Here is a 72,089-nt window from a genome sequence, read left to right on the forward strand (position 1 = left end):
AAAGTCTCGCGATAACCGAGACTACAGCCGGCAAGGACGCGCGAACGGATGGGAGAAGATGAGGAAAATGGCACCGACCAAAAGGGTAAGAACGAGGGGGTGGGTCCGGACGGACAAGGGGCCGCAACGCAAAACGGGCAGGAAAAAGCGACAGCCCAACGACAAGACCAAAAGGAGGACAGAAGCAGAAAGGGGAGAGACCCCCCCCCCCCCCCCCGAATAAAACACAGATAGTAATAGTATCCCTAGGAAACAAAACAGTAAAAATAATCTATATGAGAGAACGGAGCAATAACAATAATAAGCAATTCGAACAGGACAGTAATAAGCCCCAAGAATAATGGGACAAAACAATACACTTCACAAAGGAAACAAAGGCACTTATCTGCTGTGGGGAGCAGCAAAGAAAGAGATGATATGGCTGCGGAGAGCCTATTTATGGACTGTCCATTGGGAGGGGTTTCTCTTGGGGTTGTCCTTAGTTTTTTATGTAAATTCTTTGCTGCTGTGGATTTTAGTAAAGAAAGAGTTAAGCAATACGAAGCCTCCGTGTCTTGTTATAAAATTCATAGTTTTGATGCCTTCAGTGTGAATCTACAATTTTCATAGTCATGAAAATAAAGAAAACTCTTTGAATGAGAAGGTGTGTCCAAACTTTTGGTCTGTACTGTATATACTGGTATTCTGGGAAATTGAATCTATTCCAGATACTATTGGTCTACCCTTGAGAGGGGATACCCCTGTATGAATCTTTGGGAGAGAGTAAAAGGTGGGTATTTAGGGATATCTAGGTGTCATGAATCTTGGCTCTTCCTTGGATAGTGACCCTTGTTCAAAACCTTCCATCAATAATTGTTCAAGGACATTGACAAACTCCTCTGTTGGGTCTTTATTTTTGTCCCCGTCTCTTACTAATAAATGGCACATCCTTAAATATACATCATCATCCAGGATCACCAAATTACTCCCATTATCAGAGGGTTTAAAGATTAAACCTTGGTCATTTTCCAAGTTCCTCAAGGCCTCCATTTCTTCTTTATTTAGATTATTTTCAAAAAATTTATTTCATGAGGGAATTTTTTCTAATTGTTCATTGAGCACTTTAGAGAACACATCAATAAACAATGTCTCCTGTACTTTTAGATTTAAGTTGAGTGAAGGGTCATTGCCCTTCTTTCTTTTCCACCTCCTCCTGCGCAATATCCTGCATCTCAGGAGGCCACTGGGTGTTACCCAGCATTGTCTGTTTTAGCCTATAGTATTGAAGGTCCCCTGAAGAGCCAGTATATCTCTAAGGCGCAGGAGAAACGTGCTGAGACGCGATTTGGGATCCGATTTTTATTGAAAGCCTGGCATAAATAGTTATTTTAGAGTTTTTGAGTGTTTAGCCACCGAGAAGTGGGATCGCCCCTTTCGGGGGGAGGGGGGGGGCTCCGCGTATAGGCAGGGGTAGTTAAGGGAGCAATCAGGGACAGCTGACCTGGCTCCACAAAAGGACCCGACTTCTCTTAAGGAATCCAAAGGGAACAGAGGAACCCTGATGAAATAAAAAGATAAATTGTATGGAGAAGACATTCTCACATTTATTTATTTATATATATATATATATATATATATATTTATAATATAAAATTATAGAAAATAGTGATGACAATGTGGGTTATTTATTGGTATTAGTAAAAGTTATATTTTAATAATTTTATATTCTCATTCAAATCATATAAAGCGGTAATCTCCAGACACAGACTATATAATCTGTATGTATTGAGCTCCCTCTAGTGGTGGCTGTATAATATGTATATAGTGAGCTCCCTCTAGTGGTGGCTGTATAATCTGTATGTAGTGAGCTCCCCCTAGTGGTGGCTGTATAATTTGTATGTAGTGAGCTCCCCCTAGTGGTGGCTGTATAATCTGTATGTAGTGAGCTCCCTCTAGTGGTGACTGTATAATCTCTATATAGTGAGTTCCCTCTAGTGGTGGCTGTATAATATGTATGTAGTGAGCTCCCCCTAGTGGTGGCTATATAATCTGTATTTAGTGAACTCCCTCTAGTGGTGGCTGTATAATCTCTATATAGTGAGCTCCCTCTAGTGGTGACTGTATAATCTGTATGTAGTGAGCTCCCTCTAGTGGTGGCTGTATAATCAGGTGATTTTCCTATTTCATGACGTAAAGTCATGATTTTATTAAAGACACGGAGGCGAGTATTGCTATTCTCCTTCTTTACTCTGACCAATAGCAGCAAAGAACAAATAAAAATATTGAAACATGTCATCAGCCCCTCCCCATAGTCTCTCTATAACAGGCCACACCGCCTGCAAATCCTCCTCTTTCTTTGTAAATCCGAACCGAACAGTCCAACCGAACCGCCAACCAGGAACCGGAACAGCCTGGGAACAAAAGCGCCATCCATCCGGAAGCGAACAGGAACACCAGGAACAACCTTGAAGAACCTCCTGAAGCTGTCCACGTCACATGACCGGCTGGAACCGAACTGCCGACCCTCCGAACCAGGACGTAGAACAAAGGACATCACGGAACTGACCGATCTCAACCTGAAAAAAGGCGAAAACAGAACCATGATAGAAGCAAATTGGTGCATGGTATGCACAAACAAATGGTTGCGACAAACCTACTCAGGAAAAAACTCATAGAGTTAAATCAATATGCAAATGACATACAATCAAAATCATTCCAATACTAAACTCACATAGGGAGGGAAACGTAGGGCGGGCAATACTCGCCTCCGTGTCTTTAATAAAATCATGACTTTACGTCATGAAATAGGAAAATCACCTGATTTTATTACAAGACCCGGAGGCTCATATTGCGAGTTCAAAGTTAAGACAAATTTTCAATGATTGATGAGAAAGCGTGAGGACCTGGACGGAAGTAAAATTCTCTGAATGTGGACACTCTGGACCAGTCTGCCAATTTCAAAATGTCCTCCAACCTGGCGCCAGACACCGCCAAAGAGGTAGCGGATGCCCCCCTAGCGGAATGTGCCGAAAAAATGGAAGTGTCCACGCCCGCCAATTCCATGATCCACTACATCCACCTAGCCAGCGTGGGAGTGGTCACCGGGGCAAAAGGACGAATGGTAGAGAGGAAAAGATGAGAAAACTCCCGTGATCGATGAAGGGAAGTGCGAGCTTCATACTCCTTGAGGCATTCCACCGGACAGAGAGAAGGCGAGGCCGGGAAAGCCGGATAAGCGACTGAGCGTATGTGAGACTTGGTCCTCCTAGAGATGTCAAAGGAGACCCCCTCCGGAGTATACGAACGGGCATCATAATCCAAAGCCCGGACGTCGGACACCCGCTTGCAGGAAATTAGACAGAAAAGAGTGACGAGCTTCGCCGACAGCTGCCTTAAGGACAGGTCTGAATTCTGAGGCCAAGAAGATAGAAAGGAAAGGACACAAGACACGTCCCAAGTAGCCGAAAATCTAGGTCTAGGAGGCCGAGACATCCGAGAGCCGCGCAATAGACGGCATACCAAAGGATGTTGCCCCGCAGGAGTACCGTCAAACCCCTGGTGGGACGCCGAAATGGCCGACCTGAAAAGGCTGATCGTGCGATAGGCCTTGCCCTGGTCGAAAAGAGAAGATAGGAAGTGCAAAATCTCCGTCACAGGTGCCGAAACGGGATCCAAGTTCCTAGCCACGCACCAGCGATCCCAAGAACCCCAGGCAGATCTGTAAGATCTTCTGGTCCCTGGGGCCCAGGCGTTCTCCAAAAGGACTCTAGCTGTTCCCGAAACTCCCGGGACCTCCCAGGGTCCCCTGAAAGTCGACACGCCAACAGGCGCAGAGATCCGTCCAGGAGAAGAGGATGTAGCTGGTGATTCGGACCTCGGAGGAGAGTCTGAGATGTCGGGAGCAGGTACGGGGTCTCTATCATCATCTCCAGAAGGTGAGGAAACCACGACTGGGAAGTCCAAAACGGGACCAGCAGAATCAGATCCGCTGAATGACGGCGTACTTGAATCAGGGTCCTGGGAATCAGTTGGAAGGGAGGGAATGCGTAGAGCAGACCCCGCGACCAATCCTGTAGGAACGCGTCCACAGCTTCGGCCTCTGGGTCCGGGCGCCAACTGTAGAAACGTGGCAGCTGCGTGTTCAGGCGGGAGGCAAACAGGTCGATACAGCAATGCCCCCAAAGAGACGTTAAGGACCGGAACACCGCTGGATCTAACTGCCAGTCGCTGGAGTCGGAGAGATATCGAGAGCTCCAATCTGCCCGAATGTTCTGGACGTCCGGAAGATATTCCGCCAAGACAATCAACTCCTTGTCCAGACAGTAGTCCCAGAAATCCTTCGCCAACCGAGATAGGATGGTGGAACGTGTACCGCCCATGCCATTGATGTAACGCACTGCCGACACGTTGTCCATGCAAAGTTGAATGCAGGCCTTGGCCGTGTCTCTCGTGAAACTCCTGATTGCGAACGAACCTGCCAACAGTTCCAGCGCATTGATATGGAATCCCGCTTCGTCCGCTGACCAGCCGCCTCCGGTTGAGATCCCCTCGCAGTGAGCTCCCCAGCCCGACAGGCTGGCATCCGAATCCACTACGAAGTCCGGACGATGACCGAAAATGGCTTTGCCGTTCCAAGCTTGTAAATTGTGGATCCACCAGGACAACTCCTCCTTGGTTTCCTCGTCCAGGGAAATCCAATCCGCATAGGAAGCCCCTTTCCGGATGTGGAAAATCTTCAGACGCTGGAGGGCCCGGTAATGTAGTGGGGCTGGGAAGACCGCCTGGATAGATGACGCTAGAAGCCCTATGATCCTGGCCAGTTGACGCAACGGGATCTGGGAGGACGACTTGGCTCTGCACAATTCCTTCCGAATGGACCGAACCTTGGAGGGTGGTAGGCTGAGAGTCCCTGCCGTGGAATCCACCAGAAACCCCAGGAACTCCATCTCGCGAGCCGGGGTGAGACAGGACTTCTCCTGATTGAGAAGGAAACCCAGCTCCAACAGGAGATCCATAGTCCAGCGAAGGTGAGTCAGCAACACCGCATGATCCTGTGCCATGATCAGGATGTCGTCCAGATAGACGATGAGGCGAACTCCCCGACTGCGTAGCCAGGCCATAGCAGGGCGCATCAGCTTGGTGAAGCACCACGGAGCTGAAGAAAGGCCGAAAGGGAGGCATGTAAACCGCCAAACCCTGTCCTTCCAAAGGAAACATAGAAGGTCCCTGGACGCGTCCTCGACAGGGACGGTAAGATAAGCGTCCTTCAGGTCCAACTTGACCATCCAATCGCCCACCTGAAGTAGGTCCCGAAGGAGATGGATGCCCTCCATCTTGAAATGGCGGTACCTGACGAACGCGTTGAGAGCGCGTAAATTGATGACGGGCCGTAGCTGGCCCCCTTTTTTCGCCACCAAGAAAATGTTGCTGAGTACCGCACCAGTGGATGCCGGAGCCGGCTCTATGGCCCCTTTGCGGAAGAGATCTGATAGCTCTGAGTCCACAAGTATGCGGCTCTCTACCGACAGCACTGCCGGGCGTGGGGGCGGAATGGATAGATGAGAAGATGTCAGCTCTATGTGGAAACCCCTGACCGTGGAGAGAATCCATTGGTCCGAGGTGATGCGCGACCAAGCTCGAGAAAAGAGCCGGAGTCTGCCCCCTACACAAACAGTCAAAGAATTGAAATGAGGCATCGGTCTTACCATAAGGTCGTCTGGAACCAGGGTTTCCTCTGTATCCTCTAGGCCTCCAGGATCCTCCCCGGGAAGGGAAAAAGGATGATGACTCTCACCTCTGCTCCTGGAACGCAGGTCTCTGGGAGAAGGAGCCTCTGCCCGTAGCACGGGACTGAAAATGGGCACGGCCGGACAGACGGCCCCTGAAACTGCCGGCCCTGGTAGAGACCCTACCGTGAAACACCCGCTTCATTGAACTCTGGGCCTTATCGAGTGCTGTAAAAGCACCAACGAACCGTCCTAAGTCCTTAATAAAGGACTCGCCAAACAGCAGGCCCTGGGCCTCCTTACCGGCTTCGGTAAGCGCCAAGTTGGAGAGTTTAGGCTCAACCTTGAAAAGTATGGCCTTGCGCCGTTCAATAGCCAGGGACGTGTTAACGTTTCCTGCTACGCAAATCGCGCGCTGCACCCACTCGCGCAGCTCTAGAGGGTCTACCTGCTTACCCTTGGCCTTGGCAACCTCGGCCAAGTCGAAAATCTTTGCCAGGGGGCCAAATATGTCCAGGAGCTTGTCCTGACACGCACGCAGGGCTGACTCCAGACCCTTTCTCGGATTCCACCCAGATTTGGCGAGGAATTGGGTCATTTTGGGGTCTACCGCTGGAGTCTCGCAAACCCTGTTCGGGATTATGGGTCTGGGGCATTCTGCCCTAAGCTTGTTGCGCGCCTCTTTGGAGAGGGGGCAACGCACGCGGGCCTCCAAATATTTGGAGACGTGCTCCAACGGCAACCACTCCGCAGACCGAGGGTGGTGTAGGGAATCCGGGTCAAAGAGCGGTTCCCCTGATGGGTCTGTCAAGGACACATCTGCTGCCGAAACCATGGAGCTACACCCGGGTAAGGGGTTATCTTCCATGACCCCTGATGGGTCCTCCTCTGCCTCCTCAAAGGCGTCATCTAAAGCCTCCTCCTCAGATCCGATCTCAGAATCGGAATCCATATCCTGCAGTGCTCTAGCACTTTTCCAGTTGCGCGTGCGTTCTGCCCGACGCGTACGGGCTCTCTTGCGCGGACCAAGCGCGCCAACATTGGTGGAAACATCATCACCCTTACTATTCCTTTTTCTGGAGGCAGAAATCACTGGCCCGGTGGGTGGGGACACCATGACGGGCTGTGGGGTTTGAGAGGTAGCTGGATGGGCCGCAAGGGCCTGGGCAATAGTCTGGGAGATGACAGAAGTCATAGATCCCATGGCTGCAGCAATGGCGCTAGATATGGACGCCTGAAAATCCGTATCATGACCACCAGGGATCGGGGCATGGCCATCTTCCCCCGAAGGGGTTAATTCCATTAGAGGAAGATCCTCCTCTGCAGGGCCCTGGGCAGCATGCACATTCTTAGGCATGCTGGCACTTAAATATTATGGCCGACCGTACTTTGAATGTGACTGTGAGAACACTAGATGGGGGAGGCTGGCAAAGGGGATTTGCCCCAAAACCAGTAAAAGGATAGAAACCGCTGAAGAAAAACCTGTAAGAAAAAATGACAGAGCTCCGATATGCGATGACGTCACAGGCGGAAGCGGAAGTGCCCAAGATCTCGCGAGATCTCGGGCGCGCTAGCCAGGAAGAAACAGAGGGAGCCGCCGCAGCTGCACTGAGGTAAGCGGCGGGAAAAAGACCCGCCAGAAAGGGAGGAGGAGCTGAAAGAAGGGTCACAGATAGGCGCAGCAGCGCAAGATGGATGAACGGAACACAGATAAAAGGGGCGCAAAAATAACCTCCTACAAGCCAAGCAGGCGAGGAGATAATAAGGGAAAACCAAGTACACACAAACGAAAAACCAATGAAATATAGATATATATCAATAAATATATCAATAAATGGCCCCAAATCGCCCCAAAAAGGGGGGGGGGAAGCAAATCAAGCTAAACAAAACCAAACAGTATCTCTATATATACATGCGAGTCATAATGACATGAACAGTAAAATCTCAATACTTATCTCTGCGGTCAGCAGCAAAGAAAGAGGAGGATTTGCAGGCGGTGTGGCCTGTTATAGAGAGACTATGGGGAGGGGCTGATGACATGTTTCAATATTTTTATTTGTTCTTTGCTGCTATTGGTCAGAGTAAAGAAGGAGAATAGCAATATGAGCCTCCGGGTCTTGTAATAAAATCTGTATGCAGTGAGCTCCCTCTAGTGGTGGCTGTATAATCTGTATGTAGTGAGCTCCTCCTAGTGGTGGCTGTATAATCTGTATGTAGTGAGCTCCCTCTAGTGGTGGCTGTATAATCTGTATGTAGTGAGCTCCCCCTAGTGGTGGCTGTATAATCTGTATGTAGTGAGCTCCCTCTAGTGGTGACTGTATAATCTGTATGTAGTGAGCTCCTCCTAGTGGTGGCTGTATAACCTGGATGTAGTGAGGTCCCTCTAGTGGTGGCTGTATAACCTGTATGTAGTGAGGTCCCTCTAGTGGTGGCTGTATAATCTGCATGTAGTGAACTCCCTCTAGTTGTGGTTGTATAATCAGTATGTAGTGAGGTCCCTCTAGTGGTGGCTGTATAATCTGCATGTAGTGAGCTCCCTCTCTAGTAGCGACTGTTATCTATATGTAGTGAGCTCCCTCTAGTGGTGGCTGTACAATCTGTATGTAGTGAGCTCCTTCTAGTGGTGACTGTATTTATCTGTATGTAATGAGCTCCCTCTAGTGGTGGTTATGTAGTGAGCTCCCTCTAGTGGCAGCTGTATAATCTGTATGTAGTGAGCTCCCTCTAGTGGTGACTGTATAATCTGTATGTAGTGAGCGCCCTCTAGTGGTGGCTGTATAATATGTATGTAGTGAGCTCCCTCTAGTGGTGGCTATATAATCTGTATTTAGTGAACTCCCTCTAGTGGTGGCTGTATAATCTCTATATAGTGAGCTCCCTCTAGTGGTGACTGTATAATCTGTGTGTAGTGAGCTCCCTCTTGTCGTGGCTGTATAATCTGTATGTAGTGAGCTCCCTCTAGTGGTGGCTGTATAATCTCTATGTAGTGAGCTCCTCCTAGTGGTGGCTGTATAACCTGGATGTAGTGAGGTCCCTCTAGTGGTGGCTGTATAACCTGTATGTAGTGAGGTCCCTCTAGTGGTGGCTGTATAATCTGCATGTAGTGAACTCCCTCTAGTTGTGGTTGTATAATCAGTATGTAGTGAGGTCCCTCTAGTGGTGGCTGTATAATCTGCATGTAGTGAGCTCCCTCTCTAGTAGCGACTGTTATCTATATGTAGTGAGCTCCCTCTAGTGGTGGCTGTACAATCTGTATGTAGTGAGCTCCTTCTAGTGGTGACTGTATTTATCTGTATGTAATGAGCTCCCTCTAGTGGTGGTTATGTAGTGAGCTCCCTCTAGTGGCAGCTGTATAATCTGTATGTAGTGAGCTCCCTCTAGTGGTGACTGTATAATCTGTATGTAGTGAGCGCCCTCTAGTGGTGGCTGTATAATATGTATGTAGTGAGCTTCCCTCTAGTGGTGGCTATATAATCTGTATTTAGTGAACTCCCTCTAGTGGTGGCTGTATAATCTCTATATAGTGAGCTCCCTCTAGTGGTGACTGTATAATCTGTGTGTAGTGAGCTCCCTCTTGTCGTGGCTGTATAATCTGTATGTAGTGAGCTCCCTCTAGTGGTGGCTGTATAATCTCTATGTAGTGAGCTCCCCCTAGTGGTGGCTGTATAATCTGCATGTAGTGAGCTCCTTCTAGTAGTGGTTGTATAACCTATATGTAGTGAGCTCCCTCTAGTGGTGGCTGTATAATCTGTATGAAGTGAGCTCCCTCTAGTGGAGACTGTATAATCTGTATGTAGTGAGCTCCCCCTAGTGGTGACTGTATAATCTGTATGTAGTGAGCTCCCTCTAGTTGTAGCTATATAATCTGTATGTAGTGAGCTCCCTCTAGTGGTGGCTGTATAATCTCTATGTAGTGAGCTTCCTCTAGTGGTGGCTGTATAATCTGTATGGGCAGCACGGTGGCTCAGTGGTTAGCACTGTTGCCTTGCAGCACTGGGGTCCTAGGTTCGAATCCGACCAAGGGCAACACCAGTTTGTATGTTCTCCCCGTGTTTGCGTGGGTTTCCTCCGAGTACTCCGGTTTCCTCCCACACTCCAAAGACATACTGATAGGGACCTTAGATTGTGAGCCCCATTGGGGACAGTTGGATGATAATGTCTATAAAGCGCTGCGGAATTAGTAGCGCTATATAAGTGTGTATAAATAATAAATGAGCTCCCCGTAGTGGTGGCTGTATAATCTGTATGTAGTGAGCTCCCTCTAGTGGTGGCTGTATAATCTGTATGTAGTGAGCTCCCTCTAAAGGGTGGCTGTATAATCTGTATGTAATGAGCTCCCCCTAGTGGTGACTGTACAATCTGTATGTAGTGAGCTCCCCGTAGTGGTGGCTGTATAATCTGTATGTAATGAGCTCCCCATAGTGGTAACTGTAGGCATTTATAATTTTGGCATGTAACATTATGGCTGTGTGAAGTGAATTTGATGAAAACTATTTTGCTCCATTGTTTTCCATGCATAGATTGGTATTTGTCGTGTGACTGAATATGATAACATGATGAGTAACAACCCTGATAAGGGTTATTAATGCATCATTGATTTATCTTTAATGCCCAGAATATTAGACAATTCCGCTTCCTTAGGCTACTTTCACACTTGCGGCAGGGCCGTCTTTACCAAGGGGCAAAAGGGGCAGCTGCCCTGGGCCCAGTTGCTCCTGGGGGGGCCCAAGGCAGCTGCCTCTTGAGCCCTGCTAGCTACTGCCCCGGGTGTCAAGCTGTCTGTGTACTTTAACGTTGTGATCTAGGACCTTAGATGACATCATCTCCATGTGACCAGTAACCTAGCAATTACTGGTCACGTGGCTATGAGGTCATCACAGGTCCTATCAGGAGTGTTGCAGAAGTTAAAGAGGACCTTTCACCTAAAAAAAAAATGTAAACTAAGACCATAGCTTTACTTACATGCCCCCATGAAGTGTTGATCGTTTTTTCTTTTTTCAAACTGTGCCCCCGTTTGTCCGCTATGCCCCCCCGGAATAATTCCCGCCGTCTATGCTAATGAGCCAGCCTCAAATGGGCTGGCTTTAAAAGTTCTCCTCGGCGTGCCTTCTCTCTTCTCCCTGGCACGGAGCGCATCCAATCAGCGCGCTCCGCTCTTAGCCGGATAGACGAAATCGCTCCAGTTCTCTGAAGTCTCGCGAGAACTGGAGCGTCTTCTCCCTGGCTAAGAGCGGAGCGCGCTGATTGGATGCGCTCCGTGCCAGGGAGAAGAGAGAAGGCACGCCGAGGAGAACTTTTAAAGCCAGCCCATTTGAGGCTGGCTCATTAGCATAGACGGCGGGAATTATTCCGGGGGGGCATAGCGGACAAACGGGGGCACAGTTTGAAAAAAGAAAAAACGATCAACACTTCATGGGGGCATGTAAGTAAAGCTATGGTCTTAGTTTACATTTTTTTTTTAGGTGAAAGGTCCTCTTTAACTGTGGAGCTTTTTTGTGTGAAGATTACATCAGAAAAAGGTGACAGGGGCTGTTATGTTAATATACTGTAAACTACTGTATAGTGGGGTGCTGTATATTGTGGGAGGCTGTATACTGTGTGGTGGGCTGTATACTGTGTGGGGGGGCCTGTATACTGTGGGGGCCTTATACTGTGTGGGGGGCCTGTATACTGTGTGGTAGGCTGTATACTGTGTGGGGGGCCTGTATACTGTGTGGGGGCCTGTATACTGTGTGGTAGGCTGTATACTGTGTGGGGGGCTGTATATTGTGGAGTGCTATACTGCTGTACTGTATACTGTGTGGGTCTGTATACTGTGTGGTGGGCTGTATACTGTGTGGGGGGCCTGTATACTGTGTGGTAGGCTGTATACTGTGGGGGGGGCTGTATACTGTGGGGGGGCTGTATATTGTGGAGTGCTATACTGCTGTACTGTATACTGTGTGGGTCTGTATACTGTGGGTGCGGTATAGTGTGGAGTGCTATACTGCTGTACTGTATAGTGTGGGGGGCTGTATAGTTTGGGGTGTTGTATACAGTGAGGTGTTGTATACTGTGGGCTGCTATACTGCTCTACTATATAGTGTGGGGTGCTGGGGTGCACTGTAACACTAGGGTAAGCCGAGCCCTGGTCTCCTTCCTGCAGAGCGGTGCCCACACCCAGCTGCCCAGAGCACTGATCCTGAGCCGCTGGAGTCTTCAGAACTGGAAGATGTGTGGATTTTTTGTGTGTGTGTTGTGGTGGAGGCGTGATTGCCTGCTAAGGTGTGGGAAGGCGGGATCCAGGGGGCCCAAGTAAATTTTTGCCCAGGGTCCAATCATTATTAAAGACGGCCCTGACTTGCGGCAGAGTGACCCCGAAGCGGTTCCATCGCCGGAACTGCCTGCTGGATCCGGGAAAAAGGTATGCCAACTGATGGCATTTGTAAGACTGATAAGGATCCTGATCAGTCAGAAAAATGCATTGAAACTCCGGATCCGTCTTTCCGGTGTCATCCGGCAAAATAGATGTGGCATTTTATATTATTCACCTTTTTTTCGGTCTGCGCATGTGCAGGCCGGAAGGATGGATCCGGCGCTAATACATTCCTATGGAAAAAAAATGCTGTATCCGGCATTCAGGCAAGTCTTCAGTTTTTTGGGCCGGAGATAAAACCGTAGCATGCTGCGGTTTTATCTTTTGCCTGATCAGTCAAAACTACTGAACTGAAGACGTCCTGATGCCTCCTGTACGGATTACTCTCCATTCAGAATGCCTGGGGATATGCCTGATCAGCTCTTTTCCGGTATAGAGCCCCTAGGACGGAACTCAGTGCCGGAAAAGAAAAACGCTAGTGTGAAAGTACCGTTATTGCAGCTTTGTATCTGCTGAGTTTAGCAGCGGTGACGTCTTCCAGGTATGAGGAACCTAATATTGAGACACAGCGGAAGTTGCAAAAGGCAGGAAATTGGCAAAAATAGTTCCCAGGTTATATAAAGCAGCAGTGCAGTGGGCAGTGCGGGAGGGCAGCAGCAATGAAAGGGTGTGTGCCGACCGCTGCCTGGCTCCTGATCTGGCTGATGGCTGTGAGCTCCACTGAAGACATCTGTCCTGGTAAGTCATGGTCCAGACCCTTGGCAGAGGAGCCCAGTGGTGGTTGTGTTAGGTGCGTCATCAGCCACCATTTATAGGAGTCTGACTGCAGGCAGGACGGGCACTGAGCAACATGGACGTGACCCCCAATATGATGCTTGAAGTATGCCACCTGGTGCTCAGAAATGGTATTGCATGCTTCATTCTCTACTCAGTAACTGCAAGGTTTTATAAAGTGTCGAATTTTGAGAGCATCATGATAAGCTTAGATACACAGCTCAGCAGACAGTATCAATCAGGATAGGATTAGATACACAGCTCAGCAGACAGTATCACACAGGATAGGATTAGATACACAGCTCAGCAGACAGTATCACACAGGATAGGGTTAGATACACAGCTCAGCAGTCAGTATCACACAGGATGGGATTAGATACACAGCTCAGCAGACAGTATCACACAGGATAGGGTTAGATACACAGCTCAGCAGACAGTATCACACAGGATAGGATTAGATACACAGCTCAGCAAGCAGTATCACACAGGATAGGATTAGATACACAGCTCAGCAGACAGTATCACACAGGATAGGATTAGATACACAGCTCAGCAGACAGTATCACACAGGATAGGATTAGATACACAGCTCAGCAGACAGTATCACACAGGATAGGATTAGATACACAGCTCAGCAGACAGTATCACACAGGATAGGATTAGATACACAGCTCAGCAGTCAGTATCACACAGGATAGGGTTAGATACACAGCTCAGCAGGCAGTATCACACAGGACAGGATTAGATACACAGCTCAGCAGACAGTATCACACAGGATAGGATTAGATACACAGCTCAGCAGACTGTATCACACAGGATAGGGTTAGATACACAGCTCAGCAGGCAGTATCACACAGGAGAGGATTAGATACACAGCTCAGCAGTCAGTATCACACAGGATAGGATTAGATACACAGCTCAGCAGACAGTATCACACAGGAGAGGATTAGATACACAGCTCAGCAGTCAGTATCACACAGGATAGGGTTAGATACACAGCTCAGCAGACAGTATCACACAGGAGAGGATTAGATACACAGCTCAGCAGACAGTATCACACAGGATAGGATTAGATACACAGCTCAGCAGGCAGTATCACACAGGATAGGATTAGATACACAGCTCAGCAGACAGTATCACACAGGACAGGATTAGATACACAGCTCAGCAGACAGTATCACACAGGACAGGATTAGATACACAGCTCAGCAGACAGTATCACATAGGATAGGATTAGATACACTGCTCAGCAGACAGTATCACACAGGATAGGATTAGATACACAGCTCAGCAGACAGTATCACACAGGATAGGATTAGATACACAGCTCAGCAGACAGTATCACACATGATAGGATTAGATACACAGCTCAGCAGACAGTATCACACAGGATAGGATTAGATACACAGCTCAGCAGTCAGTATCACACAGGAGAGGATTAGATACACAGCTCAGCAGTCAGTATCACACAGGATAGGATTAGATACACAGCTCAGCAGACAGTATCACACAGGAGAGGATTAGATACACAGCTCAGCAGTCAGTATCACACAGGATAGGGTTAGATACACAGCTCAGCAGACAGTATCACACAGGATAGGATTAGATACACAGCTCAGCAAGCAGTATCACACAGGATAGGATTAGATACACAGCTCAGCAGTTAGTATCACACAGGATAGGGTTAGATACACAGCTCAGCAGACAGTATCACACAGGATAGGATTAGATACACAGCTCAGCAGGCAGTATCACACAGGATAGGATTGGATACATAGCTTAGCAGACAGTATCACACATTATTGGCTTAGATACACAGGCTCGGCATACCCAATCGCTCATATTTTCTTCTCTTTTAATCCCAGATGTTAAGGTCATTGGACTTCAAGGATCAGACAAACTGACCATTTTAAGGGGATGTCCAGGAACGCCTGGTGCCCCTGGTCAGCCTGGACCTGCAGGACCTAAAGGTATCATGTTTTATCTCATCTTTTCATATGTAAACCTTTCCCTGACAGGAGATGAATGCCTGAGAATTTCTTCTATTCTTAGGGGAGAGCGGAGCCCCTGGAATTCCAGGGAAAATGGGTCCACAAGGAGTTAAAGGTACAACATTCCCGATGCATTATAATCCCGGGCCTGGATACTGGAGGGATCCTATATATAGTGATATGGAGCATGCTGGTATAACCTGGGTATATCCTGTATATAATTATATATGTACAGCTGGTATAACCTGGGCATCTTCTGTATATTATTATATATGTACAGCTGGTATAACCTGGGCATCTCCTGTATATAATTATATATGTACAGCTGGTATAACCTGGGCATCTCCTGTATACAATTATATATGTACAGCTGGTATAACCTGGGCATCTCCTGTATATAATTATATATGTACAGCTGGTATAACCTGGGCATCTCCTGTATATAATTATATATGTACAGCTGGTATAACCCGGGCATCTCCTGTATATAATTATATATGTACAGCTGGTATACCCCGAGCATCTCCTGTATATAATTATATATGTACAGCTGGTATAACCCGGGCATCTCCTGTATATAATTATATATGTACAGCTGGTATAACCCGGGCATCTCCTGTATATAATTATATATGTACAGCTGGTATAACCTGGGCATCTTCTGTATATTATTATATATGTACAGCTGGTATAAGTTATACATCTTCTTGTATACAGTGATATGGACCAGGCTGGTATAACCTGGGCATCTTCTGTATGTTGGATGTGGACAGCATTACCTTATAGTAAACGTTGCTGTTTTCTCTCCAGGGGATCCAGGAGTTTACACTCTGAGCTGTAAGTTGTGAGATTTATTAGTTTTTTTTTTTAATTTATTGTTTTGTTTTTTTAATAATTTAGAATTTTTATTAAACTTTTTTTTCCTGTTTTCACTGGTTTGCCGTTTACTATAATCCATTGGTAATTCCTCTTCAGCTGCCCAGAACTGTAAGCAGCTCCTGGAGCAGGGTCAGGCTCTTACTGGGTGGTACACCATCTATCCACCAGGTGGCGCTCCTCTCGCTGTGCTGTGCGACATGGAAAGTGATGGAGGCGGCTGGATTGTGAGTCTCCCCCGTTTCTTGCTTGGTGAAAGCCCGTATAGTCTGGGGGCATCACTCGGCGTTCCCCCTGTAGTGTATCAGCCGAGCTGCGCTCTGGGGATATATCTCTGCATGACAAGGCGGATCTGCCATTCAGGGATCTAGGAAAGCTGAGTGCAGTTTCCTGTAGGAGCTGTAAATGTATCTGCACCTGGGTAACACTAGGATTTTAAGGGGATGTCCTGCATTTATAGAGGGGTCATTCTTCTTGTAGGTTTTCCAGAGGCGTGTGGACGGTTCGGTGGACTTTTATCGGGACTGGAATGATTATAAGAAGGGATTCGGACATCAGAGCGGTGAATTCTGGCTGGGGAACGACAACCTTCATCGCCTGACCTCTCCTGGTAATTGCCTGGTCATTTTGATCATAGGGGGGCACATGCGCACTAGGCCTCACTCACCCGTCCACCTATAGATGGATCTGATCTCCCAGGATGGAGCTGACATTGGGGGCACCACCGTAGGGTCATTCTCTCCTGGGGGGAGCCCCTTTCCTTCCTTATGCATCTTATCCTTGCAGGGAAGGTCCAGCTCCGGGTCGACCTAACAGATTTTACGAATGTCCACACGTACGCCTCGTACAGAGACTTCAGCATATCCAACGAGGCGCACAACTACACCCTGGGTCCGGTCCACTTCTTGGAGGGATCTGCAGGTGAGTATGAACACAGCGCCCCCTAACGGAGGGGGGTGAAACTGCTTCCAGCTTTCCTGAACCTGCCACATTCTGTACAGACATGGGAGCCGCAGCCGATCTGCCTGGTGATGCTTTCTCTGCCCCCAGATGGGCCGTTCAGGGCTCTAGGAAAGCTGGGACAACTTCTAGACAATAGGGCACCAGACTCCTCCTGTGGGGAGACTATAACTCCCAGCGGAGGTGGGAGGCACAGACTGGGGATCCTTGCTCTAGGGTAAAGAATGTTGTGTTATTATTAGCTGTCCTTATAGGTGCACAGAAGTTATCACCCTGCTTTCCTGGGAGCAGACAACACATCACTAGGCAGATCAACCATTCAGGACTCTAGGGAAGCTGTAATGGCTGCCAGATAACCTGCGGCCTTTTCTGCTGTCTGCAGTAGCATACGACAGGACGGAACTTCTTTACCTGCTTGTGACTGCAGTGTCATATCTACTGCAGCCACCAGGGGGAGCTTATTGCAGGATTGAGTTTAAAGGAGTTCTCCGCTTTCAAACTGAGAATATTCATCTGCCCCCCCAAATGCTGCACATTTTGCCCCATATATCTGTTTTCCATGTCTGCACTTTTAGTTCTTATTGCTGCAGGTAAACAGGAAGTGCTGCAGGTAAACAGGAAGTGCTGCAGGTAAACATCCTGCCAGGATGCAGTGAAGCTGAGAATAGAGTAAGGAAAGTGCCTACATGAAAAAAAATGTGTATGGAGCAAATAGGTGCCATGTTTAGGGTCCGCTGGGCAAGTATGAAGAAGGAGAACCCCTTAAACCAGGCATGTCCAATGTGCGGCCCTCCAGCTGTTGCAAAACTACAACTCCCAGCATGCCTGGATAGCTTACAGCTATTAGGGCATGCTGGGAGTTGTAGTTTCGCAACAGCTGGAGGGCCGCACTTTGGACATGCCTGCCTTAAACCATCAAATCCCGTCCCCTGCAACCACTTAGAACTTCTGGAAAGCTGGGCGATGTCTTACCTGAGAGGAGGAGTAGTAGTTGTAGTCTCACTGCATTAACCACTCTCTTTCAGGGGACTCTCTAACCTACCACAGGAATAACCAGTTTTCCACAAAGGACCGAGACAATGACAAAGCCAAACATCACTGCGCCCAGTCCTATGCTGGAGGCTGGTGGTACGTCGCCTGTCATGACTCCAACCTCAACGGACGGTACCTGAGGGGGAACCACACGAGCTACGCCAACGGGGTGAACTGGCTGAAAGGAAAGGGCCACCATTACTCGTACAAAGTGTCCGAAATGAAGATCCGCTGATTCTATGAGACTAGGCCGCTTTCCTTTTATTACTTATTAACCCTTTCTACAATGGACATTTTCTGCAGCATTCGCTTTCTAGACAGTCTGAACTACAGATAAATGGTTTTGTGGCTGCAGCTCCTATGCAGAGATATGCGTTTCCATGGATACAGACAAACCCTGTGTGGTCTGATCTTACCATTCACTCCATGCCTCCTCCTCCTGCTGCTGATCTACAGATCTAACTATGGAACACACAGCTCTGCACGGGGGCTGTAGACACAAAACGGGAGCAGATTAATAGTTAAAAGTATTGACGTCGTCGTATCATAGATGCATTAATCCAATAAAACAAATGGTTGCAAAACTGCACACGTCCTTTACAGCCGCCATCTATATGAGGATCCTAGTCATCGCCAACTAAAGATTATCAATCGGGTTGTCCTAGATTAGAAAACACATCTGCTTCTTAAAACAGCGCCACACCTTTCATTAGGCTGTGTATGGTATTGCAGCTCTGAGCCGTGCTGCTGTACTGGACACAACCCACGGACCGGAGTCCGTCTAATCCTCGCTTTAAATCACTGTATGATCAAAATGTCTGAACATTTGTAAGATCTCTGTTTGCTCTCAGTGAACAGCAGCATTCTTGTTTATAGCCTGAAACCCCACACAGACCTACTTCTTACAGCTGAAGTTTAAAGAGGTTTTCCAGGCTCAGGATATTGAACCTATCCTCAGTGACAGTCCGACACCCAGCACCCCCCGCCGTCAGCTGTTCCCTTCAGCCTCCAGCTCCGGAACTAGCTTTTTGAATGGAGCCGTGCTTCCTGTTCCAGCATCCACGGGTACGGGGTCTGTGGGTGCGGGCTGTGACCCCCATTGATCAGATATTAAATAACCTACCCTGACATGGCATCAATATCACAAGCCTGAAAGCCCGTATACAGCTGCACCAGTCCCTTTAGCTCTGCTGCGCTGCTATCTGGTTCTCATGGAGTTCTGGCGCCACCAAGTGGTGGATGTGGATATTACACCTGCAGAGAAATATCAGGACATTTCACATTGATCTCAGGAGCCCGCTTTAATGGGCGAGGGCCCTAAAACTACAGAAAACATGGTTTATACAGAAGAGCGCAAGACAAAAATATTACACAGAGCCAAAGGGGTTAAATAATTGCATGATAGCGATTTAACAATACCCGTAGGAGGTGGTAAAGGGCAGGGGCCAAAAAATATATATACACACATCGCCCTGGAAAATCATAACCCCCCGCCCCCGAGGGGACTAAGGCACTGACTGAAGAGAGTAGGGTGAAGGTGCGACCGCGCCGTAGTTACTACACACAGATTAGCGCCGATCGCTGTGCTTCACCTATACTTGCCAGGAAAGACAGGAGAGTCCCCTCCCCCCCAATCAGTGGTCACCCACACTCTGTTACTGCAGCTCCGTCACAATGTGCAGGAGGAGCACCCGATCGAGGTGGAATATACCATAGAGGTGCACAGGGGGAGGCCACATCGTCTGCAGTGTCATTATATTAAGGGGGGGGGGGTTGGGGGGACATGCCGCATATAACACTAGGAAAATGCAGAGCCAAGATGGCCGTCCCCTGCAGCTTGGGATGTGAGTGGAGTAATCTGTTTTCCAGTGGTTTAACGCCATCAGGGGTAACACGTAACCCCCACGCTCCTCCTCGGGCGTCACATTCTGAATTCATGCGGTATTATAACAAAGCAACATTTATTATTTAAAGTTAAATCCACTCCCCCCCCAGCAGGAGCCCGATGGCCGCCATTATGGGGTCATGTGACCATTCAGGAATCCCCCCCCCTCCAAAACATACAAAACAGTTCAATAAATATCTGGATTCTTCCCACGGCCCTGAGGTCTGTACAGTATTTACAGCTGACACCCGCGCCCCTCAGGAGGAGTCCGGCAGCTCTGACGGGGAGTCCAGTGTTTCCGCCACATCCTCCAGGTTATCCAGAATCTCACAGAATGACGGTCGCTTAAATGCTTCGAGCTGGGAAACGAGACAGGGAATAAGGGGTTAATCCTATAAAATACAGGACTGGTAATGATACAGGTGCAGAGCTTGTTACAGTGTGTCAGCAGGACAGGGTGGTGATGTCAATAGCGAATGCTCCCACTCACTGACAGAAAGCAGGGATCTTACATAGGGGAGGTGAAACCGTGACACCTACCCGACAGCAGCTGGCAGCGACATCCAGCACCGGAGGAGGACAGTCCCTCACCAAGGCCTGAAATCCGACTACGTCCAAACCAAAGTCCTAACCATAGTGGAACAGAAAGAAGAGATTGTCAGACAGCGCTAACAGGACATGATGGGAGGTGTAGTCCTGCGGCTTCTACTCAGCGGAATATGACACATACCCGAGTCCTGGGCAGAATCTCAGGGTCGGCAGGAATTCGACCGAGTATTTCACAAAGCACAATTCCGAAAGAGAAGACGTCAACCTGAAAATATGAGAACCGGTCAATAGGAGCAGTATTATAGTAGTTATATTCTTGTACATAGGAGGCAGTATTATAGTAGTTATATTCTTGTACATAGGAGGCAGTATTATAGTAGTTATATCCTTGTACATAGGAGGCAGTATTATAGTAGTTATATTCTTGTACATAGGAGCAGTATTATAGTAGTTATATTCTTGTACATAGGAGGCAGTATTATAGTAGTTATATTCCTGTACATAGGGGGCAGTATTATAGTAGTTATATTCTTGTACATAGGAGCAGTATTATAGTAGTTATATTCTTGTACATAGGAGTAGTATTATAGTAGTTATATTCTTGTACATAGGAGCAGTATTATAGTAGTTATATTCTTGTACATAGGAGCAGTATTATAGTAGTTATATTCTTGTACATAGGAGTAGTAATATAGTAGTTATATTCTTGTACATAGGAGCAGTATTATAGTAGTTATATTCTTGTACATAGGAGCAGTATTATAGTAGTTATATTCTTGTACATAGGAGGCAGTATTATAGTAGTTATATTCCTGTACATAGGGGGCAGTATTATAGTAGTTATATTCTTGTACATAGGAGCAGTATTATAGTAGTTATATTCTTGTACATAGGAGTAGTAATATAGTAGTTATATTCTTGTACATAGGAGCAGTATTATAGTAGTTATATTCTTGTACATAGGAGGCAGTATTATAGTAGTTATATTCTTGTACATAGGAGCAGTATTATAGTAGTTATATTCTTGTACATAGGAGTAGTAATATAGTAGTTATATTCTTGTACATAGGAGTAGTAATATAGTAGTTATATTCTTGTACATAGGAGCAGTATTATAGTAGTTATATTCTTGTACATAGGAGCAGTATTATAGTAGTTATATTCTTGTACATAGGAGGCCGTATTATAGTAGTTATATTCTTGTACATAGGAGGCCGTATTATAGTAGTTATATGCTTGTACATAGGAGCAGTATTATAGTAGTTATATTCTTGTACATAGGAGGCAGTATTATAGTAGTTATATTCTTGTACATAGGAGGCAGTATTATAGTAGTTATATTCTTGTACATAGGAGTAGTAATATAGTAGTTATATTCTTGTACATAGGAGCAGTATTATAGTAGTTATATTCTTGTACATAGGAGGCAGTATTATAGTAGTTATATTCTTGTACATAGGAGGCAGTATTATAGTAGTTATATGCTTGTACATAGGAGCAGTATTATAGTAGTTATATTCTTGTACATAGGAGGCAGTATTATAGTAGTTATATTCTTGTACATAGGAGGCAGTATTATAGTAGTTATATTCTTGTACATAGGAGGCAGTATTATAGTAGTTATATTCTTGTACATAGGAGCAGTATTATAGTAGTTATATTCTTGTACATAGGAGCAGTATTATAGTAGTTATATTCTTAACCAAATTTCTTTTTATTGAAAGAAAAATCAAGGCCGTAGCCCACACATGACAGTACAATGATGGCAATAGGATACAAGATAGACATCCAGCATACATGTCAAGTGCAAACAGTACCAGCTGTCATTGACAATAATCATACAAAGAAATCAAAGAAAGAGAAAAAAGGGAGGGAAAGAGGACCTCAGGAGGGGAGGGAGGGGAGGGAAACAAGGAAGGGATACACATCTGCTCCATCAAGTAAAATTTCTGTAGACTTTCCATGGAGACCACAATTTCAAGAAGCGAGAGCGTGAGTTAGTCTCCCAATGCGCTAGCTCCTCGAAACGGTAGAGTTGGTCCACCTTCTCAGACCACATAAGGGCAGTCGGCGGGGAATCGTTCTTCCACAAAAAGGGTATGAGCAACCTAGCCGCTGTGAGCAACATCGTTGGAAGGTCATGTTTGGTGGGTGTAAGGGACTTGTTTGGGCACCATAATAGAATGAGCTTAACATCTAGTGATATCTCAGTATCGCATATTTGGTTGATTAGGGCCTCAACCTCGCTCCAGAACGGCCGGATCTTAAGGCAAAACCACCAAATATGCGATAGGGATCCAGTGTCTGTGCCGCATCTCCAACATTTTTCGGAGACCTCTGGGTTCAGTTTATGCAAAAATTCAGGTGTTTTATACCACCTGCAAAGAAGTTTAAATGAGTTCTCCTGGATTCTCACACAACGGCTGAAACCGTGCGAATGAGCCAGGATAAACGCCCTCTCTGGGTCCGTGAGGGCTACGGAGAGTTCACGTTCCCATGACGCCATGAAACGAAGCTCCGGGGGCAGGGAGGAGAGCAACTCTTTATACATCTGAGATAACGGCCGAATAGGAGGCTTAGTAGTCAGAACCTTCTTTTCAAGCCAGGAGGGGAGCTACCACCAGAGAGGAGTCCAACACACAGTTTTGTGTCCCTCTGGAAGTTCGCTAGATGGAAAAAGGGGCAGCTTTGACCACAGGGAGGTCCATTACTGAATCCCAGTGCCAACTGCCGTCCGGGAGAAGGACATCCCGCAGAGCAGTGTCAGCGAGCCTAGACCAAATCCCGGAGGGGCGTGACACGGCAGGGTGTAGGTGACATTGAAGAAGTCTAAGCGGCATACAAGCGTTCGGGAAGCTAAAAGTACGGGATTGGATCATTTTAGACCACTCCACCAACATGCCCTTCCAAACCGGGGACGTATAACAATGATTAGCTGAAACAGGCCTTATACCCCACATAGACAACAGTTCCTGGTCAGTCAAAAGAGCATTTTCAAGACGGGAGCAAAGGGAATTGGACTGACGAGACATAATATTAACACATCTACCCAGCTGTACAGCAGTGTAGTAAAGCTTGACATCTGGCATCCCAAACCTCCTAACTTCCTATCCCTTGTAAGCACAGAGTAGGCAATACGTGGCGATTTGCCATTCCATAGGAAGCGTGTGAACACCCTGCGGACTTCAGTAAAGTATGAATTCGGGAGCCAAATGGGGAGGGATTGCAGCAAGTATAAAAATTTGGGGAGAATAAAGGTCTTGATGTAGTTTTTACGGCCAACCCAGGAAACAAACGGGAGTTTCAGGTCCTGTAAATGTGAGCGAACAGTTTGCAGGAGCGGCATAAAGTTAAGGGAAATGAGATCCTGAACATTAGCTGAAATATGCGTCCCCAAATACACAATGTCTCTAGAGGCCCAAGAAAAAGGAGTCGCACGTTTAAGAGCAGTGATCACCGTTTGTGGACATGATATATTGAGAGCCATGGACTTCCCATAATTAATTTTAAAATTCGAAACGAACCCAAAATCTTCAAATACATTCAGCAACCTGGGCAAGGCCTCCTTGGGGTTCGATGTCATGACTAAAAGGTCATCCGCGAATGCTGCAGCAACGTGAGTACAGGTACCGATACGTAGACCCTCAATCATTGGGTCCAACCGAATCTTACAAAGTAGGGTCTCCATCACCAGAACGAACAATGCAGGAGATAAGGGGCACCCCTGCCTCGTCCCGTTAGTGATGCGAAATGGTGGCGATAGTGTACCATTCACTTTGACCATAGCAGAGGGGGCCGAGTATAACGTATAGATAGCTTTAATAAACTGGTCCGGTAAACCGAACCTCGACAGGGCCTCGGACATAAAGTGCCAGCTGACCCTGTCGAAGGCCTTCTCCGCATCCGTGCTCACCAACACCAAGGGCTTAGCCGATCGTTTGGCCCAGTTTACAAGATGAAGAAGCCTTATAGTGTTCTCAGACCCCTGTCTGCCATGGACAAAACCCACCTGGTCTATAGTAGTTATATTCTTGTACATAGGAGCAGTATTATAGTAGTTATATTCTTGTACATAGGAGGCAGTATTATAGTAGTTATATTCTTGTACATAGGAGCAGTATTATAGCAGTTATATTCTTGTACATAGGAGCAGTATTATAGTAGTTATATTCTTGTACATAGGAGCAGTATTATAGTAGTTATATTCCTGTATATAGGAGGCAGTATTATAGTAGTTATATTCCTGTACATAGGGGGCAGTATTATAGTAGTTATATTCTTGTACATAGGAGGCAGTATTATAGTAGTTATATTCTTGTACATAGGAGCAGTATTATAGTAGTTATATTCTTGTACATAGGAGGCAGTATTATAGTAGTTATATTCTTGTACATAGGAGGCAGTATTATAGTAGTTATATTCTTGTACATAGGAGCAGTATTATAGTAGTTATATTCCTGTACATAGGAGGCAGTATTATAGAAGTTATATTCTTGTACATAGGAGGCAGTATTATAGTAGTTATATTCTTGTACATAGGAGGCAGTATTATAGTAGTTATATTCTTGTACATAGGAGCAGTATTATAGTAGTTATATTCCTGTACATAGGAGGCAGTATTATAGTAGTTATATTCTTGTACATAGGAGGCAGTATTATAGCAGTTATATTCTTGTATATTCTTGTACATAGGAGCAGTATTATAGTAGTTATATTCTTGTACATAGGAGGCAGTATTATAGTAGTTATATTCCTGTACATAGGAGGCAGTATTATAGTAGTTATATTCTTGTACATAGGAGCAGTATTATAGTAGTTATATTCTTGTACATAGGAGCAGTATTATAGTAGTTATATCCTTGTACATAGGAGCAGTATTATAGTAGTTATATTCTTGTACATAGGAGGCAGTATTATAGTAGTTATATTCTTGTACATAGGAGCAGTATTATAGTAGTTATATCCTTGTACACAGGAGGCAGTATTATAGTAGTTATATTCTTGTACATAGGAGGCAGTATTATAGTAGTTATATTCTTGTACATAGGAGGCAGTATTATAGTAGTTATATTCTTGTACATAGGAGGCAGTATTATAGTAGTTATATTCTTGTACATAGGAGCAGTATTATAGTAGTTATATTCTTGTACATAGGAGGCAGTATTATAGTAGTTATATTCTTGTACACAGGAGCAGTATTATAGTAGTTATATTCTTGTACATAGGGGCAGTATTATAGTAGTTATATTCCTGTACATAGGAGGCAGTATTATAGTAGTTATATTCCTGTACATAGGAGGCAGTATTATAGTAGTTATATTCCTGTACATAGGAGGCAGTATTATAGTAGTTATATTCTTGTACATAGGAGGCAGTATTATAGTAGTTATATTCTTGTACATAGGAGGCAGTATTATAGTAGTTATATTCTTGTACATAGGAGGCAGTATTATAGTAGTTATATTCCTGTACATAGGAGGCAGTATTATAGTAGTTATATTCTTGTACATAGGAGCAGTATTATAGTAGTTATATTCTTGTACATAGGAGCAGTATTATAGTAGTTATATTCTTGTACATAGGAACAGTATTATAGTAGTTATATTCTTGTACATAGGAGCAGTATTATAGTAGTTATATTCTTGTACATAGGAGGCAGTATTATAGTAGTTATATTCTTGTACATAGGAGGCAGTATTATAGTAGTTATATTCTTGTACATAGGAGGTAGTATTATAGTAGTTATATTCTTGTACATAGGAGCAGTATCATAGTAGTTATATTCTTGTACATAGGAGCAGTATTTTAGGTGGTATACTCCTGTCCATAGAGGGCGGTATTATTATACTGGAACTGCCCTTAAACCAGTTGCCCTGTTTTCTGAATACAATATTAAGAATAGTGTTCAGTGGTTTGATAAGTAACGCACCTTTCGGTCATACGGTTCCCCACGTAACATTTCAGGGGCCATCCAGAAGGCAGATCCCACAAGGGACAACTTCCTTTCTCCATTCTTCAGTGGCGGCTCCACCACCTCTCGGGCCAGACCAAAATCCGTCACAAGTGCTTCTCTCCCACGTGAGGTCACCCTTATAAGACAATTCTGCAAAATACACAAGAAGCTATGAGGCGAACCCCCAGGCAAATAAAATTCTAACAGTGAAGACTGACACAGCCAGTGGAGATTAAGGACTATAATTGGTTCCTTGAAATGTATACATATTTAACATTACCTTGGAGTTCAGGTCACGGTGATAGATATTTTTGGAGTGCAGATAGACCATCCCCCGACTGATGTCACATGACAGCTCCACCTTCTCTTTCCAGCTCAGGTGGACTTCTTTACAGGCCAGGAGCTCCTCTAAGCAGCCGCCATTCACGTACTGGGGGAGGGGGAGAGAGCTTGTTAAACCACAAAAGTGGGGGTGTGGCCCAAAGCAACCAATCTGATTTCAGCCTTTTGTACTGCGTGCATAGGGCGGAGCTAAATCCTTTAATGAAGTCTACAGTGATTGGCTGGATGTTCTGCCCCACTCCAGTCACAACCAGAGCTGCAATCACAATTCTGCTGCCTTCCCGTTGTAATCTATCAGTGCCCAATATAAACCACCGATAGGATGGTGGCATTGCGGGAAATTTTTTTATTTTTTATTTTTAAACCAGTATTAGTTTTGTGTACGAGAAAGAGAGCAAAAACAGGGAACGATATCTCCCACAGTGTAATACACCCGAAGTCTTATAATGCACCACACACAGAGCATGCAGAATTAGGAGTGCAGCTCTGGATGTGACTAGAGTATAATACCTGGTTTCACTGTAGATCAGTACAGCAAAGTAAACTTTTAGTGGAGCTTTCCTTCTGGAGATGGCGGGCAGGATGTCCGAACCAGAAGTGTTTATGTTACACGGAAACCATGAGGTGAGAACAAGGAACGTTCTGTCCCAGAATTTCCCCCCCAGAGGACGGCGAGATACCATCAAAGGCCTGGCAGCTGGACAATGCCGGCGGCCATTATACCGCAATCCCTGGTATAACGGTACAAGTGAGAGAATCTCGAAGATTTAACGAGCATCTCCAACCACATAGGACTGCCCCAATCTTCTATCAGTAGATTACGTTTCTGGGTAGGGTTGCCCCTTAAAATTATGCTAAAAATAAAAAAAAAGGCAGGGCTGTGACAACCTCCTTACATATGATGTGAATATGAAACATTAAGGAATTTACCTCCAGAATTGGATACAGTTTCTCGTCTTTCACACATATTCCCAGATACCTAAAAAGTAACAAGATGAGGATTACAAAAAGTTACACGAGTCTCCCGGCTGGGGCCTGTAGGTGGGCGCCGGCTGAGACATAGGATTGGCGTGACGCCGCAACGATTCTCCAAGCAGTTATGACTAATAGGATATTCTTAAAGAGGCTGTCCATAAGGAGGTGGTCCCTCCTCAGGACGGCCCTGGAGGACTCGGGGCGCCCAATATATAACTCTGCCATGGATGCCCTGCGGACACCGCTGGCAGAGACACTTGCAGCTGTGACAAACGCAGACGACACTTTGGGCCCCCAAGTTGATGATTTACTGGCACTTTGGGACCCACAGACATAGGGTGCAGAGGTACATATAGCTATGTATCATGTACAGAAATGAAGGCGATACCACAGCCTGCCACTAGATGGCGCCGACAACATACAATCTGAACATTACACCTTCCAACCCATCTCTTAAAGGGTTTGTCCACTTAAGACATAGTGTCCTACTGAGCACCTCGTCTGCTGCTAGGATTGTGTAGACTGCGTGCAACTGCAGCAAACCCTCAGCTGTGGAGACTTCAGGTCTCTGGGTTTATACAAGATCATTCCCATTTGCTGACAGCAAGCAGAGATCTTTCACATGAAAACATATAGAGCAAAGTGTATTCAAAAGCGGAAGAACTTTCCATCATACAGTAACATGCATTTAAAGGGGTTGACTAGGATTAGAAAAACATGGCTGCTTTCTTTCACAAACGCTGCCACCCCTGTCCACAGGCCGTGTGTAGAATTGCAGCTCAACCCTACACTTCAATGGCGCAATACCAAAAACAACCTGTGGATGGCGTGGCGCAGTGTGTGGACATTTTTCCAGTCCTGGACACCCCCCCCTTTAAGAGCGGCCCCTCCCCTCGGTGCTCACCTGACAATGTTGGGATGGGACAGCTTCTGCAGGAGGGAGATTTCTCGGACGATCCCCTCCTCGTCCACCTCGTTTTTATAGATCTTCACCACCATGCTCTTGGAGCCGGCGCCGTGAGACACCTGCCGCGGGAATACATCGCGTCACTACATGTCAATGTGGACTGTCCCTTTAAGAAGCCCATCTTTTTTTTACGAAACGGAAGGATTTGCTGGTCAGGAGCGCGGGAAAGCTGGGTGGTCGCCATATTGTCATCGGATGACGTGATACAGACACCCCGCACTGCGCTGGCCCCTGTACAATACAGACTCTGTTCTATCGCTTGAATGGGGGCCACAACAAACAGGAACGCGAAGGGTACGCCCAAAATATCAGCTACACAATGCGCTAATGTAATGAAGCTGCACAACAATGGGCCGAGTGTCCTAGGAAGGGGACACATGCAATACCCGAAATGGCCCACGTCACACACAGGCTGCTCGGTCCCATCCCCCATACTTTACACTGCAGCTTTGCTTGTTTGGATTGATTGCTCAAGCTCTTTTTATTACGCTCATATTTGTTTTGTTTCATTTATACTCTGGTCTGAAAAAAATAAATAAACAACAAAAACTGCTGTTGCCTGGAGACCGTCAACAAGCAGGTCTGATCTTACTATGGCCGACCCAGGATAGCCCGGCTCTTTAACATGTCCATTTTGTGTGTTAATGATCCAGACGTCAGGGTGTATGATTATAAAGTATTTGATAGATAAAGACAGGAAGAAGGGATCGGCCTGCTGATGGTTTCCATATGGCAACAGGTCAGTCACCACGGAGAAAACAAACTTACAAATAAGTGAAAACATTTCATAAGTAGATATTTTTCAGACTTTAGAATAGGCTCCTAACTACCAGCTAATGTCATGCTGCTTGCTGACGGTTTCCACATGAATACTGAAAGTGATATAAAACCAGAGGTACACTTTAAAGGGTTAATCTTGCTTTTTTAAAGACTGAATCATCTGCAACATTTCACATAAAAGCTGAACTAGGGGGCGCCATTGCTTCCATTAGATAACCCTAAGGTTCTTATCGAGGGGTTTTGCAATAGTTTGAGCTGCAATACCAGAAGCGACCTGTGGACAGGGGTGGCGCTGCGTCAGGGAGTAAGAAGCCACGTTATAAATGAGGCGTTTGTCAGGTACAAGAAACATCAAAAAAAAAAATTTAAAAAAAAAGAGCTGGTGGAGGAGGACGAGGTCCGGTCAGGAAGCAGGCGCTGTACCCATCATTAGAGGGTAAGTTAACGGGCGGCGTTTCCTGAGAGGAAGCAAGGACACGCTCAGAACAAATCCCCTTACATGGAAAAGGTGGGTACCAGCAATATGGCCGCCATTACAGCCCCCCCACAGGGGGTTGTCTCCCAGCTTCTCCGGGCTCCTGCAAGGATGACAGCCTTCTTGTCTGCTGTTTGCATGTCAGTCTTCACTGCAGTTCTGGCATTCTATTCATTCACACTATATAAAACACTGCACTTTCCTGTCAGTATCTGCCCTCGAGACGGAAGCCGAATGGAGGAGCGAAGAGAAGTGAGGGGCAGGAACCAGACGGCAGAGGAGGAAGCCGCAACCCACATCCCGAGCACCCGCTCCTAATGTGAGGCTACCTTCCTGAGGGGGGCGGCCATGTCAGCTAAACGGCATCTCCACCCAAAATCAGAAATCAGAGCCGTGTATCTAATCCTATCCTGTGTGATGCTGCCTGCCGAGCCGTGTATCTAATCCTATCCTGTGTGATACTGTCTGCTGAGCCGTGTATCTAATCCTATCCTGTGTGATACTGTCTGCTGAGCTGTGTATCTAATCCTATCCTGTGTGATACTGTCTGCTGAGCTGTGTATCTAATCCTATCCTGTGTGATACTGTCTGCTGAGCTGTGTATCTAATCCTATCCTGTGTGATACTGTCTGCTGAGCTGTGTATCTAATCCTATCCTGTGTGATACTGTCTGCTGAGCTGTGTATCTAATCCTGTCCTGTGTGATACTGTCTGCGGAGCTGTGTATCTAATCCTATCCTGTGTGATACCGTCTGCGGAGCTGTGTATCTAATCCTATCCTGTGTGATACCTTCTGCTGAGCTGTGTATCTAATCCTATCCTGTGTGATACTGTCTGCTGAGCTGTGTATCTAATCCTATCCTGTGTGATACCGTCTGCTGAGCTGTGTATCTAATCCTATCCTGTGTGATACCGTCTGCTGAGCTGTGTATCTAATCCTATCCTGTGTGATACCGTCTGCTGAGCTGTGTATCTAATCCTATCCTGTGTGATACCGTCTGCTGAGCTGTGTATCTAATCCTATCCTGTGTGATACCGTCTGCTGAGCTGTGTATCTAATCCTATCCTGTGCGATACTGTCTGCTGAGCTGTGTATCTAATCCTATCCTGTGTGATACCGTCTGCTGAGCTGTGTATCTAATCCTATCCTGTGTGATACTGACTGCTGAGCTGTGTATCTAATCCTATTCTGTGTGATACTGTCTGCTGAGCCGTGTATCTAATCCTATCCTGTGTGATACTGTCTGCTGAGCTGTGTATCTAATCCTAGCCCGTGTGATACTGTCTGCTGAGCTGTGTATCTAATCCTAGCCCGTGTGATACTGTCTGCTGAGCTGTGTATCTAATCCTGTCCTGTGTGATACTGTCTGCTGAGCTGTTTATCTAATCCTAGCCCGTGTGATACTGTCTGCTGAGCTGTGTATCTAATCCTAGCCCGTGTGATACTGTCTGCTGAGCTGTGTATCTAATCCTATCCTGTGTGATACTGTCTGCTGAGCTGTGTATCTAATCCCATGTGATACTGTCTGCTGTCCGGCAGGGTCATCACCCAGCTTTCCCGACCCCTGGGTGATGCATCCCCTGCTGGTGGCGGCCATACTGCTCGGCCCTCCTGCGCTGCCGTCGCTCACCACTACTATGTCGCCCATTGTTCAGAAAGGACCGCTACGCCCGGCTCGCATTACGCCCTTTTAACCCCGGGCACACAGGACACAGCGCTGCGGGCGGCACGGCCCAGCACACAATCAATATTTAAGTAGCGGCAGATCTCTGCTTACTGGCACCGTATCATCCGCGGCTCGCTATGCGTACGCCGCCTCCATTAACCCAAGCGGCTGCGGGCACAGATTAATTATTAATGGTCACGCTTGCCAAGGAAAACAAAGAAACGCCCATCCAGAACCTGCCGCGACACCCGAGCTGCCCGCCTGGCATCACACATTGTTTCTGGCAATGCAGGGTGACATTCTGTCCTATCCAATCTGAGCTTCAGAGAGCCTGAATACAATGCCAACACTGCAGTGAAGACTGACACCATCAAATTAGTTAGGTACCAAGCAAAATTTTGAGCAGGAGGAGCCATCCTTAAAATACATACGTTCCACAGGGGCGGGGCTGTGACTACCTCAAGATAACGCTGGTATATCACTGACCTCCAGGGCCACAACAGGGGTCACTTACTTTATACACTTTAGAGAAGAATCCACTTCCTATTGGCTCCGCCGTGAAACTCTCCCAAAATTCCAGCTTCCTGACGGCCGTGCGAAGCTTCTGCCACCGATCCTCCTGGTAGTAGGTGTCCGAGAACTCACCGTAATACGGGCCGGGGCTCGACGGCTCCGGAGAGAAAAGCCCCGACTCATACATGGTGGGGACCGCCACTAAAAGACAGGGACAAGACTCAGCGTCAACACGAGGGGTTAAACTCCTAATAGCACCGCAAGACATGTGTACCCCCTACTGCTTCATATACTTCTATATAGAGGCAGTATTATAGTAGTTATATTCTTGTACATAGGGGGCAGTATTATAGTAGTTATATTCTTGTACATAGGAGCAGTATTATAGTAGTTATATTCTTGTACATAGGAGCAGTATTATATTAGTTATATTCTTGTACATAGGAGGCAGTATTATAGTAGTTATATTCTTGTACATAGGAGGCAGTATTATAGCAGTTATACTCTTGTACATAGGAGCAGTATTATAGTAGTTATATTCTTGTACATAGGAGGCAGTATTATTAGTAGTTATATTCTTGTACATAGGAGCAGTATTATTAGCAGTTATATTCTTGTACATAGGAGGCAGTATTATAGTAGTTATATTCTTGTACATAGGAGCAGTATTATAGCAGTTATATTCTTGTACATAGGAGCAGTATTATAGTAGTTATATTCTTGTACATAGGAGCAGTATTATAGTAGTTATATTCTTGTACATAGGAGCAGTATTATAGTAGTTATATTCTTGTACATAGGAGGCAGTATTATTAATAGTTATATTCTTGTACATAGGAGGCAGTATTATTAATAGTTATATTCTTGTACATAGGAGCAGTATTATAGTAGTTATATTCTTGTACATAGGAGCAGTATTATAGTAGTTATATTCTTGTACATAGGAGCAGTATTATAGTAGTTATATTCTTGTACATAGGAGCAGTATTATAGTAGTTATATTCTTGTACATAGGAGGCAGTATTATTAAGTAGTTATATTCTTGTACATAGGAGGCAGTATTATTAATAGTTATATTCTTGTACATAGGAGCAGTATTATAGTAGTTATATTCTTGTACATAGGAGCAGTATTATAGTAGTTATATTCTTGTACATAGGAGCAGTATTATAGTAGTTATATTCTTGTACATAGGAGCAGTATTATAGTAGTTATATTCTTGTACATAGGAGCAGTATTATAGTAGTTATATTCTTGTACATAGGAGCAGTATTATAGTAGTTATATTCTTGTACATAGGAGCAGTATTATAGTAGTTATATTCTTGTACATAGGAGGCAGTATTATTAATAGTTATATTCTTGTACATAGGAGGCAGTATTATTAATAGTTATATTCTTGTACATAGGAGCAGTATTATAGTAGTTATATTCTTGTACATAGGAGGCAGTATTATAGTAGTTATATTCTTGTACATAGGAGCAGTATTATAGTAGTTATATTCTTGTACATAGGAGCAGTATTATAGTAGTTATATTCTTGTACATAGGAGCAGTATTATAGTAGTTATATTCTTGTACATAGGAGCAGTATTATAGTAGTTATATTCTTGTACATAGGAGGCAGTATTATTAATAGTTATATTCTTGTACATAGGAGCAGTATTATAGTAGTTATATTCTTGTACATAGGAGGCAGTATTATAGTAGTTATATTCTTGTACATAGGAGCAGTATTATAGTAGTTATATTCTTGTACATAGGAGGCGGTATTATAGTAGTTATATTCTTGTACATAGGAGCAGTATTATAGTAGTTATATTCTTGTACATAGGAGCAGTATCATAGTAGTTATATTCTTGTACATAGGGGGGCAGTATTATAGTAGTTATATTCTTATACATAGAAGCAGTATTATAGTAATATATTCTTGTACTTAGGAGCAGTATTATAGTAGTTATATTCTTGTACACAGGAGCAGTATTATAGTAGTTATATTCTTGTACATAGGAGCAGTATTATAGTAGTTATATTCTTATACATAGGAGCAGTATTATAGTAATATATTCTTGTACATAGGAGGCAGTATTATAGTAGTTATATTCTTGTACATAGGAGGCAGTATTATAGTAGTTATATTCTTGTACATAGGAGGCAGTATTATAGTAGTTATATTCTTGTACATAGGAGGCAGTATTATAGTAGTTATATTCTTATACATAGGAGCAGTATTATAGTAATATATTCTTGTACTTAGGAGCAGTATTATAGTAGTTATATTCTTGTACATAGGAGGCAGTATTATAGTAGTTATATTCTTGTACATAGGAGCAGTATTATAGTAGTTATATTCTTGTACATAGGAGCAGTATTATAGTAGTTATATTCTTGTACATAGGAGGCAGTATTATAGTAGTTATATTCCTGTACATAGGAGGCAGTATTATAGTAGTTATATTCTTGTACATAGGAGGCAGTATTATAGTAGTTATATTCTTGTACATAGGAGCAGTATTATAGTAGTTATATTCCTGTACATAGGAGGCAATTTTTATTAGCAAAAAAACTAATGTGAAATATACATTTCCAACAAAATTTTCAAAAACAATGGTTATTTGACAGAAATCATAAACCTCTAATACAGAGTAAACTCAGAAAAAGGGGGGGGGGGGAATTGAGCATATTCCCAATTAATTAAAGCTAACGTTAATCCATATACACATTCCTCCATATTGTCACATTGTTTCTATGTTTCCTGACTTCCAGGGATTTGATCCACCTCAGCTCTGACATGATGAGGGTCGCTGCTTCTGTGTGCTGGAATGGCTCGTTAGTGATGGACACTCAGGTTCTGGTGTTCCAGTGATAGTACTTGATGATGGTAATGATGAGATACATGGTCCCCCGGTCACCTACATGAGATGGCACCCCATAGATGAGGTCTGGGTATTCAAGAGACTGCAGTCTTGTGATTTTTAGTTTATGGGATATTTCCTGCCATATTTTTCTCCCTCCCAGCACTCTGATATAAAATGTGCCATTGTCTCCTGCTGCCGACACCCCAAGGGACACTTAAAAATGTTTAATTTTCTTTAACAAAAAGCTTTCCTTACAAGGACAGCCAAGCAATGTCATAAAATTTAGGAGGAAGCCTCAACGCATTGAGGAACCTCAGACTGTCCTGTAGGATGGTGGTCGTACAGTCTTTCAGTGTGGGCTATAAACAGAAGAAGGTCTTAAACACTGTAAAGTACAGCTCTTTCCTGCTCTTTGTCTGAATGTAAGACTTCTCTATACCCCACTTCTTCAAGCATCTGAGACCATAGTCCAGGTACTGGTGGAGGTAGTCCTGTGTCCATCTCCCCCTCTTGAGACTGCCGCCTCGCACCCAAGATTCTGCAAAAGGCAATATCCAGTCCCTGACACTGTTCACCCACAGGGAGCCGTTCTCTGAGTCCAGGTCACCAAAATTAACTTTTAGGAACAAGGAGTCAAAGAACACCCTTGGATTTATCATATCCAGCCACCCTCTCTCCTCTGCAGGTAGGTGATCCCTCTTTTTACTGGGTTCAACCTGTTCCCCCGAAAGAAGCTGGAAGAACAGGCTAAAGAGCCTAGCCGAGAGATTCTGGCAACAGACATATAAGAAGACAGGGACCAGGTACGTCTTCAACATTTTAACCCTCTCTCTATAGGTCAGCCTCTAGTTCTTCCATCGCTAAACCTTTGCATTTCTGGCTTCCAATCTTTCTTCCCAATTTATCCTGGCATTATCTTCCCTCCCGAATTTAACCCCAACAATTTTAATATGGGTGGAGGCTTTCGCAAATTGTGGCAGATCAAAGTCTGGATCAGAATTCAGGGTCCAGAAAGCTTGACTCTTCTCAAGGGTGACCAGAGACTCTGAGGCCTCCAAATAGCTTCTGATGGCTGCAGACAACATCTGCACCTCACGAGGTTCAGATATCATCACAGTCACTTCATCCGCGTAGGTAACAACATTCAGAGGCAAGCAACGGGGGACCGGCACCCCCTGATAATCACACTCCTGCAGCGACCTCAGGAACGGGTCTTAGGCAAACACATACAGTAGTGGACTCAACGGGCAACCCTGTCTCACCCCCGCCTCAACCCTGAACGTGTCACCCTGCCAACCATTGACCAGAGGAAAGCTCTCTGCCTCTCTGTACAAAGTTTTCAGCCAATCTACAAATTGTCCCGGAATACCGTACTTTGACAAAGTGGCCCATAGATACTCGTGGTCTACTCTGTCGAAGGCTTTAGCCTGGTCAAGACCAACAATATATCTCCCACACCTCAGAGCTTTACATCTCTCAAACATCTCCCTTATCGAGATGACTGCTCCAGAGAGTGGACGACTCTCTGGACATAAGGGTCTTCCAAAAGATTAGAGTTAAGTCTCCATAACCCTTTACCACTATCAGGACACTTTGTGGATCCCAAACAGAAAAACAAGGCCAGGTGATCTAAATAAGGGACTACTTGCTCCTTCATCCCACTGACGGTTTCTGATGGAAAAACAGAAGCCAAATCTATCCAACTACTTCTGTCAGCAAAAGAGTATGTGATGTTTGGCTTCCTACCTCCCTGTGTGAAGACATCACTGAGAACTGCCAGAGAGATCAAGTTATTCAAGACCTTGGAGCCCCTGGTCACTGCTCGGCCAGAGGATCTGTCACCCGATGTTCTAGCGACATTGAAATCTCCAGCCATCACTTCAGGAACTGAGGTAAAGAGATACTGCTTCATCTCACTGAACAACTGGATCCTTTCTGCCACTGACTGTGGGCCGCAGATATTATTGAGCCGGAGCCTTCTTCCATGAATAGCGACTTCTAGAACCAGACATCTTCCCATAGCCACCTCTGTTAACCGATGTACTGTCACATTATTGGTGGTGAACATGATAGCCATCGCGGCATAAGGCTCCACAGCCAATGACCAGAAAGAAGGACCAGACCGCCAATCTCTTTCTGCCTCACCTAAAAGCCCTAATGTGTGCAGACGGGTCTCCTGCAAGAAGATGACATCTGCATCCAGATACCCGAGATGGTCATACACAGCGTGTCTCGTACTCCTTACTTTTATGCTGTTCACATTACTTAAAGCTATTTTTAAAGACGACGCAGCCATCAGAGCACAAAGCAGTGAAGTCCCCATCATCATAGGTCAGAGTCTGAGCTGTTCTGTCTGCCACTTGTTTCCATGTCGGACTCTACCTGATCTTCTATATGGCAATGGTTCTCCTTTTTGTTGGGGGGTCTCCTGTGTCGCCTTCACATTCCTTATCTATCCTTTTGTAGAGCTCTCACTCAGTCACCATCTGACTCTGTCAGAACCTCATACCTGTTGGATATCACCATTACATTTGCACCTATAATGACTTATTTATTGGCCCTTTGGCCCATGTTGTAATCTGCCTCGGGCTTACGGGAGGACGTGTCTTTTTTCCTCAGTTTGCTCTTACTCTCCTCAGGTACAGATGGCGATACAGATGAGGCTCCATCTGACTGTTGTTGGACCTGAGGGACAGTCTCCATGTCATCCTACACACTCTCTAAGCCCTGATGTTCTGGCTCTACACTATCCGACCTCTGCTGGACTTCTTTCCTGGTCAGTATTGTCCCTGACATCAAGGCCTCTTCCTCTACAGCCTCTGCTCCTTCAACCAGTTCCTCATCAGGAAGCTCTTTACAGATGTTGTGCCATGCATCTGGGCAATCTCTGTGAGGGTGGCCCATATTTCCACACGTATTACATCTGATGGTCTCACAGTTAGCACTTACATGGCCGACCTCACCACATAGATTGCACTTCACAGTGCAGGCACTGGCCAAATGACCGACCTTGCCACATCTGAAGCACTTCCTGGGCTGACTAGAATAGAAGCAGACGCCTTTCTCTCTCCCAGTGTAGAAGGAATTGGGTAGATGCCATGTTATATTGTTCCGCTGGTGCAGTTTGACCAGGACCTTCCACCCTCATGTCCAGATACCATCATTGTCCCTGTTCTTAGGTCGGACATAAGGTCACAGTGTCTCCTGAGCCACACCACAATATCCTGGGGAGGGACGGCCTCATTCCAGAAGATGATGTTAACTGTGACCATGTCTGGTTTGGAGATTGGAATAAAAATAATTTATTCCATCCCTCTTTGTCCCTAAACCTGGGGAAATTAGCCCAGAACCTATCCAGATTAGACATGAGCTTAAAACTAACGTCATAACCCTGTCTATCTGGTAGGTTTATTACTGCCAAGATGTCTGCTGGCATCTTGGCAGGGATCAACTGGGGAAATATGTGACCCTGATTCAGCGTTAGAGGATCTGGAATCCAGTTCAGTGTTCTGCCTATATGTGGCAAACCGTTCCTGGTTCCTATAGGACTCTGCCAGGGGCCCCATCTTCTCCAGGACACAGTCCGTCTCCCTCACCACCAGAGCCAGCTCTACGCCCAGTGAGTGCAGTCTGCCATCATACAAGGTGTTACTCTCAGGATTCAGTCCATCTGCATCTGCAGCATTTTCTTATGGTGGTTCAACTCCCCCATTCTCCTTACCAGCCCTGGGATCTCCTCCGCCAGCTGCAGCTCAGGTGCACGCGCTGCCTCCTTCACCGGTGGTCTTGCTTTGGCCAAAGTCTGAGGCTGTTTGAATTCAGAGTCCTTCAGCTTCCCCGTTCCAGGCTTGATGGTTTCACCACTGGCTCCGGAGCCTGCACCTGTGATAGTCCTGGAAGCTCCTGGAGACTTTGCTGCAGGTTTCCCCTGAGCCATCTCCACAGGCTTCTCAGCATGTTTGATGCTCCCACCACCAGCCTGAGATCTTGTGCGGCCTGAGCACGCCATTTTGGACACCAGATCCTGCTGCAGGTTCTCCTGCAATGTCAATCTTTCCAGGGAGGTTCTCCCTGTCTGAGCTGGAGGGGTGAGCTGCACACCTGCTGCATGGGACGAGCTCTGTCCTCCATGATGGGCACCTTGCTGGATTTTCCTTGTACTTTTTAAACTTCCATCAAAGGATTCTTTTTCAGAGCCACCTGGTTCTCCAGGATTCTGTAGACCTTGCATGGCAGACCCACTCACCTCATTTTTCTTAGAAGCAGTTGCTGCTGTTCCATCTTTCATTGTTTTTCTCTCTTCCATTTCTTCATTTATTTTTCTTGAAAACACTTCCATTCTGAGCATTTCTTCCAAAAGGTATGACTTTGGGATTTACATTGACATTTGAAAGAGTTTGGGAGTTTCCTCCCGGTGAAGGCCTTGGAGCCTGGGCCTTGCATGGCGAGCCCCACCCAGGGTGTCCCCTCCTGGGGCTTTCTCCAGACATCAGGAGAACCGCTAGCACACGTCCTCACAGCTAGGAGGCAGTATTATAGTAGTTCTTTTCTTGCGCCTAGGAGGCAGTATTATAGTAGTTCTTTTCTTGCGCCTAGGAGGCAGTATTATAGTAGTTCTTTTCTTGCGCCTAGGAGGCAGTATTATAGTAGTTCTTTTCTTGCGCCTAGGAGGCAGTATTATAGTAGTTCTTTTCTTGCGCCTAGGAGGCAGTATTATAGTAGTTCTTTTCTTGCGCCTAGGAGGCAGTATTATAGTAGTTCTTTTCTTGCGCCTAGGAGGCAGTATTATAGTAGTTCTTTTCTTGCGCCTAGGAGGCAGTATTATAGTAGTTCTTTTCTTGCGCCTAGGAGGCAGTATTATAGTAGTTCTTTTCTTGCGCCTAGGAGGCAGTATTATAGTAGTTCTTTTCTTGCGCCTAGGAGGCAGTATTATAGTAGTTCTTTTCTTGCGCCTAGGAGGCAGTATTATAGTAGTTCTTTTCTTGCGCCTAGGAGGCAGTATTATAGTAGTTCTTTTCTTGCGCCTAGGAGGCAGTATTATAGTAGTTCTTTTCTTGCGCCTAGGAGGCAGTATTATAGTAGTTCTTTTCTTGCGCCTAGGAGGCAGTATTATAGTAGTTCTTTTCTTGCGCCTAGGAGGCAGTATTATAGTAGTTCTTTTCTTGCGCCTAGGAGGCAGTATTATAGTAGTTCTTTTCTTGCGCCTAGGAGGCAGTATTATAGTAGTTCTATTCTTGCGCATAGGAGGCAGTAGGCAGTATTATAGTAGTTCTATTCTTGCGCATAGGAGGCAGTATTATAGTAGTTATAGTCTTGTATATAGGAGCAGTATTATAGTAGTTATAGTCTTGTATATAGGAGGCAGTATTATAGTAGTTATAGTCTTGTATATAGGAGCAGTATTATAGTAGTGATATTCTTGTACATAAGAGCAGTATTATAGTAGTTATATTCTTGTACATAAGAGCAGTATTATAGTAGTTATATTCTTGTACATAGGAGCAGTATTATAGTAGTTATAGTCTTGTACATAAGAGCAGTATTATAGTAGTTATATTCTTGTATATAGGAGCAGTATTATAGTAGTTATATTCCTGTACATAGGAGCAGTATTATAGTAGTTATAGTCTTGTACATAGGAGCAGTATTATAGTAGTTATATTCTTGTACATAGGAGCAGTATTATAGTAGTTATATTCTTGTACATAGGAGGCAGTATTATAGTAGTTATACTCTTGTACATAGGAGGCAGTATTATAGTAGTTATATTCTTGTACATAGGAGCAGTATTATAGTAGTTATATTCTTGTACATAGGAGGCAGTATTATAGTAGTTATACTCTTGTACATAGGAGGCAGTATTATAGTAGTTATATTCTTGTACATAGGAGCAGTATTATAGCAGTTATATTCTTGTACATAGGAGGCAGCATTATAGTAGTTATATTCTTGTACATAGGAGCAGTATTATAGTAGTTATAGTCTTGTACATGAGTGGCAGCTCCAATTACTTCCTACATCTTGTATTGAGGTCTCATTAATTAGCTGGGTGACGTACAGTTCTGGAAGCCATATTGTTTGTAAGAATGGAGCACTGCATCCCGTGGCCCCAGCTGCATCCAGACATCAATGTGAGCCTTGTTACTATGAAGCGGGCAGTGTGCTGGCATTTCCACCCTCCTCTCGTTGCCTCGCTACCCCGGTCGGCCGTGTCGCCATGTCATTGTACAGAGGCTTTGACAGCCCGTGCCCATCCCCCCCCCCCCCCCCCTCGCCAGGGTCAAAAAACAAGACTCACAATAGTTTAGCGACATCTGCAGAGCATCACTGATCCCCTTACACAATCGAGTGATGCGTAATTCCTTTATTAGGAGCCATGCTGGCAGCCGCTGTTCCTGGCATAGACACATCAGGGGCCCTGGTGATGCCAGGAGCTGTGCCAGCAGAAGCACAATAGTCTGGGAGAGGCACGGGCACCGCTAACAAACATGTTGTGTGTAAACCTACTGATCACGACGGGGAAATGATGAGAGTCGTCTGCCCCTTTATTACCATCGGATCATCGTAACCAGGAATACAGTCAGAAAGCCGCGCAATTTTTTATTTTGCCCACTAGGGGGAATTAATAGTGCTGGAATTCGGATCTGAATCTCAATTCTATCACCTCAATGCCAGTCGGGCACCTGACAACAGAAAGTTCAACAAACAAAGACAACCCCTTTAAGAATTTAACATGTGACTCCAAGTATCTTATTTCCACCCCAGTCAGTAGACAACCCTGACAACTGCAGACTGACACCCATTAGACACCATAGGGGCAATCACTTAGGCTGAGTTCAAACGGGCGAAATTTCTGCACGGGTGCATTGTGGGAGGTGAGCGCATTGCACCCGCACTAGATCCCGACCCATTCATTTCTATGGGGCTGTGCACATGAGCGGTGATTTTCACGCATCACTTATGCGTTGCATGAAAATCGGAGCATGCTCTATATTGTGCATTTTTCACGCAACGCAGGCCCCATAGAAGTGAATAGGGCTGAGTGAAAATCGCAAGCAAGTGCGGATGCGGTGCGATTTTCACGCACGGTTGCTAGGAGACGATTGGGATGGAGACCCGATCATTATTATTTTCCTTTATAACATGGTTATAAGGGAAAATAATAGCATTCTTAATACAGAATGCATAGTACAATAGCACTGGAGGGGTTAAAAAATAAAAATAATTTAAGTCACCTGTGTACAGGAAAAGGACCTGTGGTGACGTCACTCCGGTCATCACATGGTCCATCACCATGGTAAAAGATCATGTGATAGACCATGTGAAGTGACATCACCACAGGTCCTTTTCCTGTACACAGCAGTACAGTTAAAATTATTTTTTTTTTAAATTTAACCCCTCCAGCGCTATTGTACTCTGCAGTCTGTATTAAGAATGCTATTATTTTCCCTTATAACCATGTTATAAGGGAAAATAATACAATCTACACAACCCCGATCCCAAACCCGAAAATCTGTGAAGAAGTTCGGGGTTGGGTACCAAACATGCCGATTTTTCTCACGCGCATGCAAAATGCATTACAATGTTTTGCACTCGCGCAGAAAAAACGTGCATGTTCCCGCAATGCACCCGCACCTTTTCCTGCAACGCCCGTGTGAACCCAGCCTTACTTTCCACTTGAATGTCAGTGGTGAAAGGACTCGATTACATCCATAACCAGCCAGCGTAACGTCAAGCATCTCTGTGTAGTCTTCTTTGCAGAAACAGTCAACAAGATGCTGTTAACGGATCCACCAGGCAGATTATGCTACATACAGTAATGATCAGTTTCTGCTAATTGCCTCCTGTATACTGCTATATCCTCCCCCCATTAGTATATATGTCAGACGCAACTAGCCTGCCTGTTTGTGGTTTCCAGTGAGCAAAGAGAGCTTTTTAGGGGGCATATAAAGCCTGTCAGGTCAGCAGCCTACTCGCCCAGTATGTACTAAATTTACTGAATGAAAGCAAGAACAATAGTTCAATCCACAGCAACTTGCTGATGGTTTCCAACACAATTTCCAGTTCTATATTATGCATAATAAAAATACTAATGAAAATGTTGATCAGCGGTGGAAGAAGGGACGACAGATGGAGAGAGGCCCCTCCTGGACATTCCCACGACGCGCCCCCCGACCGTTTTGTATAGAGAGTCGTCCTTTTGTATGGAGCAGAATTCCAAAGCCTACTACATCACGGACGCCCCCTCCTCCCCCATCTCCGCCTCGGCCTCATATATCCTCAGACATAGGGACCATCTTATAACAAGTCCCTTTGATAAGAGGGGGATTAACGTGTCTTTTGGGATGCGGCCGCAGACAGAGATGGAAACCGGTTGGCGGCTTTATGTGTTACCCGATCCAAACCACAGCCCTTCCCTTGTGTGCGACATGAGACGCGGGAGGACGTGTGTCTACTAGGCGATAGCTCTTCTTCGTTACCCGCACTATATGATATATAGCGGCAGCCATAGGACATGGACTCGGTCAGACGCTACCCATCTTAAAGGGACCATCTCTCCATTTATAGTGTAGGTGAATATGATTATCGCTCTATGGGTAGACTGTAGTGGTCTTCTATAGGCCAAGTGACGGGAAGTGCAGAAACCGCCCTCCATGATCATTACTTTATGAGACAGTATGGGGGACATCAATGGATTTAAAGGGACGCTGTCAGTAGGGTCAGATAATGACATCCTTACAACGTCCTATCAAAACTGATTCGAAAGGTTCGACGGCGCCCCCTGGTCTAGTGACCTCACGCAAGTCCGTCCACAAGTCATCTCCAAGGACAGACCTCCATCTTTATGGTAGGGGTAAGAGAGATTGTCTGTTTCTCTGGTTGCCATGGGAACGGTGCTCACTTTACCGTACGGCTGCAAAGAAAACAAAGCAGCATTCTGAAACCAAAAACCAAAGTGCTCAAAACTAAGACCCAATCTATGCGGCTCTTATAGGGTTAACCTGTGTAGTTACGACAGCGCAGAAACCCCATTCCGGTCATCCAAGTTTTAACAGTTATTAAATAGTTAACAGGATTACGGGAAATATCTTTCCCGCCGCCGCCGTCACTGTAAGGAATCCTCCGAAGGTCAAGAATGTTGTTGTTGTTGTAGTAGGAGAAGCGGCTGCCGGGTTTAAGACCGGAAATTTCCTAGAGCGACTAATTAGTGCAGATCCTTACACAAGAGTCTGAGCAGCCGCTCGCGGACCCATAATGACTTGAGACGGGATTAGTCAGCAGGTAGGGGCGGCCTGACGCTCAGGATTATACGGCTCCTTCCAAAATCCCGACTCCTCAGACACAAAGCTCAGATCATCTACTACTGGAGAAAAGGGACCAAGACGTCCCCGACAACCACCCGGTCATCGGCAGGCGAGGTGTACCACCACATGAGACACGGACATCCCCACTCATACAGGGTGGACTCCCCGTCTATGAGAACACGCCCTCCGCGAAAACATATGCACTTAGGCTACTTTCACATTGGGCCCTATCCTCCAATATATTTATTACCGATCTTGCAGAACGCTTGCACAGTAACATATCCATTTATGAAGATGACACTAAAGTAACTGACACATAAGAGGCCAGTAGACTGTATATACACTACAGAGGACAGTATACTGTATATACACTACAGAGGACAGTATACTGTATATACACTACAGAGGACAGTATATTGTATATATACACTACAGAGGACAGCATACTGTATATATACTACAGAGGCCAGTAGACTGTATATACGGCCACTACCGAGGACAGTATATTGTATATATACTACAGAGGACAGTATACTGTATATACACTGCAGAGGACAGTATATACACTACAGAGGACAGTATATACACTACCGACAGTATACTGTATACACGGCCACTACCGAGGACAGTATACTGTATATACGGCCACTACCGAGGACAGCATACTGTATATATACTACAGAGGACAGCAGACTGTATATATACACTACCGAGGACAGCAGATTGTATATATACACTACCGAGGACAGTATACTGTATATATACACTACCGAGGACAGTATACTGTATATATACTACAGAGGACAGTATACTGTATATACACTACAGAGGACAGTATACTGTATATACACTACAGAGGACAGTATATTGTATATATACACTACAGAGGACAGCATACTGTATATATACTACAGAGGCCAGTAGACTGTATATACGGCCACTACCGAGGACAGTATATTGTATATATACTACAGAGGACAGTATACTGTATATACACTGCAGAGGACAGTATATACACTACAGAGGACAGTATATACACTACCGACAGTATACTGTATACACGGCCACTACCGAGGACAGTATACTGTATATACGGCCACTACCGAGGACAGCATACTGTATATATACTACAGAGGACAGCAGACTGTATATATACACTACCGAGGACAGCAGATTGTATATATACACTACCGAGGACAGTATACTGTATATATACACTACAGAGGACAGTATACTGTATATACACTGCAGAGGACAGTATACTGTATATACACTACCGAGGACAGTATACTGTATATATACACTACAGAGGACAGTATACTGTATATACACTGCAGAGGACAGTATACTGTATATACACTGCAGAGGACAGTATATTGTATATATACACACTACCGAGGACAGCATATTGTATATATATACTACAGAGGACAGTATACTGTATATCTACACTACCGAGGACAGTATATTGTATATATACACTACAGAGGACAGTATACTGTATATACACTGCAGAGGACAGTATATACACTACAGAGGACAGTATATACACTACAGAGGACAGTATACTGTATATATACTACAGAGGACAGTATATACACTACCGAGGACAGTATATTGTATATACACTACAGAGGACAGTATACTGTATATACACTACCGAGGACAGTATACTGTATATACACTACAGAGGACAGTATATTATATATATATATATATATATACACACACACACACTACAGAGGACAGTATACTGTATATACACTACAGAGGACAGTATACGGCTACAGATGGATCTGGATAGATTGGAGGCTTGGGCAGATAAGTGGCAGATGAGGTTTAACTCTGACAAAATGTAAGGTTATGCACATGGGAAGGAATAATGCAAGTCACCCGTACATACTAAAGGGTAAAACACTCACATGGAAAAGGATCACAAACATAGAAGAGGACTCTATACTGTCAGAGCGGCGAGACTCTGGACCCTATACTGTCAGAGCGGCGAGACTCTGGACCCTATACTGTCAGAGCGGCGAGACTCTGGACCCTATACTGTCAGAGCGGCGAGACTCTGGACCCTATACTGTCAGAGCGGCGAGACTCTGGACCCTATACTGTCAGAGCGGCGAGACTCTGGACCCTATACTGTCAGAGCGGCGAGACTCTGGACCCTATACTGTCAGAGCGGCGAGACTCTGGACCCTATACTGTCAGAGCGGCGAGACTCTGGACCCTCTACTGTCAGAGCGGCGAGACTCTGGACCCTCTACTGTCAGAGCGGCGAGACTCTGGACCCTCTACTGTCAGAGCGGCGAGACTCTGGACCCTCTACTGTCAGAGCGGCGAGACTCTGGACCCTCTACTGTCAGAGCGGCGAGACTCTGGACCCTCTACTGTCAGAGCGGCGAGACTCTGGACCCTCTACTGTCAGAGCGGCGAGACTCTGGACCCTCTACTGTCAGAGCGGCGAGACTCTGGACCCTCTACTGTCAGAGCGGCGAGACTCTGGACCCTCTACTGTAAGAGCGGCGAGACTCTGGACTCTCTACTGTAAGAGCGGCGAGACTCTGGACTCTACTGTAAGAGCGGCGAGACTCTGGACTCTACTGTAAGAGCGGCGAGACTCTGGACTCTACTGTAAGAGCGGCGAGACTCTGGACTCTACTGTAAGAGCGGCGAGACTCTGGACTCTACTGTAAGAGCGGCGAGACTCTGGACTCTACTGTAAGAGCGGCGAGACTCTGGACTCTACTGTAAGAGCGGCGAGACTCTGGACTCTACTGTAAGAGCGGCGAGACTCTGGACTCTACTGTAAGAGCGGCGAGACTCTGGACTCTACTGTAAGAGCGGCGAGACTCTGGACTCTACTGTAAGAGCGGCGAGACTCTGGACTCTACTGTAAGAGCGGCGAGACTCTGGACTCTACTGTAAGAGCGGCGAGACTCTGGACTCTACTGTAAGAGCGGCGAGACTCTGGACTCTACTGTAAGAGCGGCGAGACTATGGACTCTACTGTAAGAGCGGCGAGACTATGGACTCTACTGTAAGAGCGGCGAGACTATGGACTCTACTGTAAGAGCGGCGAGACTATGGACCCTACTGTAAGAGCGGCGAGACTATGGACCCTACTGTAAGAGCAGCGAGACTATGGACCCTACTGTAAGAGCAGCGAGACTATGGACCCTACTGTAAGAGCAGTGAGACTATGGACCCTACTGTAAGAGCAGTGAGACTATGGACCCTACTGTAAGAGCAGTGAGACTATGGACTCTACTGTAAGAGCAGTGAGACTATGGACCTCTACTGTAAGAGCAGTGAGACTATGGACTCTACTGTAAGAGCAGTGAGACTATGGACTCTACTGTAAGAGCAGTGAGACTATGGACTCTACTGTAAGAGCAGTGAGACTATGGACTCTACTGTAAGAGCAGTGAGACTATGGACTCTACTGTAAGAGCAGTGAGACTATGGACTCTACTGTAAGAGCAGTGAGACTATGGACTCTACTGTAAGAGCAGTGAGACTATGGACTCTACTGTAAGAGCAGTGAGACTATGGACTCTACTGTAAGAGCAGTGAGACTATGGACTCTACTGTAAGAGCAGTGAGACTATGGACTCTACTGTAAGAGCAGTGAGACTATGGACTCTACTGTAAGAGCAGTGAGACTATGGACTCTACTGTAAGAGCAGTGAGACTATGGACTCTACTGTAAGAGCAGTGAGACTATGGACTCTACTGTAAGAGCAGTGAGACTATGGACTCTACTGTAAGAGCAGTGAGACTATGGACTCTACTGTAAGAGCAGTGAGACTATGGACTCTACTGTAAGAGCAGTGAGACTGTGGACTCTCTACTGTAAGAGCAGTGAGACTATGGACTCTATACTGTAAGAGCAGTGAGACTATGGACTCTCTACTGTAAGAGCAGTGAGACTATGGACTCTATACTGTAAGAGCAGTGAGACTATGGACTCTATACTGTAAGAGCAGTGAGACTATGGACTCTATACTGTAAGAGCAGTGAGACTATGGACTCTACTGTAAGAGCAGTGAGACTATGGACTCTCTACTGTAAGAGCAGTGAGACTATGGACTCTACGGTAAGAGCAGTGAGACTATGGACTCTATACTGTAAGAGCAGTGAGACTATGGACTCTACGGTAAGAGCAGTGAGACTATGGACTCTATACTGTAAGAGCAGTGAGACTATGGACTCTCTACTGTAAGAGCAGTGAGACTATGGACTCTATACTGTAAGAGCAGTGAGACTATGGACTCTATACTGTAAGAGCAGTGAGACTATGGACTCTATACTGTAAGAGCAGTGAGACTATGGACTCTATACTGTAAGAGCAGTGAGACTATGGACTCTGTACGGTAAGAGCAGTGAGACTATGGAGCTCTCTGCCTGAGGAGGTGGTGATGGTGGAGTCACTAGAAGAGTCCAGGAGGGGCCTGGATGTATTTCTGGAGCGTAATAATATTACAGGCTATAGCTACTAGAGAGGGGTCGCTGATCCAGGGAGTTATTCTGATGCCTGATTGGAGTCGGGAAGGAAGTTTTTCCACCTTAAGTGGGGAAAATTGGCTTCTACCTCACAGGGGTTTTTGTCTTCCCCTGGATCAACTTGCAGGATGACGGGCCGAACTGGATGGACAGATTTCTTTTATCGGCCTTATGTTACTATGTTAGCGTTTTCAATTCCGTTATTGAAATCAGTCATAGGATCTCAATAGCGGAAGAAAAAGCTTCAGTTTTATTCCCATTCATTAACAATGGGGACAAAACTGAACTAAATGAAACAGAGTCATCAAAATGCATTCCTTTCCGTTTGGTTGCGTCCCCATCGCGGACAGAAAAACGCTGTGCGCAGCGTTTTTCTGTCTGCGATGTGGTGCGGAGTAAGACACTATTGAAAGTAAATAGGGGATGGATACGTTTTCTAGTGTGCCATATTGTGTCAGTGAAAACGGATCCGCCCCATCGACTTACATTGTGTGTCAGGATGGATCCGTTTGGCTCAGTTTCGACGGACACCAAAACGCTGCAGGCAGCCTCCAGAGCGGAATGGAGGCGGAACGGAGGCAAACGGAGGCATTCCGAGCCGATCCTTACCTATTCAGAATGCATTAAGGGCAAATCTAAATCAGTTTTGAACCGCTTGTGGGAGCCCCGAAATCAAAACGCCATGGTGAAAGTAGCCTTAGTCATGCCTACCGATTTCTCCATGCCCCGGCGTGCTTCCTTATTGATATAAAAACACATTAGGTGTGATCATATAATAGTTGTTATTTCAGTGCTGATCGTGCGCTGCACACGTCATTCACCCAGTGACATCAGACGTAACGCGGGCGAGAGATAAGATTCAGATAATGAAAGCAAAGAGAGACTGCGCGTACAAAGAGACAACCAAGGGCACGAAGATATTTATATGCTAATCAATATTTATACACAAGACGCAAATCAAGTTCAGGAGGAACCTCCAGGAAAAACTATAGATATATCTGTAATACTGCCCCTATGTACAAGAATATACCTACTATAATACTGCTCCTATGTACAAGAATATAACTACTATAATACTGCCTCCTATGTACAAGAATATAACTACTATAATACTACCTCCTATGTACAAGAATATTACTACTATAATACTGCCTCCTATGTACAAGAATATTACTACTATAATACTGCCTCCTATGTACAAGAATATACCTACTATAATACTGCCTCCTATGTACAAGAATATAACTACTATAATACTGCCTCCTATGTACAGGGATATACCTACTATAATACTGCTCCTATGTACAAGAATATACCTACTATAATACTGCCTCCTATGTACAAGAATATACCTACTATAATACTGCCTCCTATGTACAAGAATATAACTACTATAATACTGCCCCTATGTACAAGAATATACCTACTATAATACTGCTCCTATGTACAAGAATATAACTACTATAATACTGCCTCCTATGTACAAGAATATAACTACTATAATACTACCTCCTATGTACAAGAATATTACTACTATAATACTGCCTCCTATGTACAAGAATATTACTACTATAATACTGCCTCCTATGTACAAGAATATACCTACTATAATACTGCCTCCTATGTACAAGAATATAACTACTATAATACTGCCTCCTATGTACAAGAATATACCTACTATAATACTGCCTCCTATGTACAAGAATATACCTACTATAATACTGCCTCCTATGTACAAGAATATACCTACTATAATACTGCCTCCTATGTACAAGAATATACCTACTATAATACTGCCTCCTATGTACAAGAATATACCTACTATAATACTGCCTCCTATGTACAAGAATATACCTACTATAATACTGCCTCCTATGTACAAGAATATACCTACTATAATACTGCCTCCTATGTACAAGAATATAACTACTATAATACTGCCTCCTATGTACAGGAATATAACTACTATAATACTGCCTCCTATGTACAAGAATATAACTGCTATAATACTGCCTCCTATGTACAAGAATATAACTGCTATAATACTGCCTCCTATGTACAAGAATATAACTGCTATAATACTGCCCCTATGTACAGGAATATAACTACTATAATACTGCCTCTATGTACAAGAATATACCTACTATAATACTGCCTCCTATGTACAAGAATATAACTACTATAATACTGCCTCCTATGTACAAGAATATAACTACTATAATACTGCCTCCTATGTACAAGAATATAACTACTATAATACTGCTCCTATGTACAAGAATATAACTACTATAATACTGCCTCCTATGTACAAGAATATAACTACTATAATACTGCCTCCTATGTACAAGAATATAACTACTATAATACTGCCTCCTATGTACAGGAATATAACTACTATAATACTGCCTCCTATGTACAAGAATATAACTGCTATAATACTGCCTCCTATGTACAAGAATATAACTGCTATAATACTGCCTCCTATGTACAAGAATATAACTGCTATAATACTGCTCCTATGTACAAGAATATAACTACTATAATACTGCCTCTATGTACAAGAATATAACTACTATAATACTGCCTCCTATGTACAAGAATATAACTACTATAATACTGCTCCTATGTACAAGAATATAACTACTATAATACTGCCTCCTATGTACAAGAATATAACTACTATAATACTGCCTCCTATGTACAAGAATATAACTACTATAATACTGCCTCCTATGTACAAGAATATAACTACTATAATACTACCTCCTATGTACAAGAATATAACTACTATAATACTGCCTCCTATGTACGAGAATATAACTACTATAATACTGCCTCCTATGTACAAGAATATACCTACTATAATACTGCCTCCTATGTACAAGAATATACCTACTATAATACTGCCTCCTATGTACAAGAATATAACTACTATAATACTGCCTCCTATGTACAAGAATATAACTGCTATAATACTGCTCCTATGTACAAGAATATAACTACTATAATACTGCTCCTATGTACAAGAATATAACTACTATAATACTGCTCCTATGTACAAGAATATAACTACTATAATACTGCCTCCTATGTACAAGAATATAACTACTATAATACTGCTCCTATGTACAAGAATATAACTACTATAATACGGCCTCCTATGTATAAGAATATAACTACTATAGTACTGTCTCCTATGTACAAGGATATGACTGCTATTATACTGCAGCACACTATAGGTCATCTATATAAGTACCGCTCAGACCTCTATGACATTGCCTAGTTATTGTCTCCCTGTAATCAGTTCTCAGTACCCCCCCCCCCCCCCCCTTCATTTCCAGCATCTTCCTCTTGTAAGTCACCAGGTCTTGGCTTGTGAAGGACTCTCTCCCCGCCCTTCCCCCCACCCCCAGAGGCTGGCACCCAGCTTTTCCTTACACAGATGTGACATGTGACCTGTCAGCAGTAATTTTTGGGCAGTGCAATGGTTTTTACTTGGCGCTATGTTTTGGCTCCGGCTGCCCCTCGGGGTTCAGGGTGGTTTATGCCACGCACATTTCAGCAGTATAGAGCGGGCACACCCCGCCAGTGCCGCCACATAAAGTGCTGCAGCTGACAGACGGAACTGGAAAGGAAATATAGGATTTCTTTCCTATTGCAACTTCATAGTGCTTTATCCTCTAGTCACATCCAAAGCTGCCTTCACAATACCATTGGCTGCTCATGGAAAAATGATTGTGGGTTATAAACACTTTGCAGTAAGTTATGCGAGCTGCAACTAAGCTGTAGCTGTGTGACCGCCATCTGAGCTCCCACAATGCACTGCAACAGGACACCAGATAGATTTCAATGCAGCTCTGGCTGTGACTGGAGTAGAAGACTCATTGAGTTACAATTTAAACAACAGATTGATAACACAAAGTGTCTGCAAACTTATTTCAATGTAATTTGCAACATTTTTTTACTTTTTTTCTAAGTGGAGTTCCCCTCTAAGGAAGGTCCTTCAGCAGGAATAGTCCCAGTCCCTGAATTATCCTATTTTTTCTTAGAAACTCTACAAGATTTACCCGCTACTTGTAAGAAACTGAGGAGAAGAGGTTAAATTTTTCACAGATAATATTTTTCCATGAAGTGAGTGAATCATCATCTGCAGCGGAGCCTCATCAGCCGCCCACCTCCCCTGCATCGTGCGCATCAGACATGGGGCCCTCTGGTAAACAACACGGCCCCGGGGCCAACTGCACGACCCACTCAGTGGAGACAGAAGCAAACAGAGGTTGTCACAGCCCCGCCCCCTGCTGATGACATCATTGATCAGAGAAGAGAAGGGGGGCGCTCCCTAGTGTAAAATCTTCAGATGTCTGTGTGCAGTATCCAGGTAAGTATGATAGTGAAGTCACTCCCTGGACAGGAGGTCACCAGGCCGGAGGAGACACGTGGAGAAGAACGCCCAGAAGAAGAGGGAAAACCGGCGCGCTGCACTGGGCACTGGTATAAAATGTCTTATGAAAAATAAAAACATGACAATCACGCGTTCTGAAGGTGGTCCGCCTCCATCAGGCTGCTTCATCAAGGTAGGTACAAGATATATACACACACAGTGATGACCCGGAAATGAATGGTGCATTCCGTATTTTTCGGACTATAAGACGCACCTAGGATTTAGAAGAGGAAAATAAGAAAAAAAATATATATTTTCCAACAGACCTCAGAGCAGACCCCTAAATCAGATTCGCATTCTTCATCAGACCCCCCACCCCAACCACAATCAGCAATGGAGGGGCCGAGGAGGCCGCGCGACGGAGGGGTTCTCATGAAGTTGGCATAGCTGTGTCTATTCACCGTTCCCCCTCCACTCTCTTTTTGGTGCGCACAATAATGTTTACCTGTTCTGCGGTAACGCTTGTGATGTCACTTCCTGGCTTGTTTTAATCATTTCCCTTTTTTGCCGCGGTTATCCTAATGCTGGGATCACGTTTAGTTTCCTTTATATACTTTTCATGCGTTATGTATTTAGCAGTGTATTAACCAGTTATATACCATTTACTTCCCGGTCATCATTGTGTATCTACATCTTGGACCTACCATGATGAGGACGGCGGACCGCCATTGAAACGCGTTGCTGATCATCATGTTTTTATTTTATTCCCGATAACAGGTTTTATACCAGTCCGCAGTGCAGCGCGCCGGGATTTTCTCCACATCCCTGATAGATTTACACTGGGATCAGACATGAGAACCACACACCTTATACTACAGTAACATCTATTACTGCTGACAACCTGCCTGTGTATCCTGTCTAAGAGGTTGTCACAGCCCCGCCCCCTGCTGATGACATCACTGATATAATGACATGTGATCAGATGTGAGATCCACACCCCTTATGTGTCACAAGTGACACCAAGTACACGATTAGTAGTCAGGAGAACAGACTGAAGACATCAAGTCCTGGACTTCCCCTCTCTTTATCCGTCCCTGGGAAAGCTGGGTCTGTAGTCAGGAAGGTCTCACTATAGCTCACTATGGAGCGGGCCCCGACCATGTCCCAGCATGCGCCCCCTAGAGGCTGACAGAACAGTAGCATGGTGATCCATCACGCCATAGCTGGGTGACAACCCCTGCTTCAGCTTTGACAGAGGCCGTGTTAGTTGTCAGCCAGCCATGTTGCCCATAGCAACCAATCACATTGCACTGAAGAGCCATTAAAGGAACACATACCCTAAAAACACCTCCCCCTCCCTGCACAATCGCTGAATGGTACTGGAATCCCTGCAGCGGCATCCGGTTTTTTTTCTTCGACGTGGCGGATATTTTAGGGCATTCACAGACGACCATAAAACAGCAGTCTCTGATGTGACTGCTCTCGGGCCGGATACCAGCAATTGTAATTATACCAGGGAACTGCTAATTTAGGCATTTTTAGAGGAGTGGAGCGCCCCTTTAAGTGCACTGCCTATCCCTTCCACGTCCCTCATTACTACAGTGTGTATTTAGCCCTAATTTTAGCTCCGAGGTCCACAGGTCCCTTGCGTACGGCAATGAGGGCGAGGCTAGAAAAGCGACACAAGCCCAAAATTAATAACCTGCGATATCTGAGCGGACCACACACGGGGCAGGGAGGCGCGTTAACCCCTGGCACACCGGGACAAAAACTGGAAAAAAAGGTTAAAAAATTACTAAAAATTTCCAGCATCCGCACAGAAAAGAATAGTGAGAAGTGACACAGACAACGGGGGTCATCACCTGCCGCCCCTAGACACAGATGTCATACTTCTCACAGCTGAAGGTTTGTTACATTGTATCCAGTCCGGACAATCCTCTGTGATGTACACACATCAGCAGCACATATCCCCCATCTGTCCTGGTGGTTTGTTACAATGTATCAGTCTGGAGTCTGAACTGTCTAGACTGGATACAAGTGGAACAAACCCTCAGCTGTGAGATAGGTCTGCACTGGTGTTCAGCCACTGCATGTAAACAAGAATGATTCCATTCACTGACCACAAGCAGAGATGTTGCAAACAGTGCCCCAGGGTGTATTGGAAGGCTGCAGGACATTGCATGGGGAAGGTGCGAACTGTGGCTTACACACTGGTTGACTCCAACCTGAGATAACACTACAACTCCCAGCATGCTCAGACCAAGGCACCCCCCACAGGAGCAACACCTCACCCTTCAAAGAAGAGATTACTATAGACCCATACTGATCAGCAAGTGGGGGACACAGCACAAGCGGCAGGGGCCCCGGGGGTGTACTCACTGTGCTGTGCTCAGGACGCTGCTCTCATCTCTCCGCTCTGCCGGGGTCTGGAGCCTCCACTGTCAGCGAAGCGCCCTCCAGCGCCCCTGCCGGCCACACTGAGGAGCTGCACCCTCCGTACACAGACAAGTCTCTGGGAATAGCGCCCCTGCCGGCCACACGGGAGAGCTACAAGCTGAGGAGAGGCTGCACCCAACAGGTGAATTAGGTCTCATTAGAACAACACCAGCAGCAGCTTCTAATGTCATCATAATCTCCAAGGTCATGGCGTGCTGCTGTATCTAATCCTGTCTGCTGAGCTGTGTATCTAATCCTGTCCTGTGTGATACTGTCTGCTGAGCTGTGTATCGAATCCTATCCTGTGTGATACTGTTTGCTGAGCTGTGTATCTAATCCTATCCTGTGTAATACTGTCTGCTGAGCTGTGTATCTAATCCTATCCTGTGTGATACTGTTTGCTGAGCTGTGTATCTAATCCTATCCTGTGTGATATAGTCTGCTGAGCTGTGTATCTAATCCTATCCTGTGTGATACTGTCTGCTGAGCTGTGTATCTAATCCTATCCTGTGTGATACTGCCTGCTGAGCTGTGTATCTAATCCTATCCTGTGTGATACTGTCTGCTGAGCTGTGTATCTAATCCTATCCTGTGTGATACTGTCTGCTGAGCTGTGTATCTAATCCTATCCTGTGTGATACTGTCTGCTGAGCTGTGTATCTAATCCCATCCTGTGTGATACTGTCTGCTGAGCTGTGTATCTAATCCCATCCTGTGTGATACTGTCTGCTGAGCTGTGTATCTAATCCTATCCTGTGTGATACTGTCTGCTGAGCTGTGTATCTAATCCCATCCTGTGTGATACTGTCTGCTGAGCTGTGTATCTAATCCTCTCCTGTGTGATACTGTCTGCTGAGCTGTGTATCTAATCCCATCCTGTGTGATACTGTCTGCTGAGCTGTGTATCTAATCCTCTCCTGTGTGATACTGCCTGCTGAGCTGTGTATCTAATCCCATCCTGTGTGATACTGTCTGCTGAGCTGTGTATATAATTCTATCCTGTGTGATACTGCCTGCTGAGCTGTGTATCTAATCCTATCCTGTGTGATACTGTCTGCTGAGCTGTGTATCTAATCCTATCCTGTGTGATACTGACTGCTGAGCTGTGTATCTAATCCCATCCTGTGTGATACTGTCTGCTGAGCTGTGTATCTAATCCTATCCTGTGTGATATAGTCTGCTGAGCTGCTGTATCTAATCCTGTCCTGTGTGATACTGTCTGCTGAGCTGTGTATCTAATCCCATCCTGTGTGATACTGTCTGCTGAGCTGTGTATCTAATCCCATCCTGTGTGATACTGTCTGCTGAGCTGTGTATCTAATCCTATCCTGTGTGATACTGTCTGCTGAGCTGTGTATCTAATCCTATCCTGTGTGATACTGTCTGCTGAGCTGTGTATCTAATCCCATCCTGTGTGATACTGTCTGCTGAGCTGTGTATCTAATCCTATCCTGTGTGATACTGCCTGCTGAGCTGTGTATCTAATCCTATCCTGTGTGATATAGTCTGCTGAGCTGCTGTATCTAATCCTGTCCTGTGTGATACTGTCTGCTGAGCTGTGTATCTAATCCCATCCTGTGTGATACTGTCTGCTGAGCTGTGTATCTAATCCCATCCTGTGTGATACTGTCTGTTGAGCTGTTTGGTAGATATGTGCAGGTGGCGCCGCTGATCGATTCTCCGATTTCCGTCGCTCTCGGACTCTCCGCTCTGGCGCTGCTGGGACACATCATGGCGCACACTATGGGATAAATATGGCGGCATGGCACCAGGTCGCCCCCCTCGGCTCTGGGGTTTCCATTCTGTGGCCTCTAGGGCTGTGTTCACATCTGCGCTGCAGGACAATATAGCGCAGCATGCAGCGATAATCTGCCCGGTGTCGGATCTTATTGTGGTCAATGGGGTCAACCGGGAACGGTTTGTTATGGTCATGTGACGGCGGCGGCGCTTCCATTATAGTAGAACAGGTGTGAACCCGGCCTTACAGCATAAGCGGTGTGAGAGGATGGGGGTTGTAGTGCTCCCTTCCCCCGTGGATTATTTATCCATGCTGTAAAGGGAAATCTCTCCTGCGCCTATTAGCACCTAGATTACAGGGAAACTCGGCCAGTCCATAATCCGGGCTCCGGGATTAGAGCGCCGGCAACGAATCCAGAACCGCAGATGTCTCCAGAGGGATTATTCCTCACAAATGACTAAGAGTCTCCGAGTGGGAGAATAAGAGAGGGAGCGAGACAGGGATAAAAGACTGCCATGCATCAGACACGAGAGAGAGAGGGATCAAAGACTGCCACGCATCAGACACGAGAGAGAGAGGGATAAAAGACTGCCACACATCAGACACGAGAGAGAGAGGGATCAAAGACTGCCACACATCAGACACGAGAGAGAGAGGGATCAAAGACTGCCACACATCAGACACGAGAGAGAGAGGGAGCGAGATGAGGGATAAAAGACTGCCACACATCAGACACGAGAGAGAGAGGGAGCGAGATGAGGGATGAAAGACTGCCACACATCAGACACGAGAGAGAGAGAGAGGGAGCGAGACTGAGGATGAATGACTGCCACACATCAGACACGAGAGAGAGAGGGAGCGAGATGAGGGATAAAAGACTGCCACACATCAGACATGAGAGAGAGAGAGAGAGGGAGCGAGACTGAGGATGAATGACTGCCACACATCAGACACGAGAGAGAGAGGGAGCGAGATGAGGGATAAAAGACTGCCACACATCAGACATGAGAGAGAGAGACGGGGATGAAAGACTGCCACACATCACACACGAGAGAGAGAGAGGGAGCGAGACGAGGGAGGAAAGACTGCCACACATCAGACACGAGAGGCAGAGATCGATCAGATGATTGACAGGTGCAGTAATATCTGCATCTAATCTGCCACATGTGAATTCACTATTCAACCTGTGAAACCGGCCAGGTGATTGTGTCCAGACAGCACAAAATGTTTAAGATAAGACAACCAGTGTTCTTGTAATCCTCTGTGCTGCTGTGGCAGATCATATCACTATATGATGTGCTCGCCTGGTCATGTCCCAGCCCGTTGTAGAAGCATGGGCCGCCCTTGCAGCAGCCTGGTGTCCCTGCTGCTCGGCTGTGTACAGTGCGGTGTTGGGTAATCAGATGAATGTGCGGTGACGCGGTGACGGTTTGGCTACAAGTGACAAGTCCTGCAATGTGAGGAAGGCGAGAGCACCCACAGCACATTCCTGACATTGCTCCGCAACTAAACACCACCCAGTGTGTGGAGGAGCACGTGCCACAGGGCACCCTGGCCAGTCACCATGGGTACAATACTGGGAGCTGCAAGTGTCAGTGTCATTGTCCTGTACCCCAAGTGTCAGTGTCATTGTCCTGCACCCCGGGAAAATGACGCTGACACTCGGGGTACAGGATAATGACGCTGACACTCGGGGTACAGGATAATGACGCTGACACTCTGGGTACAGGATAATGACGCTGACACTTGGGGTACAGGATAATGACGCTGACACTCGGGGTACAGGATAATGACGCTGACACTCAGGGTACAGGATAATGACACTGACACTTGCAGCTCCCAGTATTGTACCCATGGTGACTGGCCAGGGTGCCCTGTGGCACGTGCTCCTCCACACACTGGGTGGTGTTTAGTTGCGGAGCAATGTCAGGAATGTGCTGTGGGTGCTCTCGCCTTCCTCACATTGCAGGACTTGTCACTTGTAGCCAAACCGTCACCGCGTCACCGCACATTCATCTGATTGCCGAACACCGCACTGTACACAGCCGAGCAGCAGGGACACCAGGCTGCTGCAAGGGCGGCCCATGCTTCTACAACGGGCTGGGACATGACCAGGCGAGCACATCATATAGTGATATGATCTGCCACAGCAGCACAGAGGATTACAAGAACACTGGTTGTCTTATCTTAAACATTTTGTGCTGTCTGGACACAATCACCTGGCCGGTTTCACAGGTTGAATAGTGAATTCACATGTGGCAGATTAGATGCAGATATTACTGCACCTGTCAATCATCTGATCGATCTCTGCCTCTCGTGTCTGATGTGTGGCAGTCTTTCCTCCCCCAAGTGTCAGTGTCATTATCCTGTACCCCGAGTGTCAGCGTGTCATTATCCTGTACCCCGAGTGTCAGCGTGTCATTATCCTGTACCCCGAGTGTCAATGTCATTATCCTGCACCCCGAGTGTCAGTGTCATTATCCTGTACACCGAGTGTCAGTGTCATTATCCTGTACCCCGAGTGTCAGCGTCATTATCCTGTACCCCGAGTGTCAGCGTGTCATTATCCTGTACACCGAGTGTCAGTGTCATTATCCTGTACCCCGAGTGTCAGTGTCATTATCCTGTACCCCGAGTGTCAGTGTCATTATCCTGTACCCCGAGTGTCAGTGTCATTATCCTGTACCCCCGAGTGTCAGCGTCATTATCCTGTACCCCGAGTGTCAGCGTCATTATCCTGTACCCCGAGTGTCGGCGTCATTATCCTGTACACCGAGTGTCAGTGTCATTATCCTGTACCCCGAGTGTCAGCGTGTCATTATCCTGTACCCCGAGTGTCAGCGTCATTGTCCTGTACCCCGAGTGTCAATGTCATTATCCTGCACCCCGAGTGTCAGTGTCATTATCCTGTACACCGAGTGTCAGTGTCATTATCCTGTACCCCGAGTGTCAGCGTCATTATCCTGTACCCCGAGTGTCAGCGTGTCATTATCCTGTACACCGAGTGTCAGTGTCATTATCCTGTACCCCGAGTGTCAGTGTCATTATCCTGTACCCCGAGTGTCAGTGTCATTATCCTGTACCCCGAGTGTCAGTGTCATTATCCTGTACCCCCGAGTGTCAGCGTCATTATCCTGTACCCCGAGTGTCAGCGTCATTATCCTGTACCCCGAGTGTCGGCGTCATTATCCTGTACACCGAGTGTCAGTGTCATTATCCTGTACCCCGAGTGTCAGTGTCATTATCCTGTACCCCGAGTGTCAGTGTCATTATCCTGCACCCCGAGTGTCAGCGTGTCATTATCCTGTACCCCGAGTGTCAGTGTCATTATCCTGCACCCCGAGTGTCAGTGTCATTATCCTGCACCCCGAGTGTCAGTGTCATTATCCTGCACCCCGAGTGTCAGTGTCATTATCCTGTACCCCGAGTGTCAGTGTCATTATCCTGTACCCCGAGTGTCAGTGTCATTATCCTGCACCCCGAGTGTCAGTGTCATTATCCTGCACCCCGAGTGTCAGTGTCATTATCCTGCACCCCGAGTGTCAGTGTCATTATCCTGCACCCCGAGTGTCAGTGTCATTATCCTGCACCCCGAGTGTCAGTGTCATTATCCTGCACCCCGAGTGTCAGTGTCATTATCCTGTACCCCGAGTATCAATGTCATTATCCTGTACCCCGAGTGTCAGTGTCATTATCCTGTACCCCGAGTGTCAGTGTCATTATCCTGTACCCCGAGTGTCAGTGTCATTATCCTGTACCCCGAGTGTCAGTGTCATTATCCTGTACCCCGAGTGTCAGTGTCATTATCCTGTACCCCGAGTGTCAGCGTCATTATCCTGTACCCCGAGTGTCAGCGTCATTATCCTGTACCCCGAGTGTCAATGTCATTATCCTGTACCCCGAGTGTCAGTGTGTCATTATCCTGTACCCCGAGTGTCAGCGTCATTATCCTTTACCCCGAGTGTCAGCGTCATTATCCTGTACCCCGAGTGTCAGCGTCATTATCCTGTACCCCGAGTGTCAGTGTCATTATCCTGTACCCCAATTTCGACCATAAAATCCAAAGCTCATGTCAGCATTTCCCCAGTTTGGCTACTTTTGGCCCCGTGTCACTATAGGACATGTATATGGGGGTCCCACCACGACTATCCCTGGGGCGCTCCTCACCTCCGCCGCTCTCGCTCACACAATAGAGATGAATATCTGAGCCGAGTGGAACAAAAGACTGAATAAACTTTTGCCTCTGAGACTGAACGTCGACAGATTTTCCGGGGGGTGTCACATAAGTTCTTTGCCCGAGCAGAATCTATTCAGTCCCTGAAAACCGTGGGCCGATATCTAGACGGTCAGAATGTCGCCCACGACAGTGCTGGGGGGGGGGGGGGATGTGGTAGTCAAGCTTCTTGCCATTGATAGTACTAATTCTTTTATATTAAAGGGTAACTCCACCCTCCCCCTAAATAAAATAAAAAGAAGTCTCATATTGCTTTGTAAGGCCTCTTTCACACGGGCGTCATGTTTTTTGCCCGGATAAGATGCGGGGGGCGTTGCGGGAACATGCACGATTTTTCCGCGCGAGTGCAAAACATTGTAATGCGTTTTGCACGCGCGTGAGAAAAATCGCCATGTTTGGTACCCAAACCCGAACTTCTTCACAGAAGTTTGGGTTTGGGATCGGTGTTCTGTAGATTGTATTATTTTCCCTTATAACATGGTTGTAAGGGAAAATAATAGCATTCTGAATACAGAATGCACAGTAAAATAGCGCTGGAGGGGTTAAAAAAATAAATAAAAATAATTAAACTCACCCTAATCCACTTGATCGCGCAGCCGGCATCTCTTCTGTCTTCATCTTTGCTGTGCACAGGAATAGGATCTTTGATGACGTCACTGTGCTCATCACATGGTTCATCACCATGGTGAGGGACCATGTGATTGGATCATGTGATGTGACGTCACCACAGGTCCTTAGCCGGCAGCTCAACATTACAGAAGACAGAGATCCGCAACTACGCGATCAAGTGGAGTCGCTGAGTTAATTTTTTTCATTTTTAACCCCTCCAGCGCTATTGTACTATTCATTCTGTATTCATAATGCTATTTTTTTCCCTTATAACCATATTATAAGGGAAAATAATACAAATCGGGTCTCCATCCCGATTGTAACCTAGCAACCATGCGTGAAAATCACACCGCATCCGCACTTACTTGCGGATTCTTGCGATTTTCACACAACCCCATTAGCTTTTATGGGGCCTGCGTTGCGTGGAAAACGCACAATATAGAGTATGCTGCGATTTTCACGCAACGCACAAGTGATGCGTGAAAATCACCGCTTATGTGCACAGCCCTATAGAAATGAATGGGTCCGGATTCAGTGCGGGTGCAATGCGTTCACCTCACACATTGCACCCGCGCGGAATACTCGCCCGCGTGAAGGGGGCCTAAGTTTTTTTGTGGTTCAGGGTGTCGGCACACATTACATGTATGTTGGTATGTCTAATGGGTATGAGGGTGTCAGGACCTTACCCGAAAGAAGAAGCAAAAGCCTTCCAACATGCTCCATCCTTTGTTTTGGTAAGTGTGCGTAAGCCCCAGGGTGATCACTGATCCATCATGTTATACACTACGCCCCAGGGTGATCACTGAGCTATCACGTTATTCACTACGCCCCAGGGTGATCACTGAGCCATTACGTTTTCACTACGCCCCAGGGTGATCACTGAGCCATCACGTTATTCACTAAGCCCCAGGGTGATCACTGAGCCATCACGTTATTCACTACGCCCCGAGGGTGATCACTGAGCCATCACGTTACTCACTAAGCCCCAGGGTGATCACTGAGCCATCATGTTATTCACTACTCCCCAGGGTGATCACTAAGCCATCATGTTATTCACTAAGCCCAAGGGTGATCACTGAGCCATCATGTTATTCACTAAGCCCCAGGCTGATCACTGAGCCATCATGTTATTCACTAAGCCCCAGGGTGATCACTGAGCCATCATATTATTCACTAAGCCCCAGGGCGATCACTGAGCCATCATGTTATTCACTACTCCCCAGGGTGATCACTAAGCCATCATGTTATTCACTAAGCCCCAGGGTGATCACTGAGCCATCGTGTTATTCACTAAGCCCCAGGGTGATCACTGAGCCATCATGTTATTCACTAAGCCCCAGGGTGATCACTGAGCCACTATGATAAGCGATAAGGGGCGTGGCCTGATCATGGCGCTGTAAGCACGCATCTCTTCAGAGCTCCTGACCCTGGGCTATTTAACCGAACTGTTCACCGCTCCAGGCTCCTGTTCCCCAAGAGGGAGAATGGTTAGGAGGTCAGGACGACGAGGATCCACTTTTATGGCGTCCAAGCCCCATATCGCCCCTTACTTTAGCCAGAGCGCAGCCTCGACGTGCACCATGGCTGGTTCCAAGATGGTGCCGACGGGCGAGATGGAGCCTGAGATCACGGAACACATAACCAACCACCAGCATAACCCACCTTTGGCCTCCGTCACTCCGACCCCAATGCTCCTGTCTAGCACAGACACTTGACTCGGTGAGCGCCGCACCGTTAAATAACCACGCAGGCCTTGTGGGCCCAGTCCTGCCTGAGGAACCATATACCGCACATGGCGCAGGGAACAGTGCCACACAAAATGGGGAGAGATCGCCTGTGTATATTGCACATTCCTGTGCTCTCTCCCCTACTGCGAGAGACTTTATACCCAGCAATGGTAGCAGAACCGCGTCTGCTCTGACCTCTACTCCTGGACCACCATCCACTCCAGCAATTTTCCAAAACCCTGTCCTTTCAGATGCCTCTGGAACATCATCATCCAGGCGCGTAAAACGCCCGAAACTGCAAGATATATGGTCCCTCCTGCATAACCTACCCACAAAAAACGAGAACAGGCCATAGCGGCAGTGAAATCTGACCTGATTAATGGGTCTACTCAGCTTTCTACCCAGATACAAGTCTCATCAACATTAGATTCCAGGCTTACAAAAGTGGAAGAAACCTTGACCCGGCAACGTGACATGAATAGGCACCTGCTATTGCAGATAGATGACCAAGAAAATAGGGTCCGTCGCAACAATATTAAACTCAGGGGGATTCCAGAAGAAATTCCTGAGACTGACCTACGCAAGGTTGTGACACCGTCCTTTCAAGACCGACAGATGCAGTGATAGAACTGGACAGAGTGCACAGAGTCCTGGGATCTAGACGCCCAGATAATCCTACTCCCAGAGATGTTCTATGTACAGTTCATATTTTTTTGGGGAAAAAGAGAAGATTCTACAACGAGCATGGAGACAGAGTCCTGTTCTGTTTGGGAATACCCAGATTCAATTGCTACCAGATGTATCGAGGCGAATCCTGATGATAAGACGCACCCTAAAATGAAACCCCTCCTGCACTCTATCACCGACAGGGGGGCACGTACCACTGGGGCCAACAATTTCATCTCATCATTCGCAGGAATTATTATTATTATTATTAAAGCGTCATTCATTCCATAGCGCTGTACATATGATATGGCCTTTCGTTTGCTCTACGTTCCCCGGATCAAGCCGGAGACCTGGCCCGGTTTTGGAAATACCCTCAGTAGAGTTACGGGACTGGCGGGACGTCTCTATACCCACGCCTCTAGCAGCTGTATCTCCAGAAACCAGCCTGCACACAAACTTCCTAATGGGACACAGTCAGCACAGGTTCCTCGGATAGAAACGACCCCAACAAATGAGGACTAAAGCTTTGTTGTGCATTTCCTAAAGGAGAGTTCTTCCATTAGGAGAGACTCCGGCTTAACTCATGCTTCCTCTATCCACCGTCTGCCCTCAGTGGTTGGACAGTCTCTAGTGGTATTTTCCCGGACCTCTTAAATAAGTGGGTCACCGGGTGTACCTTATACACTGGGCCCAGGGAAAGGGAAGCAGTTTTAGTTGCTCTTCCTCTCCCCACATAGGGACACGATTCTTGGTCGGCCCACTACTGAGCTTGCACTACTGAGCTTACGTGGAATTGCTAAGTGGAGCTCTGTTTTGGATTCCACTATATTAGTACTTTTATGTGTTTTCCTGTTCTGGACTAGCCAGTGCGGGGTTTTTGCTTACAGAGTTACCTTCTTGTAACTTTTTGTTACTTACCGTTATCCCTCGGTGTTTCTGTCCTCCTACCCCCCTCCCCCTCCTTTATTTTTCTTTCTCTTTGATATAGGACTGAAACATGTCTACCATTACTTTTTGCATCCATCAATGCCAACGGGCTTAACACACCGGAGAAAAGGTCCTCCATTCTCCGGCTCTTATGGAGTAAGAAGGTACAATTTGCATTTATTCAGGAAACACACTTTCGCGGGGATGCCCTTCCACACTTTCAATCAGCCAGGTTCCCAGACACTTACCACAGCGGTTACAGATGTCTAGAAACGCTCCCTGGGAATTTGTAGATATCCGAACAGATGAGGAAGGCAGATTCTTATTCTTGAAAGCGCGGATTGTTGGACAGCTCTACACCCTGGCCAACGTTTACTTACCCAATTCTAACCAATACCAGTCTTTAGCGAGCATATTATCCAGACTGGATGACTTTGCAGAGGGCATACTGTTGGTCGGAGGGGATCTAAACTTCTCCATAGACCCATTGGTAGATGTCTCCAGGGGTGCCTCCTGCTTAGCTTATTCGTACCTGCACCGAATTGAGCGCCTTTTACATATTCATAGCAGCTGGTTGACGTATGGAGACCGTTATACCCTGACTCTAGAGACTATACCTTTTATTCCTCAGCAAGAGATGTATACTCCAGACTAGACCACTTTCTAATCAGTCCTGCTGCTGTGTCCTCTCTAAACACCTCTACTATAGACTCCATGACTTTCCCAGACCATGCAATGTTGCATGTATCTCTGAAAACCTCCTAATTCCTGGCATTGGAGACTGAATGAATCTTTGATTCGGGACATAGAAATTACTCAAGACATCCAAAGAGTCCTCGCACAATACTTTGAAGAGAACCAAATTGGCAACAATTCGAATTTACCAAAACTCCCAAGGGAGGCTATGGCGGCCCTTAATGAACCCATCTCAGATGAGTAACTAACAAATGCCTTGAAGTCCATGCAGCCTGGTAAAGCCTTGGCCCAGGTGGACTAACAGCCTCCTATTACAAAAAATCCCTGCCCATTCTGAAAACCCCACTCACAAAGGCAGTGAACTCGATATCTACGGGACACCCACTTCCAAGAGACATGACACATGTCCACATCACAAGGAGGGAAGAGATCCAGCAGCATGTGCGAGTTATCGGCCAATCTCATTGTTAAATGTAGATTTGAAATTATTTTCTAAAATTCTAGCTATGCGTCTCATCCCCTCAGAACTAATCCAACATTTCTTTGACAGGCGCACAAGGATCTGCCCTGGCCACTGCTTTCCTTTTTAGGTGGTCAGCGGGAGCAATCAAATACCTGGGAACTTGGATTCCAAGGGACCTGAAAGAGATCTTTTTACCCCTCTCCTTAGCCGGATCAGATCTGAATAGATGGTCCAGAGGTCTATATACTTGGTTTGGACGGTGTGCCATCTATAAGATGAATGTCTTACCACGTCTGCTATATCTTTTCCAGACTCTCCCTATACACTTACCTTCAAACTTCTTCGTCGCTGCTCATCGCGACCTTTTCAGGTTTATATTGGGGGGGACGTAAGCCGGGACTACCCCGCCCTTTACTACAGGTCCCAAAAGAGCAAGGGGGACTGGGGTTACCGGACCTCCGTAAATACTATGCGGCTACCATGCTATAGCGTGTGCTGGACTGGTGCCGTCATACCCCCTTAAAACAATGAGTTACCATTGAACGGTCATGCTCCCAATCCCCCCTTGCTCTACTGCCTTGGACGATGACTAAGACTCCACAGACGCTATCGACTCATCCTACCATAGGGCCGACTCTACACCAGTACCATATAAACGCTACTAAGAGTGGGATCTCACCATCCCCTTCCCCTCTATTCCCGATCCTGGGTCACCCGAATTTCCTGGTGGGCTGATCATCTGGCCCTTTCACTCAATGAAGATTGGGGGGTAAGTGTCGAGCCCCATTATTTAGAACAGCGGGAAGATGGTTTACACAGACCGGACTATCAAATCAATCGGAACCGTGCTCTCTGGGCTCATGGAGGGTCAGACAGCGTTCACATTTTCTTTCCTCTATTCCTTCATCACCAGACTTTGATAGTTCCCTCACATCTTTTGAAAAAGATGGTGGCACAGGTATATAACGACACTCCTTTTCCGAATTTTATAAGGAGCTAGTGGTTCAAAACCCGGGTTTCCGCCCCTCATTGGTGAACAATTGGATAGCCGACTTAGGAGTGGACATCCCCTCCGACCAATGGCCCAAAATTTACCATTACACAACTAAGTCATCGATCGCTAGCAAAGTCCAAGAAGCAGCTTATACATTGTTGTCTAGATGGTATTCTGTCCCGACTCGTATTTATAAAATTTTTCCGTCAACCGCCTCGCTGTGTTGGCGTTGGGACTCGGCTCAAGGATCCCTAATCCATACTTTCTGGCACTGTAGCAAACAGACAGTTCTGGGAGTCGATACATAAGACCATGGCTTCTATCTTCTCATTTTCCATCCCAAAGTCTCCGGGCTTCTTCTTGCCGTTACACTCAGACTTACCTAACCGCTTGCTCAATAAGTCTATAGTCCGCCATATGGTGATTGCGGCCAGCGCATGTCTAGCAGCTAGATGGAAGTCGCCTACTCCACCATCTGTGGACCTCTAGATACACAACGTTGAAGATATCCGGAGAATGGAGGAGCTGACAGCTTCTCTGAAAAACTCCCTTGTTGGGTTCAATACTGCTTGGACCCCATGGTGTGAGTACTCCAGAGTACCAGACCTTGCTGACATGATTTAGTGTCCTATATTACTATACCTCTCCCCCCCCCCCCCCCTTTTATGTTGTTAGTTGTGGATACATACTATAGCTCTCAATGGCATTTGGAAGGAGATGTTTAAAGCATTGTGGTTTATCCGATTAGGACCTACCTACTCAGCGAGACGGACACCCTATAAGACCGATGTTGATTTAGCTCATCCTATAAGTGGCATTTTGTAATTACTCTACATGCGTCTATGAAACAGATATCGGCGATATCTACTTTCTCCTGCTAAAAATAAAACATGTTTCTTGTTTTTTCTGTATTTCCTACACTTTATAAATAAAGAATTAAAAAAATAAAATGTAGCCACAATACTTACCACTGATCCACACAAATGTATTTTTTTTTTCCATTTGCATTCTGTTTTTTACAGGTCCGCATGCTGAACCATTCACTTCAATGGGGCTTGAAAAAAAACCTGAAATGTGCACTCCGTGTCCGTATGTTCGCACCTCAAAAATAATAGAACATGTCCTATTCGTGTCCGTTTCGCGGACAAGAACAGGCATTGTTACAATAGATCCGCAAGGAAAACAGACTTCACACGGATGTCATCCGTTTTTTTTGCAGAACCGTATTACATACGGTCGTGTGCATGGCCCTAACCCACATGCTGATTGCCAAGCCACCATGTTGACCACTGAGCCTTCATGCTGTTCACTAACCCACAGATGCCCAACCTGCGGCCCTCCAGCTGTTGTAAAACCACAACTCCCACCATGCCGTGCTGTAGGCTGGCAGCAGTAGGCTCTCTGGGCATGCTGGGAGTTGTAGTTTTGCAACAGCTGGAGGGCCGCAGGTTGAGCATCCCTGCACTAACCCATATGCTGATCGCTGAGCCATATGTTAACCACTTAGCCACCATGATGTAAAAAAAAACCATGTAAAATAGCTCAAAATCAGAAGAAGCCTTCGGTATGTTCTGTTCACAATGTTCCAGAAGGTGTTTTTGACCAGAAGGTGTTTTTATGTCTTAAGATGAAGCAACAAATGTTCACAATGCAAGTCTCTGCGCGCCGTACCAGTCATGGACTGCAAGGACATGCTGGGACCTGTAGTCCTTTCACCCCCGATTCCCCTCAGAGCAACCTCACTGACAAGACACATGTCTACACCTGACACACAGAGGCCGGGTTATGCTGCAGAGCCGGCTCTGACAACCTGAAACTACTACTCTCAAATTCCACCTGAAGCCTTTTCCAATACAGAAGCCAAAGGATAAAGACAAAGCATTCCCCAGAAAACACAGCAGCCCCTATGTAAATGTACAGTAAATTCTCTTCAATTATTTTCAGTCCTTTACAGGATCCCAGAGCTTCACGATAGTCCTCAGTCTAAAGGTCAATAGGCTTTAATTCTAATTTCACTTGTAGTACCACCACTGACCAGCATCACATTCCATAGACGCTAATGCAACAGCGCCACCACAAATGATATCTACTAAGATAAAAACCTTATGGGATCCCCTCAGAATTGGGCATCACCGACGAATGATTATTCGCGCCATTCATGTGCAGAGAAGGCATTGGATTGGCATCTGAATAGAGGATGTGTCTTCACAAGTAGGGGACCTGCTGGGGGACACCTGCTCCTGCTATAAAATATTTACTGACTCAGCAATGCGAGTCTCACTGTATAAACTACACGTAGAACATGAATAATGCACATAATCAGCACGTACTGATGTCAGATCGCGCCTGCTGTACAGAATAGCACGGTCGGGGTCCCACAGAAGACCCCAGACCCTCATCTATCATCCCTCTTTGTGCAGCACTTGCATCCCCATTCATGGACGCCCCCTCCCCAGACAGAAATGCCCGTTCCGAGGACACTCGTTCAAAGCCCCGTCTCCTTGTACAACCCGTTCTGCTGGAAAACCCTGGATGGTTGGGTGGCATTCGTCACCTAGTCCCGCTCACACGGCTGACGAGCGAATTGCAACGTATCACAAAGGACTGTCGACACTGATACAGTGTAACAAGCCTTCAGAGGTGAGCAGGTCAGGTGTTTCGCCTATAGATGTAAACAAGAATCCTCCCATTTACTGACAGCTAGCGGAGATCTTAAAAATAGTGCACTGATCTGTGTCTACAGTTCCTATCCAGACCTGTGTGTCTCCATGGTAACAGGCTGCAAAAAACAAAAATATCAAAAACCCCAATGATGACCTTTCCAGTCCAGATGCAGGAGAGGCATGGCATGGAGTGGGACATGGCTGCAGGATCAGGCTCCACACCGTCGGTAACCATGGAGACACATGGATCTGCAGTAGGAGCTGTATACACCTAGATGATTCATTATCGGTTGTGGCGCCCCAGTTATTACCAGCGCGGTCACCGCAGACGGTACTTCATTAAATGTCTGGCTGGACCTGATTTTCTCCTTCGGATGCCTGCAGGTCTCCGGTGCAGGTTGTAGCTGAGTGCAGCGCGGACGGCATAGTACGCACGTGTATTCATCAAGGGCCACATCTGGCGTTACATCCTCAGTGAAAAACAAGTCTGCGGCTTCTGTCACCGCCATACCATGCTCGTCATAGCTGGGGTATTGCCTTGGTCATAAAGGCACCGCCTGACCGTTGAATGCACACCGCCGTTTAACCGTCCCGGCAGTTTATTCAGCCTGCAGGGTTTCACCGGATGCAGCCTAGCCGGATACTGCCGGACAGTATTGACTATAATGGGATCTGGCGAGGATATGGCCACTTTCCAGCATAGGTTTCGGCTTTCCGACAGACAAAAAAAAAAAAATGTGCGCGATGATTTTTGTCTGTCCGAAAGCCGGAATTTTGCCGAAACGCAGCCAGATGGGAACATATCTGCAATGTAAGGAGATTTAATAAAATGTGTTCACCGTGTAAGTCAGGACTGTTCACCGTAGAGGAGATCCTAATATCAGAAGGGAATGAAGTTTCCCTTTAAGCTACTACCAGGAGCAGGGGCTACAGTTGTGTTCAAAATAATAGCAGTCAGACACCACTAACCTGATCAATCACTGTTTTTGGTAGAAATTATATTTCTACATGGCAAATAATATACTAGCAAGTGTAGTAGAGTAATATAAACCCAACAGTCATGACATGCAGGCTGCTGATTCTGTGTAATTCAATCACTTATTGAAATGTTCAAAATAATAGCAGTGTGGAGATCAGTGAGGTCATTCATTCTTATTTAAGGAAGGAAGGCATCAAATGTTGTACATGCCGGTCCCAGTGCATTTCTCTCTGAAATTCTGAGGAAAATGGGTCGTTCCAGACATTGTTCAGAAGAACAGCGTACCGTGATTAAAAAGTTGATCAGAGAGGGGAAAACATATAAAGAAGTGCAGAAAATGATAGGCTGCTCAGCTAAAATGATTGCAAATGCTTTAAAATGCAACCAAACCCTGAAAGACGTGGAAGAAAGCGAAAAACTACCATTTGAATAAATAGAAGAATAGCCAAAATGGCGAGGACTCGGCCAACAATCAGCTCCAGGAAGATGAAAGAAGGTGTAAAGTTCCCTGTGAGTCCTGTTACACTGAGAAGAGGCCGCTGTGAGGCCGAGCGATCTGCAGGACGCCCCCGCAAAGTCCCACTGCTGGAAACAAGACATGGGCTGAAGAGCTTACAATCTGCCAAAGAGCACATTGACGGCCTGAAGAGACATTCTGTGGACTGATGGAAGTGAGATGGTTCTTTCTGGGTCTCGTGGCCGGAGACTGTTTGTCAGACGACCCCCAAACACTGAATTCCAGCCCCAGTACACTGTGAAGACAGTAAAGCATGGTGGACAAGCATCATGATATGGGGATGTGTCTCAGACTAAGGTGTGGGGCCTATTTATCGCAGACCAGGGATCATGGATCAGTCTGAATCCATCAGAATACTGGAAGAGGTCCTGCCGCCTTATGCTGGAGAGGAAATGCCCTTGAAATGGGTGTTCCAACAAGACACTGACCCCAAACACACCAGGAAACGGGCAACATCTTGGTTCCAGACCAACAAGACTGACGTTATGGAGCGGCCGGCCCGATCCCCGGATCTTAGCCCAGTAGAAAACTTGTGGCCGACATCAAACATGCAGTTTCTGAGGCAAAACCAAGAAATGGAGAAGAACTG

At 45.9% G+C, this 72,089-nt stretch overlaps 3 protein-coding genes across 3 annotated transcripts; 1 reads left to right on the top strand and 2 right to left on the bottom strand.

The window, feature by feature from the left end:
- Positions 1-2,215: 2,215 nt before the first annotated feature.
- On the bottom strand, positions 2,216-7,653 carry LOC122945989. Its single transcript, XM_044305245.1, has 2 exons — positions 5,685-7,653; positions 2,216-2,555 (listed from the first exon to the last, which is right to left on the bottom strand). Exon 1 carries the CDS (start codon positions 7,060-7,062, stop codon positions 5,770-5,772), a length of 1,293 nt encoding a protein of 430 aa, XP_044161180.1. The 5' UTR covers positions 7,063-7,653; the 3' UTR covers positions 2,216-2,555; positions 5,685-5,769.
- A 4,989-nt stretch (positions 7,654-12,642) lies between these two features.
- LOC122945991 (ficolin-1-A-like) lies at positions 12,643-18,280 on the top strand. Its single transcript, XM_044305247.1, has 8 exons — positions 12,643-12,798; positions 14,700-14,804; positions 14,887-14,940; positions 15,636-15,662; positions 15,801-15,928; positions 16,182-16,311; positions 16,488-16,622; positions 17,687-18,280. Exons 1-8 carry the CDS (start codon positions 12,720-12,722, stop codon positions 17,926-17,928), a joined length of 900 nt encoding a protein of 299 aa, XP_044161182.1. The 5' UTR covers positions 12,643-12,719; the 3' UTR covers positions 17,929-18,280.
- Positions 18,281-18,979: 699 nt separating this feature from the next.
- Positions 18,980-55,323, bottom strand: LOC122945990 (dual specificity testis-specific protein kinase 1-like). The gene is made up of 9 exons (XM_044305246.1): positions 55,231-55,323; positions 31,801-32,000; positions 28,302-28,423; positions 27,353-27,401; positions 26,361-26,510; positions 26,057-26,230; positions 20,309-20,392; positions 20,119-20,205; positions 18,980-19,937 (listed from the first exon to the last, which is right to left on the bottom strand). Coding segments are annotated over exons 1-9 (969 nt in total). The 5' UTR covers positions 55,232-55,323; the 3' UTR covers positions 18,980-19,835.
- Between the last annotated feature and the right edge of the window lie 16,766 nt (positions 55,324-72,089).

The sequence above is a fragment of the Bufo gargarizans genome, chromosome 9 (genome assembly GCF_014858855.1).
Source record: "Bufo gargarizans isolate SCDJY-AF-19 chromosome 9, ASM1485885v1, whole genome shotgun sequence".
Classification (NCBI taxonomy): Eukaryota; Metazoa; Chordata; class Amphibia; order Anura; family Bufonidae; genus Bufo; species Bufo gargarizans.

What these genes read in the sequence shown, in the direction of transcription:
- LOC122945991 (XM_044305247.1), top strand. Translation starts at nt 12,720, where the DNA reads ATGAAAGGGTGTGTGCCGACCGCTGCCTGGCTCCTGATCTGGCTGATG. An exon ending in TGGACCTGCAGGACCTAAAG is followed by an intron (nt 14,805 to 14,886) that starts GTATCATGTTTT and finishes TTCTATTCTTAG; the next exon opens with GGGAGAGCGGAGCCCCTGGA. An exon ending in AGGAGTTTACACTCTGAGCT is followed by an intron (nt 15,663 to 15,800) that starts GTAAGTTGTGAG and finishes ATTCCTCTTCAG; the next exon opens with CTGCCCAGAACTGTAAGCAG.
- LOC122945989 (XM_044305245.1), bottom strand. Translation starts at nt 7,062, where the DNA reads ATGCCTAAGAATGTGCATGCTGCCCAGGGCCCTGCAGAGGAGGATCTT.
- LOC122945990 (XM_044305246.1), bottom strand. An exon ending in ACCGTGACCTGAACTCCAAG is followed by an intron (nt 26,231 to 26,360) that starts GTAATGTTAAAT and finishes TGTATTTTGCAG; the next exon opens with AATTGTCTTATAAGGGTGAC. An exon ending in TCGCTGCCAGCTGCTGTCGG is followed by an intron (nt 19,938 to 20,118) that starts GTAGGTGTCACG and finishes CTCGTTTCCCAG; the next exon opens with CTCGAAGCATTTAAGCGACC.